At 49.7% G+C, this 71,784-nt stretch overlaps 1 long non-coding RNA gene across 2 annotated transcripts; it reads left to right on the top strand.

Moving 5' to 3' along the window:
* Window positions 1-23,109: 23,109 nt before the first annotated feature.
* LOC122424063 lies at window positions 23,110-39,616 on the top strand. Of its 2 annotated transcripts, none has more exons than XR_006264286.1 (3): window positions 23,110-23,234; window positions 29,378-29,497; window positions 39,550-39,616. It is a non-coding gene; the product is annotated as an uncharacterized LOC122424063 (long non-coding RNA). The 2 variants fall into 2 exon arrangements; XR_006264285.1 differs by lacking the exon at window positions 39,550-39,616 and adding an exon at window positions 37,229-37,340.
* Window positions 39,617-71,784: the final 32,168 nt, after the last annotated feature.

Here is a 71,784-nt window from a genome sequence, read left to right on the forward strand (position 1 = left end):
GCGTGGAGTTGTCACTGCCATGGATGTCCCTTGCTATTTCTCAAAACTTTCAATCATACCTCCTTCATCCTTTCATCCAGGAAAAATCTTTAAGCACATCCTCTCTGCTAGACACTGTGATAGACTGGGGACTCAGTCATTATTTTGTGAATTTATTGACTCAATCAGCAATGTCTAAGCACCTGATGAGTACTCGCATAGATAAGTGAAAGTGTTAGTGGCTCGGCTGTGTCCTACTCTTTGCGACCCCATGGACTGTGGCCCACCAGGCTCCTCTGTCCATGGGATTCTCCGGCAAGAATACTGGAGTGGGTTGCCATTCCATTCTCCAGGGGATCTTCCCAATCCAGGGATTGAACCTGGGTCTCCTGTATTGCAAGCAGATTCTTTACCGTCTGAGCCAAGAGGGAAGCCCTTAGGCGTAGATAGGGTCTCTGCTTTCAAAGAGCTTAACATTAATAATATTAAGATTCAGGCAAGAGACAAGTAAACAAATAAAAACTAGTTGAGTTGATGTTTCACAAAAAACAACAAAATTCTATAAAGTGATTATCCTTCAGTTAAAAAATAAATTATTTTTGAGATCTGAAGCAAATATAACATAAATAAATAAACTAGTTGAGACAGTGATAAGGCAAAATAATAGTGAAATCAGAGCATGCTAGAGAGTGATTATCTCGTATACATATGACGTGTAACCTTGCAGTCTCTGCCCTCAGAGCAGGTTTCCAGGGAAGCCCAGTGCTCCCCAGATGCTCTGGATGCTGCCTACCTGTGTTCTCTGGCCAGGCGAGCCCGACATGAGCCCACAGGAGGGGGTGTGACCTGGCCTGAGGGCAGAGAAGTGGGTTCTTGGAGAGAATGAAGCCAGAAGGACCAGCGCCCCCACGGAGGTCTCTCTGCCGCCCTGCGTGTCACCAGGGACCGTGCCCTCGCCACGTGGCCCTGGCTGACCGGCCGGCACTGACTTCTGAGAGCACGAATATCTTGCCTTCCAGCCATTCAAACAAACCTCCGTGGCCTCCTTGGTCAGGAACTTTGACTCCCTGCTGACCTGGTTTTGAACTAGTGACCTGGAGGTGAGTGACTTCGTATCTCATTACTAATTTCTTACAGCCACAGCTTCTTCCTGCTGGCCACGAGCCGGAGGCCTGGATGAGGACAGGGGCAGAGGGCCAGCTAGGGGCCCCGGACAGATCCATCCACCCAGCTCCGGCCCCTGCCATCTGGCCTCCTGCCTCCCCCCGGCCCCCACCAGGGCTCCAGCCCAGCCTGACCCAACAGGCTTTAGAAGAGGCCAAGGTCACCATGGGCCGACCTCCACAGATGGATGCCTCCTGACACCGCAGCTGTGGTCCAGCCTGACCAGGGATGTCCAGGGGGCACTTAGGCCAGATGAGGACTGGGCCTCCACCGGCGAGGCCCTGACTATAGACCCAGAGACCATGACTTGGCTCCCCCTACCACCCGGCTCCTTCTGGACTGCAGCCCCTCCTCACTTTCCAGCCCCGCTCCTTCCCTGGCCCTCAAGACACCGTCAGCCCTTCCGAGTTAGGTGGTGGGGTTACGTGAGTATGCGGAGTGCTCAGAAGGGTGGCCAGCTTGCTCAGCGCTGGCTGTCGCAGCCACTCATTCACCTGCCCACCTTCTTCAGGGGTCTGCTGTCCCCAACGGGGCCGAGGGCCCTGTGTGCTGCCCGTCTGGCACGGAAGTAGCTCAAGACATCTGGGGGCTGCAGTCTACCAACTGGATTCCAGATCACTCTCCACTGACGGGAACTTCGGGGCATTGGAAAGTGGGGGTGAGGGGTGGGGAGCATCAAACCAAATCTGGCGTCAGCCTGCTAACAAATAACTTCGTCCAAAACCCTAGCAGGCCAAGTAAAGTGGATGTGTCCATCCCTGCCTGGGTCCAGCTACATTGGGGTCGATGGTGTGTCCCAACGGCAACCACATTCTGTGACACTGATGCTCTCCTGCTGAGAGATGGGGTCTTCCTCCCTCACCTGGCCTCGGGGTGAACTGGGGTGACCATCGAGGAGATGAAGCATTGTGACATCTGAGGCTGGGGTTAGTATTCAAGGGATGGGTCATCCACCCAGGAACTCTGGGCAAACAGTGGTGAGAACCATCACTGGGTGACTTTCTAGGGGATCAGCAAGGGCTAGTCCCCTCATTTCTTAGGGCCACAGAGGAGTCTGGCCCTCTTGGACTGCAGGCTCGATGGTATCCTCCGAGGGGCCAGGCTGGAGCTGTTGGAGGCTGGGGGTAGTGGTCAGAGCCCCAGAAGCATCAGTCTTTGCTCTAATGGACATTTATGATCTGTGCTTTGGCTGAGATCATTCAGCTAGGCCTAAAATACATTCTTCTTCGTAGGGACTTGTGGTCCAGGGATGCGGAAGTGCCTTGTCTCTTCTAAGAATTATAACCTTAACCATCGCACGTCGAGTATGCTTCTGTAAGTGCAGGTATCACATTGCACTGGGATGTTCCACCTGTATTCTATTTCCTCCACCAGACTGTGGGCTCCTCCAAGACGAGTGTCCTTCCTCATTCATCCTGGGCCTCTCTTTGGTGACTGAGGAAGGAAGAGGTGAGGATGACCACAATGTAGCCAGACCAGGGTGGATCCAACTTTCATTCCAGGTCTCTTTGGATTTATCTCAACTGCAGTGAGGTTATTTCAGCAGTGGTCATATCCAGTGGTTTGGACACTAAACATAATCTGGTGTGAAATGATTAGATTACAGTCAACATTTGCTAGAAAGATAGATTAGGGTGTGGTGTTTTAGTTTACAATAGATTAATGAAACAGTGAGACAAATACTGTATGATATTGCTTACTGTGGCATCAACAACAAGCTAGTGAATGTAAAAAAACAAAGAAGCAGACTCACAGATACAGAGGGCAAGTTAGTGGTTACCAGTGGGGAGAGGAGAGGGTGGAGGGGCAGCAGAGGGGTGGAGAATTAAGACATTCAAACTATTAAGTATAAAATAAGCTATAAGAATACAGTGTACAACTCAGGTAATAGAGCCAACATTTTATAATAACTATAAATGGAGTATAACCTTTAAAAATTGAGTTATTATATTGTGCACCTGTAACACATAAAATTGTATAACAGCTACACTAAATTAGGGGCTCCCACATGGCTCAATGGGTAAAGAATTCGCCTGCCGGTGCAGAAGACGCAGAAGACATGCGTTCGATCCCTGGGTCGGGAAGTTCCCCTGGAGAAGGAAATGGCAACCCACTCCAGTATTCTCGCCTGGAAAACTTCATGGACAGAGGAGTCTGGTGGGCTATAGTCCATGGGGTTGTAAAGAGTTGGTCACAACTGAGCACGCACACAAAATATGGCACATAATTAAATTCAGAAATAAAACAGAGTGGGATGAATTGGGAGATTGGGATTGATGTAAATACACGATCAATACTCTGTATAAAACAGGTAACTAACGAGAACCTACCATGCAGCACAGGGAACTCAGCTCAGTGCTCCGCGGAGACCTAAATGAGAAGGAAATCCGAAAAACAGGGGACATTTGTATATGTGTGGCTGATTCATTTTGCTGTACTGCAGAAACCAACACAACGTTGTAAAGCAACTATCCTCCAATAAAAAGTTACCCCAAAAATTTAAAAACAGCAATTAATAGAAATGCAATTGATTTTTGTACATACATCTCGTAGCCTGGCTAAACACTGTTTTAAAATCTCTTTAAAAAAAAAAAAACTTTTCCATCTACACAATTATTTTATCTGTGAATAAAGACCATTTAAATCTCTTTTTTCAAAAAATAAAAGAATAAAAATAAATTGCAGAGTGAAAGAATACAAGAATAAAATGGCCAGCTTCAAAACTGCCTATGATTCCGTTCAGATAAAGTTAACGATGAGTAGGATTCTCTCCTAAGAGGCTCCTAAGATATGTTGCTTCTGGTTCTCTCCTACAAAGAGCTCTCTGAGAAATCATGTCTCTTCTAAACTGGGAGGGGGCATCAAGGACCCATGGGGATCACTTTTCTATCTGGTCCCTGGATGTAGAGTGAGAACCACATGCTTGAGAAACAACACATGACTTCACAAAAGGGGGCCTCCTGGGGGCCTCTAACCAACCATTTCTCTCCACCTGTCATGCGGAGATAACCCACCACTGGGTGCGCTGGTCCCAGAGCCCTGCTGAGCCGAGGCAAGCTGCTTCCCCTAAGAGGCTGCTGGTAGCTAGGCTGGTGGCAGAGCGGTCTGCTTCTCCACCCTCCTAGCATGGGAGCCGGAACCTAGAAAGAGACCCTGACAGAGCAAGCTTGAGTCAGAACAGCTTCTTTGGAACCTTCTGTAAGGGCCGAGATCACCTCCCTGTTGACAGGCTGTGGAGCCAGCAGCTGGCCGGCTGCTGAGCAAAAAAGGAGGTACTCTTCCCGTGAGCTCCCTCCAGCTGCTGCCTCCCCCTCGGCCCTGAGAAAGGATCACTGTCACCTTCCTTCACCTGGCACCGTGACTCAGATCTCAGGACACAGTCTCACTGCTGAGGGACCTCGGACTTTGCTGTGAAGGGCCCTGGCTTTGGCATCAGGCAGACCTAGATTTGCATCCCAGTTTTGCCAGTGACTGCCTGTGTGACTTGGGGCGAGCTATTTGATTCTCTTTGGGCTTTGGTTTACTCATCAGCTAAATGGGAATAATAATAGTAATGTGAGGATGACAGGTACTATACTTCTAAAACATCTAATAAGATGCCAGAAATACAGCAAGTGCTAAATAAATGCTTGCTAAATAATACTGTGAAAGTGAAGTGAAGTTGCTCAGTCGTGTCCAACTCTTTGCAACCCCATGGACGGTAGTCTACCAGGCTCCTCTGTCCATGGGATTTTCCAGGCAAGGGTACTGGAGTGGGTTGTCATTTCCTTCTCCAGGAGATCTTCACAACCCAGTGATCAAACCCAGGTCTCCTGCATTGCAGGCAGACGCTTTACCATCTGAGCCACCAGGAAAGCCATAAAATAATTCTGTAGTGCCATCCAGTTCCCTGGAGTCCTGAGATCTTTCCCAGAAGTTTGAGAGCCCCTTGGATGGGACAGGGGATGCGGAGGGGAGGAAAAGTGAGCTGGGTTATCAGCCTCCCGTTAGCTAAAGCAAATGCTCTGTGGTCCGCTGTTTGTTGCACATCTGAGTCTGAAGCACGCATTCTTATCCCCTCATGCGGTAGATAAAGAAGCAGAGGCCCAGGGACTTTAGGGATGTCACTTACTGGTCCTGGTCCAAAATGAAGCTGGAGCAGCATCCTCTGGTGTGTAAGATCACAGGTTCTGCAATGATGCTGCCCGGGTCAGGTGTCCGTTCCATTACTGCCTGCTCTGTAATCTCAAGCTTATTTCTTGTCTCGTTGTGCCTCAATTCCCTCATCTTTAAAAATGCCTGCTTCTATGTGGTCCATAGGTACAATGGAATACCACTCAACCATAAAAAAGATTGAAATACTCGGACTTCCCTGGTGGCACAGTGGATAGAAATCACCTACTAATGTAGGGGATGTGGGTTCGACCCCCGGTCAGGGACGATCCCACGTGCTGTGGAGCAACTGTGCCCATGGGCCACAATTACTGAGCCCATGTGCTGCAAGTACTGAGCCCACACACCTAGCATCTTACTCCACAGCAAGAGGAGCTACCGCGATGAGAAGCCTGAGCACTGCAACGAAGAGTCGCTCCTGCTTACCACAATTAGAGAAAGCCCACACAACAAAGAAGACCCAGTGCAGTCAAAAAAGAGTGAAATACTGTCATTTATGGCAACATGAACAGAACTAGAGACAATCATACTAGGTGAAGTCAGACAGAGAAAGACAAATATGATATGATATCACTTAAATGTGGAATCTAAACTATGACATAAACATCCCTGTCCATGAAGCAGAGTCACAGACTTAGAGAACAGACTTGTGGGAAGTGGGAGTGAGGAAGAGATGGACTGGGAATGGATAGGAGATGCAAACTCATATATATAGAATGGATGAACAGCAAGGTCCTACTGTATAGCTGTATACATTATCTATATTACAGAATACCTATATTATAGGATATTCAATATAGTTGTAATGATATTCAATATCCTGTAATAAATCATAATGGAAAAGGAAAAAAGTCTGTAAAATTGCCTGCTTCTAAGGGTTTTTTGTAACGATTAAGTGAAATGTTATATGTAAAACGCTCAGAACTGCCTTTGACGTAATGTTAAGCCTTGGTGATTATTTCTAAAACACGGGACTCCACTTCACAGTCTAGTAAAATTTAACAGTGAGTAGGATAATGTTGTGGAGAAGGCAATGGCACCCCACTCCAGTACTCTTGCCTGGAAAATCCCATGGACAGAGGCTCCTGGTAGGCTGCAGTCCATGGGGTCGTGAAGAGTCGGACACGACTGAGCGACCTCACTTTCACTTTTCACTTTCATGCATTAGAGAAGGAAATGGCAACCCACTCCAGTGTTCTTGCCTGGAGAATCCCAGGGATGGGGGAGCCTGGTGGGCTGCCGTCTATGGGGTCGTGAAGAGTCGGACACGACTGAAGTGACTTAGCAGCAGCAGCAGGATAATGTTAATGTGTGCTCATCCTTCAGGGCTACCAGGATGTTTCACGAAGTGAAAAGAGCTTTGGTGGGCTGCGACCAACACAGAGAGGTGTCGCGTCTCCTGCAGCCCTGCAGGTCCCCGCTGTGGGTCAGGCACTTTTGCTCAGTGGACAGATTTAGTTGAATGAAGGAAAGCCCCTGGAAGGCAAAAAAATAAAAAATAGAAGCAACTGGAAGAGAGACTATTCTAGACAATTTCTTCCTCCACCGTTATCCCCGGGGATAGATCTGTGGAGCAGGGGTATGAGAGGAGATATGATGAATGAGGTTTCCCAGGTGGCACTAGGGTAAAGAATCCACCTTCTAATGCAGGAGGTGTAAGAGACTTAGGTTCAATTCCCGGGTCAAGAAGATCCCCTGGAGGAGGAAATGGCAACCCACTCCAGTATTCTTGCCTGGAGAATCCCATGGGCAGAGGAGCCTGGCAGGCTATGGCCCATGGGGTCACAAAGAGTCAGACACGGCTGAGCGCACACACACATGTGGGATGCTTTGGGTGCCATTTTGACCACTAGAGGTCAGTGGACTGTTGGCTATCCTTAGAGGCTGGGTTCCCAGGGAGAGGCAATGTCCATAGCAAGGCTAGCCATGGTACCACCACCCTGTCCTCTTGTTGGACCTAGGTTTGGTCTGTTTGCCAGGAGTCCAGGTCAACCACTCTTGCTCCCTGGTCTGGTCTGTGACTGGGTAGCATTGACAAGGCATGGCTCTGGGCCAAGGATGGAGAGATCCTTTTCTCCTCTAAAGCAGGCAGGCCCCAAAATTCAAGACTCTTAGAGCCCCCATTTTCTAACCAGTACAGTCCAAACTCTTTAATGGCCTCCCAAGGCTGCCATCTCTGAATTCTGTTCTCCCATCCCCAACAGCATTTGATTGTCTAAGCCCACCTCACCTGTCTGCTCTCTCCCTTCCCATCACAAACCATCTACAAGATTCTTACTTCTTCACCAACGCCTGCATCAAACCCCATAGTTGGATGAATTTTCTCCATACTCTATCAGGCTTCCCTAGTGGCTCAGATGGTAAAGAACATGCCTGTAATGCTGGAGACCTGGCTTCGATCCCTGGGTCAAGCAGATTGCCCTGGAGAAGGAAATGGCAACCCACTCCAGGATTCTTGCCTGGAGAATCCCATGGATAGAGGAGCCTGGCAGGCTACAGTCTATGGGGTCACAAAGAGTTGGACATGACTGGACGATTAACACACACTACACATACCCAGAGCGCTCTATAACACACGGTCCCTCTCTCATACCATTTACCACGTACTGCAAGCAATGAAGCGGGATATCTAGCTGAGGAGATATCTAAGCTAAATGTAGAAGGAACGGTTTGGTTCCTCCTGACTCTACCTGAAAGAAAAAGGAGAGAGGTAACACGAAGATGGAATTCTAAGCCCCAAAATCCAACAAACAAACAAAAAAAGAACTTGGAAAACTCCCAGTCTGTCTATATTGCAAAACATAGAGTTTGTCCTGAAGATAACACTAAGGGTGTGACGAGGAGATGGTGGGTATGACTCGTGATTTCACCCAGCCCTCCCGGGAGAGGCAGAAATGGAGATGGGATCATGCCAGCAGACACTCCAGGCTGACCCAAAGGGGACCAAGGAAGAGGGATGGAGTGGAATGCAGGCCACAAGACTTCCTGGATGCTACACGTTAGGATCAGAGAGGTCTTGGCCTATGGATGTGTTCTGTCTTTCCAGAAAGGGGAGGAAGGACCCCAAAGGCAATTCAGAGATGACCCCAGGGAGCACAGGGCAGGGGTTGGAGGGGAAAGGGAGGGCTAGGCTATCTCTGCCTCTGGGTCAGAGGACTGGACCACTGCGCCTGCCGCAGAGAGTCACAGCCTGAGCCGATCCCCCAGGGAGTCACCTTATAGATGGGGCCCCACCTGGAGCCCCTGCACAGCCATGGGGTGATGTTGCCACCCTAGTAGGCCGGGATAGCAGAGCACTAAGCCAAAGAGGATTATTCTTGGGCCTTAGGATCCCATGGGATTTTCCCTGCTAGTTTTGAGACTTGCTTGGGACTTGTCATCTCTTCCATCTTTCCTGTTTTGCTCTTTTGGGGTGTGTGTGTGTGTGTGTGTGTGTGTGTGTGTGTGTGTGTGTGTGTTTGGTTTTACTTTCTAATTTTTAAAAAATTTTTATTTATTTATGGCCACGCCAGCACCTGCGGGATCTTAGTTCCCCAACCAGGAATTGAACCCGCAGCCCCTGCTTTTGAAGCCCAGAGTCTTAATCATTGGACCACCTGAGAAGTCCCATGTTTTGCTCTTTTGGAGGGAGGGTGTCTGTCCAATGCTTGTCCCATCACTGTGTTTTGAAAACACATATCTTGTGTGGTTTCACAGGTTCACGGCTAGAGAAAAATTTTGCCTTAGGATAACATAGACTTCAAATCTTGTTCATATCTTATTTAGAGGATATTTAGATGATACTGTCCCTGCTCCCAATTCATAAAGTGAAATCCTAACCTCCAATATGATAGCATTTAGAAATGGGGCCTTTGGAACGTAATTAGGACTTCCTTGGTGGCTCAGATGGTAAAGAATCTGCCTGAAATTTGGGAGACCCAGTTTCGATCCCTGGGTTGGGAAGGTCCCCTGGAGAAGTATTCTTCCACTCCAGTATTCTTGCCTAGAGAATCCCATGGACAGAGGAGCCTGGTCGGCTACAATCCATGGGGTTGCAAAGAGTTGGACACAACCAAGCGACTAACATATATATATATATATGTATATATATATATATATATACACACACATATATACACACACACACACACACACACATAGATGATACTGAACTTTATATACAAGAGCTGATGCTGGAATCAGCTAAGAATTCGCAGGCTGTCGGAGTGGAACGTCTGTATCTTACATGCAAGAAGGACTTGATCTGGGGAGGCAGGGGCAGAATCTGGGGACTAAATTGTGTCCCCTCTTCCAGTTCACATGGTAAAATTCTAACCTCCAACACGATAGCGTTTGGAGATGGGGCCTTTGGAAGGTAATCAGGCTGAGATGAAGTCATGGGAATGGAGCCCCTCATGATGGAATTAGTATCCTTATACAAGAAGGAGGAGACCAGGGCTCTCTTTCTTTCTCTCTCTCTCTCTGTTGTGTGTAGACCCGGAAAAACCCTGCAACTGTGAGAAGTAAACGCCTTCTTTCAGACACACCACTGATGGCATTTGGTTATAGCAGCCCAAGCACAGAAATACAACAACCAGAACGTCTTTCTGGGAGGAAACCTCACAAACAGAACTACTGGCTACACACCCCACAGTCTAGAAATCAACAAAGGACCTGCATGAGCAGAAATTCAGGAAAACGCATGGATCTTGGGAGAGAAATCAGAGGCACAAGTCACGATCCTTAGAGGGGTTAGAGATAACGTGGGAGTTTGGGTTTTTTTAAAGTGCTAAGCGATCAGGCATCTCAGATGTTTTTCAAAATCACTTCCTTTGGGAAGTCTTCCCAGCCTCCCACTCATTTCTCCCTGAAAGTTTAGCAACTTAGTCCACAGAGGTATTTCCAGAGACAAAACATTGTCTACCTAGCTCTGTCTATGCAGAGTGGGGATGGGTGCATGTTCTTTTTTGGTCCCCACTGGAAGCCAGGGAGGACAAAAGCAAGAGACTCCTGTTCACTCATCCCGTACAGGCAGCAATAAACTTTTGCAGTGTTAATGGCACTTTTTATTATCTTTGTTGATCCTCATATCAAACCCTGGGAAGTGGTTGGCATCATCATCCCATCTTACAGATAAGAACACTGAGGCTCAGAAAGGCTAAGTAACTTGCCCAAGGTCATTCCATTCATAAATGAAAGAACTGGGTCCCCAGCCCAAAGCATCTGACTCTAGAGATCTACAGTCATCACTACGCAGCACAGTCTCTCAAGTATGTATGCACGTGCATGTGTGTGTATTTGTGTGCCTGTATGTGTGTATATAGGCATGTACATGAGAGAAAGGCATGTGGTGGAAGGACAGGGGAGTCATTGATTTCTGTCCTTTCAGACTCTGCGAGTACAAGCTCGACACTTAGAGGGTGGGTCACAATTCTTATTAACAGGTTTTATTTACGACTTCTTGGTGGCTCAGAAGGTAAATAACCCCCCTGCCAATTCAAGAGATGCGGGTTTGTCCCTGAGTCGGGAAGATCCCCTGGAGAAAGAAATGGCTACCCATTCCAGAGTATTCTTGCCTGAAGAATTCCACGGTCAGAGGAGCCTGGCAGGCTACAGTCCATAGGATGGCAAAGAGTCAGACACAACTGAGCAACTAAGTTTTATTAATATGTGTGTTTATAAAATACTTAACATTTTGAAAATCATGGATCACAACCTTGTCGTGGCGAAGGGGCTTGCGTAACTCAACGAAGCGACGAGCCAAGCCTTGGGGGGCCACCCAAGACGGACGGGTCCTAGTGGAGACTTCTGACAAGACGTGGTCCACGGGAGGAGGGAATGGCAAACCACTCGAGTGTTCTTGCTGCAAGAACCCTGTGAACAGTATGAAAAGGTAAAAAGATATGACACCGGAAGATGAACCCTTTTTTGCAGAAATGAGGACTGGGGAAGGGGTATGACACAGAGACTTGGGGGTGGTCATTGCCATTCATTCATTCATTTCATTAATGCTCATTCAGAAAACGCTCACTGAGTCCCTACCCGGTGCCAAGCACAGCGAAGCCTCTCTGGACACCAGGCCCTGTCTCTCCTCTTGCCCCCTGTGCCCCGGCCCCTGCCTGGTCCCGTGATACTGGTCTTCAGACAGACTCGGCGGGGACCTCCCATACCTGTGCAGACAGTCACGGCGGATGGAGCCTTTGCCCCGCATTCCGCGGCAAAGAGGAAGGAATGTGCCTTCATTCTTCCCAGGCTCTACCTGGGTGTGGTGGGTGCCGCTGTCACCAGGAGGCTCCTGTGAATGAAGCCTGCTTAATCTCCTTAGCCGGACGGTGGTGTCAGCCGGCTGGGAGCCGGCAGGAAAGCAGCAGTCATGCCTCAGATTCTCCAAATTGTTGGGAGCGGTGAGTGATCCCACAATCCGAGGGGCCTGCACTGGCTTGCCCGAGGGAGGGGAGCGGGGCTCAGGGTTTCCTCTCGGTCTGCTGCTCCAGGCGTGCTCTCTGAGGCCCTTTGGCCACCCCAGAGGGGCTGAGCAAATTCCCAGGACGCCAAGGAGTTGGACAGTTTCCAGGAGTGCCAACGCAGCCTCGTTCCCACTGGAGAGTGCCCCAGGGGCTTACATGAGACATCCACCAGCTCCCCAGCTCGGCCCTTGAGGCTCACCATATAACATATCCAGAGCTGTGCCTCCGTGGGTCCCTCAGGCTTAAGCAATTTGTGAGGCCCTCTTTAAGGAAAAAGACACCAGCCAAAGAGCTGGAGCCCCACCCCACCCCCCCACCCCCGCCGCCCCGGGTCTTGTGAAGGGTCCAGGCAGTGAGGAGTCCTGCCGATCAGCTTCATCAGCATTGTGAAAAGACCCTCATTGCCCATGCTTCCCTTTTCAGTCTCTCTTGACTCCTCCGTGGATGCGTCCAACCCAGGCATCATCCCTGCTCGGGAGACATCTGCCAGACCCTGCCTGGCATCCTCACTCGTGCCTCTGCGAACTAAGTCTACATGGAAACGAGCCTTCATTCCTTGAGATGCCAGATTAGCGACAATGACTCTTTTCCTGGGTGCCTCCTGTCTGTTGGCTTCATGCTAGATGCTGACCTCCTGCAAGGTAGGGAAATAGATTAGAGACTATGCTGTTCACAGCAGGCACTGAATCTCAGATGTGTCCACCTCGCTGCTGGCCAGGATGCAGGGGCAGGTCTGTGTTGCCCTCTCCTGTGTTTCGTGGATCCCCCCCATCCCATCTCCCATCCTCTCCATCCTGCACAGCCTGTCCTCTGTCCCCCCCAAAGCCTAAGCATCAGAACCAAGATGGCAGAGTGGACTCATGAGAACCCTGAGATGCTGTTGTCTGGCTCTCTGATAGCCACCTGGGCTGTCCTTTCACAGAATCCACAATCACTCATCAGTTCAATCCATTACTCATTGGAAAACCCGGGCTTCACATGAGGGAGATGCTGCTCCAGGCACATAGGGATACAGTGGTGAGAAAAACAAACACCGTCTCTGCCTTCCTGGAGCTGAAATCACACGCAAGAGGATTAATAGACAATTAGCTCAGCTGGTAAAGAATCCACCTGCAGTGCAGAAGACCCCTGGTTCAATTCCTGGGTCAGGAAGATCCCCTGGAGAAGGAAATGGCAACCCACTCCAGTATTCTTGCCTGGAGAATCCCCATGGACAGAGGAGCCTGGTGGGCTATAGTCCATGGGGTCACAAAGTCAGACACGACTGAGCGACTAAGCACAAAGAATCAGCCAAGGCTTCCTTCATGGTTCAGATGGTAAAGAATCCACCTGCAAGGCAGGAGCCCTGGGTTTGATCCCTGGGTTGGGCAGATCCCCTGGAGAAGGGAATGGCTACCCACTCCAGTATTCTTGCCTGGGAAATCCCATGGACAGAGGAGTCTGGTGGGCTACAGTCCATGGGGTAGCAGAGAGTCAGACAAAACTGAGTTCCTAACGTACACACACACACAAGCACACACAAAGAATCTGTCAGGTTGGTCCTAATCATTGGGCTTCTGTTTGTTTTGATTTTTAAGGGTTACAGTAAAGGGTTGCTGCTTTACCCAAATAAGTGAGTCACTAAGAGCAGAATTTCAGGCAGTTCTGAGGGAAAACCTTGGGGATTCCTTCAAGTCTCCAGACTAAGGTCACAGACAGGGACGAGCTTAGAAATGAAAAACATGCAGTTAAGAGTGGGGGGGTAGAGCAAAAAGAATGCTGATTATTTCAGTAAAAAAGCAAAGACACTGGGAGTGCACCCCACCCCAAGAGAAGCACATGGTGACACCTCCGGGGATGTCCCCTCTGTCACCAGCTGAGCACCTGGAGAATCAGACCTGAAGGGCAGAGGGTGAGGCCACCTGTCTGAGGTGCCTTTGGGGCCCACTGTTCAGAGCAAGCGCTGTTAGGGAAGATGCCTGTGGGGAAGATGCTCACGACCAGGCTGGAAAACATCCCACTTGAACTCGAAACGCCATTCTTCTCACTGTGCCCTGCCAAGAACAAACTGCAGGCATAGCAGACATATAGGAGAGGGGGGCCCACTGAGAAGTCCCAGCCCCTCCTTCCTCCGAGCAGCCAGAGAGCACCTTTGCATCCCGCTAACCTGATTGGCCGTGAAGCCTTCAGACTCTCTCCCGTCACTTCCTGTAGATGAGGGTGAGGTTTTGTTTCTAGTAACCGGGTCTCCCCAGAGTGGGAGTCACAGTCTGTCTCTATCACAGGACAGTGGGGAATTCCTCTGATCTTAAAAAAAAAAAACAAAACAAAAAAAACCCAGCGTCTCTCATTCCTACATCCTCAGAGAACTCCAGTGGGGTGCCATGTATGCTTCTCTGAGCTGCAAGCCTTCTAGGTTCCCACTCTTTCCAAATAGTTCCTGTGCCATTGGAGTTGGAGCTCTCCGCCTTCGATCTGGGTGCCATGCTCTCAGGAGCAGACATCAGAAAGAAGCCTTTGACTTTGCTGTGCAGTCAAAGGAAGAAGCACTGATTCCCCTGGATGGTCCCCTTGGCTGGCAGTGCCAGGAGTGCCACCTGGCAGAGAGCCCAGGGAAAGATCGCCTTCTCCTGCCCTTCTTAATCTCTATCTACAGATTGCAGCCTGCAACCTGCCCTGCAGAGAGTGAGACAGACAGCTTCAGGGAAGACAGACCTGGATAAGCCAGGAGCCAGAGCAATCGAAGGGCTTCCCTAGAGGCTCAGATAGTAAAGAGTCTGCCTGCCATGTAGGAGACCCAGGTTCAATACCCAGATTGGGAAGATCCCCTGGAGGAGGAAATGGCAACCCACTCCAGTACTCTTGCCTGGAGAACCCCATGGACAGAGGAGCCTGGTGGGCTACAGTCCATGGGGCCGCACAGAGTCAGACACGACTGAGCGACTTAGCGCAGCACAGAGCAGTCAAAAGGGAACAAAACTATTTGGAGAAGCAAGGGCTGACCCCACTGTTGAGCTCTGTCTGAGCTTGAGGCTGGACAAGCTTTTGAAAAACGTCCCCTTTCTCCTTCCCAAGTTCAATTCATTTCCATCTAGTAAACTTCCATTTTTTCCCCCACATTTATTCTAGTAAACATCATGTCTGTTACATTCCAAACTGACTCTGACACGTTCTCTGCCCTCAGGGAGCTCCCAGAGGGGGTGGAAGGGACAGCTCAGGTGGGGTTGGCAAACTGGGATCCCCTCCGCAGGCTAACATGGCCCATGGACTGGTTTTTACCTGGTTTTTGTAAAATTTAAAAGAGGAGTTGTACCTTGTTCCCTGTGGAAAGTGAAAGTGAAAGTCGCTCAGTCATGTCCGACACTTTGCGATCCCATGGACTATACAGTCCGTGGAATTCTCCAGGCCAGAATACCGGAGTGAGTAGCCTTTCCCTTCTCCAGGGTGCTCCATGTGGAAATTATACGATTCAGATCTCAGTGTCCACACATACAGTTCTGCGTGAACACGGCACTGCGCTTGGCGTCTCTGTGCCCCACGGATGCTTTCGCTCCGTGGTGGCCATCGTGAGTAGTGGCAACAAAGGCCATGCGGCCCACAGAGCCCGGATGGTTTGCTCTCTGACCCTTCACTGAATACGTTTGCTGACTCTTGGGCTAGAGTTCTACCTCCAGCAGAAATAATACAAGGTCATTTCCAAAGGTGAGAAAACACCCATGCTGTCGAAGCGTTCTTGGGTAACCTATTATTTATAACCAATACCTTGATGACTTGGTGAACTGCAGTTCTGCTGTGATGTGGGGTTTTTAATAGTCTGGGGGAAAGGACTCAGCTGCCCCCAAAGAAGTTTCTGAAGTGAGATCAGAGTGAGTCCTGGAGAGGGAAGAGCATGCTGCTGACACGCAGGGTCAGACCTCCCAGGCTCAAGTCGGAGCCCCACCACAGACGGAGGGACCTTGGACAAGATGCTCAGCTTGACTGTTTCAGTTTCATGACCTATAAACTGAGCGTAAGAAAAATATTTATCTGCCAGGGATTTCCCTAAAGACTAGTTAATTAAACGATTTAAAACATTTAAAAGAGTGCCCATGACTATTACTGAGAAATGTCACAACTCTTGCCTTTCTTCAAAGCTCAGGTGCTTGGAGGCCGTCATTTGGTGATGAGTGATGCTGGTTCATGCTGACTATGCTCTTCTAAGGAAGTTGGTTTGCTTATCTGTTTAGACACAATCTTTGGCTGGAAAACAAAGGAATCCTCATGCATGGATGGTAGGATTGTAAGCTGGTACTGCCGCTGTGGGATACCCTGGTGGCTCAGATGGTGAAGAATCTGCCTGCAATGCAGGAGACTCAGGTTTGATCCCTGGGTAGGGAAGATCCTCTGGAGAAGGGAATGGCAACCCACTCCAGGATTCATGCCTGGAGAAGTCCATGGACAGAGGAGCCTGGAGGGCTATAGTCCATGGGGTCGCAAAGATTTGGACACAACTGAGCAACTGACACACAACACTGATGTGGAAAACAGTGTGGAGGTTCCTCCAGAAATTAAAAATAAAACTGCCATATGATCCAGCAGTTTCATTTCTGGGTATTTATCAGAAGAAAAAAAAACACTAATTTGAAAAGATATGTACACACAACTCTGAAGCACTATTACGATAGCCAAGATATGAAAGCAAGCTGTCTGTTGGCAGATAAATGCATAAAGATGTGAAGATATATATATGCATATATACACACACATATACACACAAATAGTATTTCATTATATACACATGTATATAGTAAAATACTACTTAGTCATCAAAAAAGAACTCTTACCATTTGTGACAACGAGAATGGATCTAGAGGGTATTATGCAAGGTGAATTGAGAAAGACAAATATTTTATGACCTCTGAAATCTGAAAAGCAGAACAAACAAAAACAGCAAAATGAAAACAGACTCCTAGATACAGAGAATCATCAGGTAGTTGCCAGAGGGAAGGGAGGGGGTGGGGGGCAAAGAAGATGAAGAGGATTGAGACACACAGACCTCTAGACAGAAAATACATGAACCATAGGGATGCGATACACCAAAAAAAAAATTATAGTCAATAATACTGTAATACTTTGCATGGGGACAGATGGCTGCTAGACTTATCATGGTGATCATGTCACAGTACATGCAAACGTCCAATCACCATAGCACACCTGAAACTTGCATCATGTTGCCCACTGTATTTCAATGTTAAGAAAGAACATGGATACACTGTGATTACAGTTATTTAAATAAAACATGCATTTGAATAAAAGAATTGAACAGTCTTCCTCAATAAATCGAGGGACGTTAACTGGTTGCAAAATGAAGCTGAAATCCCTCTAGAGGAAAACCAGCACAAAGACATGACAGAGTTTCATCACCTGCAGTGTAGACACGGATCGGGTTCAGCCGAGCTCTCAGCCCAGCGAGATAAGCAGGATTTGCTTTTCTGTTGAACATTAAGAGAAGTTTCTGGTGGCAGTAAACTGCAGAGCAGAGGGTTAAAAGAGGTAAAGACTCATTCATCCTCATAACCAACCACAACAGAATAGAAAAGCTAGTTCGTGGCTGTTGAAAATAAATCTGATCGCAGAAGTCGGTGAAAACTGTGTTCAGAGCTGTTTGATATACATAAAGTTAGACATATACACACTACAGTATATAAACAGATAACTAGTGAGGACCTACTTTATAGCATAGTGGACTCTACTCAATTCTCTGGAATGGCCTATATGGGAAAAGAATCTAAAAAAGAGTAGATATACATATAACTGATTCACTTTGCTGTACATCTGAAATTAACACAACACTGTAAATCAACTAGACTCCAATAAAAATTTTCTTAAATGTGGTTAGATACGAAGATATTTAATGTTTTCCTGTGAGTTTTCCTGTGTGTTATATCATTTTTTAACTTTGATCTAATTGGCATAAGTAGATATTAGGGTGAGTAGATAATTGAGGGGATTTCCCTGGTAGTTCAGCTGGTAAAGAATCCTCCTGTGATGCAGGAGACCCTGGTTCAATTCCTGGGTTGGGAAAAATCCCCTGGAGAAGGGATAGGGTACCCACTCCAGTATTCTTGGGCTTCCCTTGTGGCTCAGATAGGAAAGAACCTGCCTGCAGTGTGGGAGACCTAGGTTCGATCCCTGGGTTGGGAAGATCCTCTGGAGGAGGGCATGGCAACCCACTCCAGTATTCTTGCCTGGAGAATCCCCAAGGACAGAAGAGCCTGGTGGGCTACAGCCCATGGGGTCGCAAAGAGCCGGACAGGACTGAGTGAGTAAGCACAGATATTACAGAGTGATTCCAGCCGGTGGTAAGACTTTCATAAAGAATGACGTTTTTGTAGAACATGCACAAAGGAGTTGATCCCACTTTTTAAAGTTATCTTCACCTGTAGGGAAAACATGAGGCCTCTAACCACCTTGCAGGTATCGCAGTCCATTGAGGTGGGATTGCCCCCAAGTGACAGAGGCTGCTAAGAAGAAGTCCCTGGCTTCTCCCAGCCTAGCTTGGTGACCTCCAACCTTTTCAATGACTGTCAGCATCCCAGCATTGACAAGGAGGGTGGTGTGTTCTGGTGAAGGCGTAACGAACATCAGCTCCGTGACCTTCAACAATCCGGTTACCTCCCTGACCTCAATTTTTTCATCTGACAAAAGAGGGGAGCCGATGGCTTGAACTTTAGGCTTTCTCTGAATTTTTAGAGACCATGACCTTTCAGTGGCAAACCAGCAGCGTGACTTTAGTCATCTTTGCTACTCTATTTGTTGAACACTTCAGGGTCTAGAACGGAGACAGGTAAGGGGGGCGGGGGGAAGCGGGTAAAATGATGATTGATAGATATTCTAACACTTGGTCTCTCTTTCTGTGAAACAGACTCAAAAGAAAGCAAGATGGTTGGTTTCACTTTGAACTTTCTACCTTCTCTTAAAAGTCTGATAGCAGCTCATGTGAACACTACAAGGTCCCTGATGGAAGAATTGCTCATCACTGTGTCCAGGCAGTTTTCTATATGAGTTCATCCTATGGTTACTGGGAAGAACCTGGGCAACCCATGAATGCATCCCCTTAGCTACCTGTGTGCGTGCACGCTCAGTCACTTCAGTCGTGTCCAATTCTTTGCCATCCCCTGGACTGTAGCCCACCAGGCTCCTCTGTCCATGGGATTCTCCAGACAAGACTACTGGAGTAGGTTGCCATACCATTTTCCAGGGGATCTTCTCAACCCAGGGATTGAACCCATGGCTCCTGCATTGCAGGCGGACTCTTTACTGTCTGAGCCACCGCGGAAGTCCCCCTTCACCTACTGATGGGGTCAAGTGGACAGGTGTGGGCACATAGGAGGAGGAGCACCGGCATCGTCACAGCTCTGGAGTCCTCATCTGGCTAGTGGCCTGGGAACCAACAGTCTCTGTGGCCATGGTGGTGGCTCATCCTTTCAGCTCTTGGCTCAAGATCTCGAGAATCGAGAAAGAGAATCTGATGGGCTTAGTTTAGTTCACACACCACCACTTAGTTAGGGGTGGACAAGGGATGGTCCCCCCAAATTGCACACAATGGTGGTGGGGTGCTATGAGAAAGAGATATATATGCTGAGATACACACACGTTCACACGTGTACACATAAACCCATAAACGCCCGAAAGAGTGGCTAATAATTAGCCAGGAAGATGTGTTCCTTTTCCATCTATACCTGAAAAGGTACATACAATGGACTCAGACATCACTCTCGCGCAAAGAGGCTGCAGGATACCTTGGCAAGAATCACATCACACCTCCAGGTTCCCAAAGGAAACAGTACTTCAAAAGGAGAAAGATGAAGCTCTAATCCTCAAAACAGGTTTCTTTCTTAAAGAAGAAAAATAGAGGCCATGTCTTCTCGCTGGGAATCTTCCCATCAGAATTTTCTAGAGATCAAAACAGTGAAACGTGTTTTTCAGGAGAGTCAGCAAACTAAAATCGGACTTACCCTGCAGTTTTTGTTTGTTTGTTTGTTTGTTTTGCTGCCCCTTTCCCCTTTATCACGTGGAGATTGAGAATAACCAAGGCCAAAACCCAGGAGATGGGGTTTCTAGGCACTGCTCATGGTGTCAGGTGGGCCAAAGTTCACAAAGCGTCGCTTCAGGTCAGTTCTTGGATGTTTCTAAGTGATATTTCAGGCAGTTGTTTCCCCAGGAAGAAGGGAGACTTTTTCACTAAGTGTTGCACAGTGCAGACTCTCAATGTGTAGGAAGAAAACGGAGGAAGGAAGTAAAGAAAGGAGGAAGGGAGGGAGGGAGGGAAGCAGGAAGGGGTGAGGAAACCCAACCTTGAATCATCAGCATCATGAGAGGATACCACATCCTACTTACGCTTGACCTTTCTGGCCAGCACCCACGTGCAGAGATCTAGAAACAGACTCAGGGGAAGTGAGACAGAATTATTGAGGACTCCTCTCCCTCACTAGGGCTTTTTTGGTGGTAAAGCGTCTGCCTGCAAAGTGGGAGACCGGGTTTCGATCCCTGGGTCGGGAAGATCCCCTGGAGAAGGAAATGGCAACCCACTCCAGTATTCTTGCCTGGAGAATCCCATGGACGGAGGAGCCTGTTAGGCTACAGTCCCTGAGGTCGCAAAGAGTTGGACACGACTGAGCGACTTCACTTTTCTTTCTTTCCTCCCCCTCATTAGCAAAAGTGTATGGGTCTTCACCAAGGATACGAAAGAGCATGTCCTGAGAGTTCTGCTGATCCATGATCTATTCAAAGAGCTAATGATTGCCAGGCTAACGGTTTTAGAGTAGAAATGCACAGGCCCCTTCTAATCCAACAATCTTATTTTACAAATGAAGACACTAAAGGACTAGAAACATCATACGGGACTTCCACTTTTGGCCAAAATAGAGCAGCAGGGACCATATTTACCATCTGTTCTAAAACAGATGGAAAAAAAAAAATCCCTCTCATCAACATGTGTTTCTCTCCCTCCTCTTTGAAAACCAGCTCAGGACTGGAGCGCAGGGCTGGGGCTAGCGTGAGGGCAGCTGAGGCACTTTGACCAGTGCCCAGGACGAGGCTGCCTCAGTCTCGGAGGAATGGCACTTTGCCTGCCTCCAGGGGACAGTGGTGTGGGACTGAGGTGAAGATCCAGGTAAAGATCTAAGCTGAGAGCTTGGAGCTCCACTCAACAGCTTCCTCTCATGTGATTTTGGTCTGGACTCTTGTTCAGTCGCTAAGTTGAGTCCAACTCTCTGCAACCCTATGGACTGCAGCATGCCAGGCTTCCCTGTCCTTCACTGTCTCCTGGAGTTTGCTCAAACTCACATCCATTGAGTTGGTGATGCCATCCAACAATCTCATCCTCTGTTGCCCCCTTCTCCTCCTGCCCTCAATCTTTCCCAGCATCAGGGTCTTTTTCAATGAGTCGGCTCTTTGCATCAGGTGGCCAAAGTACTGGATCTTTAATTTCAGCATTAGTCCTTCCAATAAACATTCAGGGTTGATTTCCTTTAGGATTAATTGGTCTACCTTTGATGAAAATATACACTCATATCAGACTTCCTGCCTCCTCCACCAAAGCCTCCCCCATCTCCCCTGCCTCCACTTGCTGCCCCCCTGCCCTGCGGGCGCCCCAGGGTGGCCGCTGCCCGGAGCCCTGTCCACCGTGGCTGGGATCACCTCCCCCCACACGCTGACAGGAGATGCTCCTGGAGGACTTGAGCACCAACCACCTGGCGCTTCCTCGGACCCATCCCACTCTTTCTCCCCAGCTTCACGTGCTATGCTCAGGGCCTCTGTCAGGCCCGCGCAGCATGGACTCCAAGCAGAAAGGGACCCTGAGCAGATTGGACTGGACTGGCCTTGTCCCTGGAGATGCGGGTGTGGGGTGACAGGTGGAGTTAGTCCCCCTACATCCAGCTAAGGTTTTCTGTCCTCCTCTGCAGATAGACCCTGGTTGCTGGCCGCCCCTTACAGGTGGGCAGTGGAAGAGAATGCTAAGAGGCCAGCCGGGTGCCCCCACCCCCGCTAGAAGGCTCTGTTTCCAGCAGTGGTGGGACAGCAGGCCTGAGCCTCTCTCTAGCAGTCAAAACAGAACTTGCAAAACCGAGAGCAGACAGCCTTCCTGCGTGTCCCAAGGCCCCTGGCTGCTCCTCAGGGCACGCAAGTCTCCCCAGATATCAGTGTACAGTCGGCACCCTGGGTCATTCCCTGCGTGATGGAGGGAGGGCGGGTGCCTTTCCCTTATCAAAGCCAAGGGCGGCAGTGATGATAAGGGCATCTTGGGCTGGAAAGGCCCCCCTCCAAGGGTCATCTCTGGCATCCGCCCTGCGTCCAGCTAAGGTTTTCTGTCCTCCTCTGCAGACAGACCCTGGTTGCTGGCCGCCCCTTACAGCAGCCCCTGCTCATTAACAGTCCAGCCACGGGCAGCTCCCTGCACATGGGATGGTCAGGGAACGATGCCTTTCTGAGATCTGGGTTAGACGTCACCTGCTCTCACACGAGACCCGTCTCTCTTGTCTTATCTCTTGCGGAGACGGGAACAGAGAGTCATGGGCTGGAGGAGGACCAGGGGGAGGGATTGAAGTCAAAACCAAGGCAGCCCAGTCCAAGGCTGAGGATGCTTGGCTCTGTCTAAATCCTGGCTCCTCAAAGTGTGGTCCACAGGCAGGAAGCATCTGCCTCCCCTGGGAGCCAAGGAAAAATGTGGGATCCTGGGTCCCACCTCAGACCTGCTAGTTCCGCTTCAGCGTTTTTATCAAGGTCTCCCAAGGACTCATCTGCTCATTTAAGTCTGAGAAGTGCCGGACTAGGGCTTCGTGTCCTTGTTCACTGTGAGCTTCGGGGCAGGGGTCTCAACCCAGAGCAAGACTGTGTGTGGAGGTGTCAGTGTCCGCCCCTCATCCCACCCTTCCCCAAGCCTCCCAGCATGCTGGGCTCCACTCCAAAACCATCCCAGCCGTCCACCACTAGCCTCGGACCCTGCAGGCATGTGGGAGCGGTCCCCGGGCAGTGGGTCCCTCCATCTCTGTTCCTAATGGAGAAGGTTGCCCATCCCCACGTCACCCAGCTTTGGGACTATTTCTGCACACAGCACAGGCCACTTGGTTCAGTGGGGTGGCAAGGGGTTTTGTTTTTCTTCTCTTTATGTGTGTGTGATTCACTCGGCTTGCTTCTTTTTGTTTTGAACAAGGGGTGGGTTTTGTGTCTCTGAACGACACCCTTGTGGCCCGTGTCCCCCCGCCCCACCCACCCACCCACCCACCCCTTGGAGGAGAGGCTTCTGTTTTTGAAGCATCAGGGTTCTGCCACCCGGACCTGGGGAGGCATATTTAAAGCTGTTTAAACTGACAGACCAGACAAACAGGATTAACTCTGTGGCCCAGAAGGGGAGGTGTGGGCCGGAGGGGGCCCCCGAACGGTTTACATGGGTGAGCAGGAGGAGGACGGCCGGCCGGTCGGGCTGGGAAGGAGCCGACCGCTCGAGGCGGCCAAGAAGTCTCTATCTGGGAGGTAGGCAGAGAGCTTGCAATCTGCCGGGTGATTGGATTAGACATGGTGTGAAATTCGGAGCAGGGCTACACGGCTGGGGCTGGGGCCCGGGGCTGCTTCGGGGCCCCAGACGGCGCGGGGGCTCCTGTCCTGCCCCAGCGGGGCTTGGAGACGGACTAGATGGCATGGCCTCGCGGGTTCCCCTGCACCCAGCCCCGTGTCTCCCCGAACCACAGAGCCTCCCCTGCCTTCTTGGGGGGCTCGGAGCCCAAGGACCCCCTATTCACATCCACCCTGGCTCAGCCGCGCTCTCAGCAGCGGAGGGGGAGGCCCCGCTCTCTTCCTTCATTTTCCTTTGTCTCGCTTCCATCTTCCTCGGGTCCCGTCTCTCTCCTGCCCCATGCGGTTAACCCCGAAGACTCTGCTCCATCTGCAGCTGTCCAACACCCTGATTCCATTTGTGTTCTCCACTTTTGGAAATTTGTACGGACGTCTCTAAGGATTTTGTAACTTCTCCCTGAAGTCTGATCGGGCCACTGGGACTGGGGCAGTGGGATTTCTCATCGTTGGGAAGTTGACAAGGTTTAAGCCTTTCTGGCAAAGGCGCTAACATGAGGTGCAAGTCCAGAAAGGGAAAAGAGAGCCTGGACCTCTTGGTCGAAGGGTTAGAACCGGGTTTAACGGGCACTCCCGGACCCCACCCAGCAGAGTGGGAGAGTCAGCCCGGAGAGTTAGCCTCTGGCTGGCGTGGGTGATGCAAGCTGGTGGCCAGAGTACGGACGCCTGGATCCCGGACAGAGGGCTAATGCCCACCATCTCCTGGCTCTACGCTGACTCTTGTCATAAAAGGCAGCAGAGGAGAAGCCACTGCAGGAGGGTCAAGGCCCAGACACAGGTCTGAGATCTTGGTTTTTCACCAGCTGAGTGGTCAGCAGAATACAGCCAGTAAGTGACCCCAGATAACTGCTCATGGTCGGGAGAACTGCCTGTATGAGTCCCGCCCAATTTCCTGACCCACAGAATTGTCGTTTTAAGGTGCTAAGTTCTGGGGTTGTTTGTTACACAGCAGTATACCCACTGAAACACTCTGTGATTGTGTTTGTGGTCTAACACCAGTGAAACCATCACTTCTTAGCTCATCTTTCAGGGTCAGTCTATCATCTACTGTTGCGTGGGCTGCAAACCAGCCTAGGACTCTCTCAGTCCTTGGAAGAAAGGGTCACCCAGGCATCGTGATGCTCAAGGTTGGGAGAACTGCCTGATTCTGTAGACAAGATCAGGAGTGTGTTAGAATGCACTGGTGCAGCTCTGGAAAGAAGTGGGTCCCCTACATTTAAGCCTGACATTATTCCATTCCATCCTCATTTCTTTGGCTCAATCCCTGCTTGCATTCCCAAGCCATCCAAGGACCATATAGTTTCAATTCCCTGCAGGTGATTTCTAGCTCATCCCAGGGTCATCATTTTCATCTGTCTCCCTAGAAACTCCTATCATTTCTCTGCACTAAATACTGGAGTTGAAGTTCACTCCATCATGCCAGCTGCCAGATCTAAAGAGAGCCCCAAGGTGCAGTGTTCTGCCCATGGCCATGGAGAGCTAGGTCCCGCAATCTGCTCTCCTGGGGATGCTTGCAGAGCTCTTAGCGTGCAGTTGGTGCTCCAAAGTGAGTCTGCAGGCAGGTAAACCTCCAATGGTTCAGTAACACTATTTTAAACTGTATCAGATAGTTAAAAGGCTAGGGAGAGGAAGGGAGCAAAAATAGTGTACTAAGATGAACTCAAGAGTATTAATACTTATTCTTGGGATTTGGTGGTGGTCCAGTAGGTAACATTCCTCACTCCCAATGCAGGGGGCCTGGGTTCGATTCCTGGTCAGGGAACTAGATTCCACAATCAACTGAAGATCCCACAGGCGCGACTAAGACCCAACACAGCCAAAATAAATAAAAATTTTAAAAAGAGCCCTTATTCTGGAAAAAAAAAAACCCTACTTCCTATCCATAGGAGACTGGTTCTATAAACCACAATATCCTCACACAATGGAATATTAACAGCTATGAAAACAATGAGGAAGTTTTAAAAATACATTGATACGAAAAGTTAGCCAATGTACACTGTTCTATAAAAAAGAGTTTCAAAATGTGTACAAAGGGCGCTTCCTTTTTGTCTAATGGAGAAGGACAACAATAATGTATACTTACATGTGTTTGTATTTGCATAAAAAAAACACAGAGAGAACACACATGAAATTAACAACAACGGTTTCTGCTGGCAGAGCAGAGAGGAAAGAGAGACGCCAGGGTCGGCTGGTGACACGGTGAATTGATATTTACCATAAGCTTTTTCATTGTTTTGATCTTGGACCATGTGAATTGCATTACCTAATCCAAAAAAAAGCTGGGGGTCGGGGAGAAAGGATACGTACTTTGCCTAACTTGATTAAAGAAAAAGCACAAGAAGAAAAACCAGGATCAGAAGCTCTGGATGGAACCATGCCTGTCTCAGTTGCCCGGGGAAAACCCCGGGATTTACAAAGAGCTTGAAAAAATCTTAGGAAAGAGGTGAGGTGAAGGCAGTGCTTTATCATGGTTTCCAAGAATCTGAAGCCACGTTGGTACTTGCGGGGCCAGGTGGGAGACACAGGCTCTCATACCTGAAGGAGGCATTAAACTCTAGGAACTGCTAGGATGGGTTTCCGTCAAGACTTAGGAATCTCATGTTTTGATTTGGGTGAGTCTTGACGGAGCTTCCAGACCCATGAGTCCAAGATAATTATTCCAGTCCACATACTCCCTGACAGCAAGGAAGAGTTCCTTTCTCCAGCCAGATCCCAATTGCAGGTGAAAACTGGCAAGTCTGAAGCCGACCTCCAGGGGTCAGGGGGCTTGTGCCTTGGGTACCAAATCTGTACAAAGTGAAAAGAGTTGTACTTGTTAAATAAACATCCCTTTCCTTCTTTTATTTTTTAAAGCAAATCTTTTTAAAAAGTTATTTATTTTTGGTTGCGCTGGGTCTTCGTTGCTGCACAGGCTTTTCTCTAGTTATGGAAAGTGGGGGCTACTCTCTAGTCCTGGTTCTTGGGCTTCTCTTGTTGCAGAGCATAGGTTCAAGGCTCCCGGGCTTCAGCAGTTGTGGCTCAGACTTAGTTACTCCGAGGCACGTGGTATCTTCTCGAACCAGGGGTTGAACCTGCATCCCCTGCATTGGCAGGCAGATTCTTAACCACTGGGCCACCAGGGAAGTCCCCTTAACTCCTTTTAGAAATAGAATATTACAACTTCCTGGAGAGCAGGGACATACACTCCTTTTCCATTCCTTATTCCACTACTTGTGGAATAAACGAATGAATGAATGCATTGTCTAAAACCCACGAAATATACTTTATTTGTGAGTTGTGCGAAAAATCATTTGCAACAAGCTATCAAATTATTTTCGGAAGCAGCGAAGGTTCCAGGTTGTGTCTCACACTGGGAGGAGGTTGGGAGGAGGTGACAGCTTTGCCGGTAGAGGGCAGTGGTGACTTGTCAATTAATACAAGTGAGAGTGTGTGTGTGTGTGTGTGTGTGTGTGTGTGTGTGTGTGTGTGTGTGTGTGTGTGTGTGTGTCTGCATCCTGCAGCCCACACTCTTCTCTGTTCCTCCTCTCCACCATCAGCTCCTTCCTGCCGTATCTGTCAAGGCAGAATGACCTGCCTTCGGTCAATACATATGCTTCAGTGATGGACAGTTGAGGTCATAGTCCTTGACCCACGAAACCCCCTTGGCTGGACTTGGCAAACCCACTCTGTGCTGGAATGAACTTGAATTCTACATTAATACCTTCTTAATAACATTCAGAAACCGTGGGGATTGTTTTCTGGGAAAGAAGATGCCGCCCCCTCCCCTCTTCCCCTGGGGCCCCTGACCCCTCTTTATCTGCTGACAGGCACCATATCTAATCTCGGGAATGAGGGGCAGCTCTGCAAGACCTGGGCGCTTTCCGGGTGGAGGGAGCGGGCAGGGAGGAGCGCCCGGCCAGGATCGCAGGCTGCTCAAATATTTAAGGGTACAAAGAAGCAGCTGTCAAGCACTTGTGCATTCGGGAGGGAGAGGGAGCCGGGTATAATTAGCCTGCCCTGGTTCCCCGCGAGGACTTCTCCCCTGGGGCCCCCTCAGCCCAACCGACTGCATGCAGATCAGCACCAGGGGAGGCTGATGGCTGGCATTCCTTTCCTCCAAAACTCTGGGAAAGAAGACTTTCCTCTCCAGGGTAATAAACGGGGACGTCCTTCACCCCCTGACTTTTTCTGGACCTCAGTTACTTCAGCTGATAAATAGGAGAACTGAATTCACCCACTCCACTTCCAACCTGACAGTTCAGTGATGGAATTGAGCGCCTTGGCCTCCGTGGTGGCTCAGCTGCTAAAGAATCGCCTGCAATGTGGGAGACCTGGGTTCAATCCCCAGGTTGGGAAGATCCCCTGGAGAAGGGAACGGCTACCCACTCCAGTATTCTGGCCATGAGAATTCCATGGACTGTATAGTCCATGGGGTCGCAAAGAGTCAGACACAGCTGAGCAACTTTCACTTTCACTTCACTACAAAGTGATGAGCCCAGTGGTACCCAGCAGAATGCACACAGGGACCCACTGGGACAAAACTAAGTCCAGAAAGTCAGCTACATGTAAAGTCGGGTCAGGCCTCCTGGGGCCGAGCATGCTATGGGCTAGAACCTATAAGAAGGAGCAAGGGAGGTGTCAGACAGCAAGGGAGAACGATGACATCCAAGTAGGAATCACCCTTTCCATTTGTGTGACGCTTATGAAGTGCTTCCATGTCTGGCAGCTCACTGGAAATCTCAGGATGGACGGTGAGGTCTACTAGAGCAGGGCGGCCCCATTTTAAAGATGTGTGCCTGTATGCTCAGTAGCTCAATCATGTCCTACTCTTTGCGATGCCATGGACTATAGTCCACCAGGCTCCTCTGCCCAAGGGATGTTCCCGGCAAGAATACTAGAATGGGTTGCCATTTCTTTCTCCAGGGGATCTTCCCTACCCAGGGATCAAACCCATGTCTCCTGAGTCTCCTGCATTGGCAGGCAGATTCTTTACCACTGAGCCACTTGGGAAGCACATTTAGGGTGAGCATCCTCTTCCTGTTTCTCCCATTTTCTAATTTCATAGTCAGTGCCCCTGGAATAAATGGGTAGAAGGCACTGGTGGAAACAAACAAGGCTCCCTGGGTTCCACACAAAGATGGCAAAAAGTTCAGGTTGGGGGATTTGGGCAAGATCTTCCCCACAGGTGCCCCCAAACAACCCCAATCCTTGTGGGTAGGAGGGGGCTCGAAAGCTGTAAGCTTGTGGGCTACAGAGCTGAAAGGCAGAGCAGAAAGGGAAGACGCCATCAGTCTTGGTTTTCAGAGGTAGAGACTGAAGGCTATTTCATGCTTAGCGTTCATCAGACTTCAACACTGAAAAAAAAAGAAACTAAAACCCTCTGTGTACTGAGACTGAAAGGAGCTACGTCAAGGGATGAAGGGCACTAATAAGTGTGGTCCAGCGCCTTCCTCCCCCCAGCAAGGAATACAGCACTCCTTAATGTTAACAGGAGTCTGTAGGGTCCTGGCTGGAAGCACTGGGTTACCTGTGACCTGGGGGAGCTGGAGAGGGAGGCATGGCGGGGGAGAGAAGCCCTTGTAAACGTGGGTGGAGTCGGCACGCCAAGTTGTGGGGGGCAAGTGCCAATCTCTGTCCCACAGATGTTTTAGAAACACGGTAGGACACTGTTAACTGGATTCATCACCCGTCTCAGGTAAGAAATCACTGAAAATGATAGTAACAATTATTGTCCTGTTAAGGTAACTTGATATGTGTGCATGCTTAAGTCATTTCAGTCCTGTCTGACTCTTTGCGACCCCATGGACTATAGCCCACCAGGCTCCTCTGTCCATGGGGATTCTCCAGGCAGGAATATCGGAGTGGGTTGCCATGCCTTCCACCAGGGGATCTTCCCAACCCAGGAATCAAATCCATGCCTCTTATGTCTCCTGCATTGACAGGCAGGTTCTTTACCACTAGCACCACCTGGGAAGCCCCATTTCCTGGTCTCTATACACATATTAACTCACTTGATCCCCTAAATCTGGAACATATACAAGGCAGGAATTATTTCTGTTCTTTCACAGAGGAGGAAACTGAGGCCCAGAGTATTGAAATGGTTTGATCAAGGTCATGCAGCCGTACAGTTCTGAGCTGAAGTTCAAACACAGAATCCTGACTCCATCTCGACCCAGTTTTCTTTCCAGGTAAGAAAAGCTGGGAAGGGCTTCCCTGGTAGCTCAGTGGTAAAGAATCTGCCTGCCAATGCAGGAGACTCAGGTTCGATCCCCGATCTGGGAAGATCCCACATGCCACAGAGCAACTAAGCCCGAGTGCAAAATAAATAAATAAATAAGAAGAAGAGACGGGAAGAGAAAGAGGCTGAACAGCAGCCTGGCCTCCCAGCCTTCTCTGAGGGCCTTGCTGGGTGCTGCGCTAAGTCACTTCAATCATGTCCGACTCTGTGCGGCCCCATGGACTGTAGCCCACCAGGCTCCTCTGTCCATGGGATTCTCCAGGCAAGAATACTGGAGTGGGTTGCCATTTCCTCCTCCAGGCGTTCTTCCCGCCCCAGGGATCGAACTCAGGTCTCTTGCCTTGCAAGGAGATTCTTTACTGTCTGAGCCACCAGAACTCCAGGTAAAGGTGGTCCAGTACAGTTACTTGTGCAGTGCCCAGGCTGGGACACCGGACACAGGTTCCCCATAACTTCAGGAAGTTTGCGTGGCTTTAAGGAAGCAGCAGGAAGAGGGAAGGAAGGATGGGGATGTAGCAGAGGAGTGCAGAGAGAAATGAAAGAAAAAGTGATGGACTGAGAATCCATAGTCTTTTTTTTTTCAACTGAAGTATAATTGACTTACAGTATTATATTAGTTTCAGGGGAACAACATAGTAATTCAATATTTTTAAACATTACAAGACAATCACCACGATAAGTCTAGTAACCATCTGTTCCTGTACAAAGTTATTACAATGTTATTGGCTATATTCCCTACGCCTGTACGTTACATCTCTGTGATCTATTTGAATTTTATCACTGGGACTTTGCACCTTGTAATCCCCTTCATCATTTTGCCCATCCCCCCTTCCCTTTTCCCTGGTAATCATCCATTTGTTCTCTGCATCTATGAGTCTGCTTCTGGGGAGTCGGGGAGGGGGGTGGGGAGTCAACGTATTTTTTCCATTTGTTTTCTTTTTTTCTGTTCTACATATAAGTGAAATCATTTGGTATTTGTCCTTCTCTGACTCATTTCACTTAGTATAATACCCTCTAGGTTCATACATGCGTGTGTCCTAAGTCGCTTCAGTCGTGTCTGAGTCTTTGTGACCCTACGGACTATAGCCCACCAGGCTCCTCTGTCCATGGGATTCTCCAGGCAAGAATACTGGAGTAGGTTGCCATACCCTCCAGAGGATCTCCCTGATCCAAGGATGGAACATGCATCTCCTGCACTGGCAGGCGGATTCTTTACCACTAGCACCACCTGGAAAGCCACCTGGGATGGACCTAGGTTCATCCATGTTGCAAACAGCAAGATTTAATTCTTTTTCACAGCTTAGTAATATTCCATTTTATACACATATACTACCTCTTCTTTTATTCATTCGTCTCTGGCTGGACGCTTTGGTAGTTTCCATGTCTTGGCTGTTGTAAATGATGCTGCAGTGAACACAGGGGTGTATATATCTTTTCAAATTAGTGCTTTGAAAAATTGAAAAAAAACATTGCTGGGACTTCCCTGGTCGTCCAGTGAAACTCTGCACTCCCTAAGCAAGGGGTCTGGGTTCAATCACTGGTCAGGGAACTAGATCCCACATGCTACAACTAAGAGTTCACGTGCTACAACTAAGACCCGGTGCAGCCAAGTAAATAAATACTTCAAAAGAAAAAGTACTGCTAAGACTGATATCAAAGAGTGTACTGCCTATGTTCTCTTCTAGGGGTTTTATGGTTTCAGGTTGAAGAATTCATGGTCTTGGAGTTTAGTCCAACTGTGCTTTTATCTGCAACCTGGGGAAAATCACTCCATCAATCTGAGCCTCAGGCCCTCCCTGCATAAAATAAGATGCTGGAACAAATGGATCTAAAGCCCCTTCTGTCTCTAAAAACCTTAGGACTAAAAAATCATCTGTGTTCACATGTACACACACACACACACATACACACACACACAGACCATTGCACCCAGATTATGAATGTCAACACTCATTCATTCATTTAAAGTAGTTGCCTGTTAAATGCAAAGCAATTTTAGTGCCCAGTTATGACTTAAAGATGAGCATAAGCTAGACACATATTTGAATTTCAAAGTAAACCAAATTATTTATGTTAGTATATCAGTCTATGTGTGCCAAGAAGAGGGCTGGAAATTTAGCACAGGTTTTTAGTGACTCGGGCAGGCAAGAAATGCTGGGTCTTCACATTCATGGTAGCTGTTAACTAAGCTTCCCAGGTGGTTCAGACGGTAAAGAATCCACCTGCCAATCCAGGAGACATGGGTTTGATTCCTGGGTCAGGAAGATCCCCTGGAGAAGGGGATGGCTACCCACTCCAATATTCTTGCTTGGAGAATCCCATGGACAGAGGAGCCTGACTGGGCTACAGAGGGGTCACAAAGAATTGGACACTACTGAGTGACTGGGCACACATCAGTAAGCTCGGAGAGTGTGTCCTGCACACGAACTAAACCAGGCGTCCAGGGGCACCTGAAGACACAGTGAAACCCAACGCACGAGCTCGATGAACGATCTCGTGTTCCAAATTCCCAAACGAGAGCCGCGATTGCCCTTAAGACACAGGTAATCCTCAAGAAGTCCTGTGGACTTCTTCCTGCATTAGGAGAGAACGATGACTGTGGAGGGGAAGGGGTTAAGCTGTGGTGGGAGTTTGCTGGTTGGAAGGATTTTTATGAGCCCTGGCAGGGTGAACATGCCTCCTGCCCACTTCTGCCAATGCCACGGTGGAATGAAACACTTCCTTCTACACTCCAACTGCATCTCCCCTCCTAATCCCACCTCGAGGCCGGGGCAGAGGGTGGAAGCCAGGAGGGAGAGAGCGCCAGTCCACCAAGATTCACAGAGAGGTTGGGTCAGTGGTCCCGGCCCACACAGGAAATCGGATGCAGGGGCCCTGGCGCCGCCCGGGCAATCCATGAGCTCCAGGCTTTGCTTCCAACAGATGCTTGTGTTTCCTGCGATGTTTGTTTAATGGTAGAAACATTTCAGGGGAAACCAGAAACCTGGCTTCTCTGAGGCTCACCTGTTGCTTTGGAATGTATTTATTTGTACATGGGGCCCCGTCTCGGCAAACCGTTCCCATCCTCCAGCCAGGAGGCCGATGTGCTTACGTCACGGTCTCCACGGCGACGGGCTGTGATATTACAAACGGCAGATTGTGCCTCCAGGTAGATAGCGAGTGACCCTGGCAGGTACGATGGGCCAAACAAACTTCCTGTTTCCAGGAAGAGGTCTCGGGGAAGAACAGTAAAATGTGCCCTCACTCCCCACCCCCAGACACGCTCTTCTCCAGTGCCACAAGCACTTCACCATGTGAGGTCTAGTTTTTTCTCTCATTATTTTTGCGAAAGGAGGCAAAGGGTTGGGGGGAGGGGGGCAAAAGCATTTCTGCTTCCCTTAATGATCACCAACTCCCCATTCCTCTGCCTCCATCTTACCCATAAACTAAAGACAAAGCTGCCCGTGGCACAGTCACATCTAAGTGTGGACCCTGGGGATGGAAACATGCATCCCGGGCATGGTGGTGATGAAGCTTCGTGGGTCTGTGGTGATTCATTCTCTAGAGAGGAGACAAGAGGGGACTTCCCTGGAGGTCCTGTGGCTGAGACTCTGCACTCCCAAAACGGGGGGTGGCTGGGTCCAATCCCTTGTAAGGGAACTAGATCCCACATGCTGCAACTAGGAGTTCACATGCCATAACTAAAATATCTGGCATAGAAGAAGTTCAGAGGAGTTAATACAGGGGTGCCGGGGGGCTTCCTAAAGTCATCAGGGAATCAGGATCCTTCTATGTGGTCTGCTATTCTCAGAGCTCGGCTCCTGCCTCATGGCTCAGAACAACTGCTGAGCTCCAGCTCTCAGGCCAGCATCCCACCAGCAGAAACAAGGAAGCAGTGAAGAGGGGCTTACTCCTTCCCTTTAAAGACACTTCCTGGAACTTTCCCACAGCACTTTCCCTCAATTTTAGAGGCCACAAGGGAAGTCGATAAATGTCATCCTTATTCTGCTGACGTTATAGATCCTGGATTTCTGGGTTGCATTTCTATGGAAGAGGCAGGTAATGATTGCTGGGACAACTAGCAGACCCAGGTCCACTTCCTGTCCTGAATAATTACTTTTCCATCTTTGAGAGACCATTTTTCTCATTCCTCAATGGTCAGGACTGATGGAATCTCTAAGTTCACTTCTGCTTTTCATAAAGCAGGCGTTTAAATAGGACTATGAAAGTGAAAGTGTTAGCTGTTCAGTCCGAATCCAACTCTTTGCAACCCCATGGACTGTAGCCCACCCAGTTCCTCTATCCATGGAATTCTCCAGGCAAGAATACCGGAGTGGGAAGCCATTTCCTTTTCGAGGGGATTTTCCCAACCCAGGGATCGAACATGGGTCTCCTGCATAAATAGGTCTGGGGGAGCGCAAAGTACAGCAGGTCAGGTGATTTTCTCAAAATGTGCAGCCAACTTTAGCCAAGGCAGGAGGGACACACGGTGGCCCCGACCCCTAGTCCTACAGAGCCACGGCTTTAGGAAGCTCAGCTGGGTCTGAGTCAGGAGCCAGGAAGAGAGGCTGTCACTGCACAAAGCCCTGGGAGCTGATGGATGCCAGGGACCAGGGGAGGCGTGGGAGTCCTGGCGGAGAGCAACCCCAGGAAGCTGCAGATAAGAAATCTACATCCGGTGGTGCTGCATGCCAGTTGCACACGGACTGCAGCTCCCTGGTGCCATCATGCCCCTTGGTACCCCCCACTCTCCTCCAGGGCAAGACCTGCAGCACCTGCCCCAGCCCTGGCAGTCTCCTGCCACCTGGCAGGGAGCTTTGGATCCCGAGAGGCACACTTCACAGCCGCATCCATCCGAGGGGTCCCTGAGTTCCCAGGCAAGGCATCCCTGCCTGGGCTGGTGGCTACGTGCAGACTTTCCTGTTATCGCCCTGCATCTGGCCCAGCCCCTCCAGCGCTGATGCTGCTCCCTGAGTAGGACCTGCCCTCCCACGGATGGTTCCTCCTCCCTCCCCAGGGCCTCAGGAAAGGTATTTAGGCTGGCAGTTTGCCTGCCTCCTTTCCCCGGGTGCCGGGTCCTCTGAACACCCCACAGACTGTAGAGGTGATGGTTTTGAAAGATCTTGCACATGCAGGCTTGCCATATCCCGGGGTGGTGGGGAGGTGCCAGGGCCAGGACTAGTTAGGGCTGGAAGGTGGGGGCCCTGGGTTCTGTTCAGGATTATGTGGACCCACAAGGGAAGAAAGGCACTGTCAAGCTCAAGGTTGACCTTGAGGAGGTAGGTAGGGTGGAGCCCGTCCAAATGCGGGGAGGGAAGCTCTTTGAGCATCCATCCTTAGGAAAGTCAGTCTCCCTCCCTGGGCGGGATGCTCACCTCTTGACTTTAGATCAGGAAGTTATCCTCAGCCCCTTGCACAGGGGAGGACACTGGGGCTCAGCCATTATGAGGGGGTATTATTTCCATTCCATCAGTTCAGAGACCCTTTCTAAAGGGTTGCTGGGCCACCATTGAGGCCAGGCCTCAATGTGCTGGGTCTGCAGTGGTGAATTCCCCTTTTCTTCTTTTCTATTGAAAAGTCCAGCGTAGGAGAGTTAACTCTTCAGGACAGTTAAGCTAAGCTTCCTTATTATCAAACAGGGTTCCCTTCTCCCTCCTCCTCCTCCTCCCCTTCCCCTTCCCCTCCTCCCTCTTCTTCTTCAGGAAAGTGTCGCCTTTTAAACAATGAAACCCTCGCCTCTAAGCCCAAAGTCTTTTCCGATGTCCCTGCCCAGGCACCTGTTCTTCGCTCCCCTTCCCTGAAGAAGCCCTGTGGTCAGTTCAGGGTGTCTCTTCCTGGCCCGCGGGTGCACACAGAGCCCTCTTTTCCTGACAAAGCCGCCCGCCTGGATGGCTGTGTAAGTTTTGTCCCCAGATGGACAGAGTCACAGGTCTGCCCGGGGTTGTCCTATCTCCTGCCCCTCCCAGGACCTCGCTACAATTCCACAGAGGAGCTGTCTGCTCTGAAACACATCATGACTGAGTCTCTCTCTTGGTTTTAGGAAAACAAGGTACAAGAGACAGACCATGAATCATGAATGATGGCCATTAGGATGCCTGAGTTCTGCTGTCTCTTGCACGGTTAGAATGGAATCAAGAATTTTTCATGCCTTGTGTTGCCTCCACATGAAAGACGAATGGAGAATATATCTTGTGCCTCCTTGAGATTTCTAAGTGTAAAAGATTCAGGGACTTCCCTGATGGTCCAGTGGTTAAGACTTCGCCTTCATAAGGCAGGGAATGTGGGTTTCATCCTTGGTCAGGGAACTAAGATCCCACCTGCCTTGTGGCCAAAAAAACTGAAAAACATAAAACAGAGCAACATTGTGGCAAATATTTTTAAAGACTCAAATTTTAGAAGGAAGGAGCTAGGAATGAAAACAGCAACAAACAATGTAAACACTGGTCTCCAAATTCAGCAATTGCAGTCCTTGGGCAGGTCATGCTTTTTGTTTATAAAACATTTTATTATAAAATAATAAAAAAATTTTTATTTTATTTTTCTGTTTGTTTAGCATCTCCAGTTCTTCCCTATCTACTTTTAAAGTAATTAAATAGATCTGAGGATTAAATGAGATGACACTTCTAAAGAGCTAGTTTGATACCTGGCACATGATGGGTATTTGGTAAACAGTGATTTCATAAGCAATCTCATTTTCTTTAAAAGAGGTATGGTCTTCCCCCAATTAGTTTAACCCAGTGGACTTCATGCATTAAAAAAAAAAAATGAAATTCTTTCCACACATCCAGGTCTGAGGACTGTCATCGTAACCTCCAGTCTTAGCAGCAGCCTGGAAGGTTCTAAAAAATGTTTATAACAGTGGTTCATTGAGCAAGCACTGAAAATGAAGTGGACAGCTGAGGTAATTTTCCAGATAATCCCCGCCCCAAATCAGGGGTGCCCAGGCTGAGTGATCAGAACAGTTGTGTTGATCTCTGCCCCATCTTGCCCAAGGCAGACCTGCTTTTTCACAGATCCTTTGCTTAATATATTTAAAATGTATATATATAGATACAAAATGTTGATTGACCATCCATTTCAAACTGTATGAAGGTAGCACAGAGATTCTTTGGAGGAAAGAAAGAGATTGAGTCGCTTAGCATGTGAAGTTCTAGTTTTAAAACGAATGTTAAATCCAGATCAATGATCATATTAATAATAGCCTTGGGATTTCCCTGGTGCTCCCAATGCAGGGGACCCGGGTTCTATCCCTGGTCAGGGAACTAGATCCCGGGAGTTCACATTCTGCAACTAATACCTGGTGCAGCCAAATAGATAACAGTGTTTGAAAAGTGTTTTAAAAAAATCATGATAGCCTCACTTGCAGTCACCTTTGGAAAGCCAGAAATATAGCACTGTCTGTGGCCTCTTTTTTTTTTTTTTTATTAAACTATAGTTGATTTACAATACTGTGAATATTGTGTCAGTTTTCTGCATACAGCTTCAGATTCTTACCCATTCTAGGTTATTACAAGATATTGACTAGAGTTCCACGTGCTGTACAGTAAATCTCTGTTGTCTATCCAGTCTCTTGGGTTTCCATCATGTCTCCATAAAGGGCCCAAGGCATTTAGGAGTACCACCAACTCGCATGGAGAAAAGTGAAACTCAGAGAGGTTGTGAGACTGGTTCCTCGGTGATAGAGGAAGGACTGTGGTTTCAGGTTCATCTGAGGACATCTGAGAAGCCTCCTCCCATCCTCCGGGGAACATACAGCCTCCCAAGAGAGGGTCAATGCCCTAAGGTGTGCTGTGTGTGTTAGTCCCTCAGCCGTGTCCGACTCTTTGCAACCCCATGGACTGTAGCCCTCCAGGCTCCTCTATCCATGGGATTTCCCAGGTAAGAATACTGGAGTGCGTTGTCATTCCCTTCTCCAGGGGATCTTCCTGACCCAGGGATCAAACCCACATCTCCTGTGTCTCCTGCGTTGCAGGTGGATTCTTTAGTCACTGAGCCATCAGCAAAGCCCTGAAACCCTGACAGTCTGAAGCAACGCGAGGAAGGCTGCAGGACCAACCACGCTTCCCCCTTCTCTGCCCTCTTCACCCAAAAGCGTTCCTCCCACTTAGATGCCTGAAGTGATTCATTCCTTGGAGGAGTCCAACCACAGGTCCAAGGATGCTCCGGGGCTGGCACCTGGTGGAGCCCTGGGAGGCATCTTTGTTCAACATTCCCCATGTGGTCCACAGCCAGGTTTTAGCTCAGTTTGATTTGAGTCTTGCTTTCTTCGCTGTCCTAATCTGAAAAGGAAGGATACCTCAGAAGAATGAGCCCCAGGTGGCTGGAACCTTAATGCAAAACTGTCCTGGTTCTGAGAGATGGCCCTCGATAAAGGGGCTTCCTGATCAAATATGTGTGGCAGTGCTAACCACACTTTTCACTTTCTTGCAGATTTGCTGTTCATATTAGTGTGGGAAAAGCTCTCAGAATACTTTTTAAAAAATGTTTATGTATTTACTTGTCTGCGCTGGGTCTTAGTTGGGGCATGCGGGAACCTCTTGTTAGGGCACACGGACTCTCTAGTTACTGAACTCGGGCTCGGTAGTTGAGGTGCATGGGTTTAGTTGCTCCAGGTCTGCGGGATCTTAGTTTCCCAACTAGGGATGGAACCTGAGTCCCCTGCATCGCAAGGTGGATGCTTAACCACTGGGCAACCGGGGAAGTTCCCAGAATTCTTAGTAAAACTGGGTCAGCACCATTTCCCAAATGGAGTTGATCCAGAAACTTCCGCTATTTCTCCCCGAACTCCTGTTAGTGTTCCACGAAACACACTTTGGGATACACTGACTTTGTGTAACTTGCTTTCACAGCTTTCTCTGTGGGTAATCCAGAAAAGTGAGAGGTTAAACACATGATCAAGTGAAAAGTTCAACAATTTCATAGTTGTGCTTGGGACCAGCCTAAGGTCTTGTGCAAATATCATGCAGGAGAGTCCCACAGACTTGGGTGCAAGTTTTCTCTATTTTCCCTATAAAGTAAGTTTTTATGCATCAAAATTGTTTCCCACAAATATTGATACTATTTGTAGGCAGTTTTACAGTTTACGAAGTCATTGATATGTTGATACAACATACAACTCGGAGGAGGAATATTAGTATCTCCATTTTATGACAAGGATATTGACTTTCTATAAACAGAGAAGACTCTTGAGAGCCCTTTGGATAGCAAGGAGATTAAACCAATCAATCTTAAAGGAAATCAACCCTGAATATTCATTGGAAGGACTGATGCTGAAGCTGAAGCTCCAATACTTTGGTGACCTGATGTGGAAAAGACCCTGATTCTGGGAAAGATCGAGGGCAGGAGGAGAAGGGGGCGCCAGAAGATCAGATGGTTGGATGGCATCACCGACTCAATGGACATGAGTCTGAGCAAACTCCAGGAGATAGTGAAGGACAGGGAAGCCTGAGGGTCCGGAAGACTGGGTTGTCTGCCCAGCTCTGCCGCTAACTGGCAGGCTGCCCCCGTGTGTCACAACTCCTGAAGCCTGTGCACCCTAGGGCCTGTGCTCTGCAACAAGAGAAGCCATCACAATAAGAAGTCCGTGCATCACAACTAGAGAGTAGCTCTCACTCACTGCAACCCAGTGCAGTCAAAATTAAATACATATATATTTTAAATGTTTGCTAGTATCAAAAAAAAAAAAGTGACAGCACAGACAGAACAGACTGGTGGCTGCCAAGGGGAGAGGGTTGGGGAGGAATGGATTGAAAGGTTGGGATTACCAAATATAAGCTTTTATGTATAGAATGGATACACAACCATGTCCTACTATATAGCACAGAGAACTATATTCAGTATCTTGAGATGAGCCATTACAGAAAAGAATATTTTAAAAGATTTTATATCTAATATATAAGTCACTTTGCTATACAGCAGAAGTTAGCACAACACTGTAAATCAACTATACTTCAATAAAAGACTAAAATGGAGAAAAAGAAAAGTGATTCGGGCTCTCAAAATCTGTCTCCACACTTCTTTCAGAAATCCTTCCTAGAATCCTACAACCCAACTCACAGCCCTGCCTTTAATCTCAGCCACTAGACGTCCTACAGCCCTTGAAGACACACATTTGCTGACCTGTTGAATGCAAATGCTCTCCAGACCTTTTCATGACCTGGGTCAGGCCGGAGGTAAGAATCTCTCTGTCTTCCCATACCCTGGGTCCCCTCCGGGTCTATACCACACTAATGAACACCGTTAGTCAGGCATGGAAGAAGAAAGTAGCTGAGGGTCCGGAAGACTGGGTTGTCTGCCCGGCTCTGCCGCTAACTGGCCAGCTGCCCCCAGGCAGTTCCTTTCTCACTGACTGCTTCAGTTCCCCTGTTAATAAGCGAACACCTTGGACTTGATTAATATTTCCCAGGAGATGTTCTGTAGGACACTTCCTCAGGAGGTTAATGATTGTTATACGATCACAGGCCCTCTGTGGTTAAGAACCTTTCAGAAACACCAGGACACGTGGGTCTCTACTGCAGGACACCTTGGACCTGCCTCATGCATCTCCACGGGTTGATGGCTTGGACTGAACCCTTGGGGGGGGGGGGTGGTCCTCCCGTGACGTTAACGTTCTACAAAACTTTGGCTCGAGTCTGGAAGGATGAGCTCTGGGGTCCCTTCCAGGATGAACAGATGTGAAAAGTGGACCAAGAACTGGGCCAGAAGCCGGGAGACTTGGGTTCAAATCTCCTCCACTTATGAGTTGTGCGATGGCCCCTGTCTGAGCCTGTGTCCTCCAGGACACCTTGGGAGGCTGCGGTGAAATTATGCATGACACCTAACACCTGCCTAGGGATTCCCCGACGGCTCAGCACTAAAGAATCTGTCTGCAATGCAGGAGACACAGGATTCATGGGTTCGATCCCTGGGTCGGGAAGATCCCCTGGAGAAGGGCATGGCAACCCACCCTAGTATTCTTGCCTGAAGAACCTTATGGTCAGAGGAGCCTGGCGGGTTACAGGTCAGAGGATTGCAAAGAGTCGAACACGACTGTGCATGCATTCACACAGCACATGAAACACCTGCCTGGGATGAAATAAAGGCTGGAATGTTACTAGGACGTGGCTTTCTCACCCAGATCTTCGTCAACAGCTCCACTGGACTTCCTTCTGAAATCATTCTACACATCAGCCCTAAAACTGCAATTTTTTAAAGATTTTCTTTTTTTAATATGAACCATTTTCAAAAGTCTTCATTGAATTTCTTACAATAGTGCTTCTGTTTTACGTTTTTGGCCACAAGGCATGTGGGACTGAGCGACCAGGACTCGAACCTGCACCCCTTGCCTTGGAAGACAAAGTCTTAACCACTGGACCACCAGGGAAGTCCCTGAAAGTGCATATTTTCAAGAAGAGTTTGGAGACGGCCCTGACCACTGACTCACCCACTCTAGGCCATGAGCTTCGCCTCTTTCTATTATAAGCAAACCTGGCATTGCACGTAGACAGGCATGCCACGTAACTCCAGGCTCGAGAGTATATGCCCCAAAGTGCCTGTAACTCCTCTAGCCAAGCCAGGGGCCTTGGGGAGTTGGCGAGGATGCCCCGGTCACCTGACAGAGGGTTCTCGGCAGGAGCAGACCGGATTGCACTCGGGCCCCAGGAATGTTATCGCCGGGCCTCCCCGGAAGGCAGATGTTTGCCTAGGCTGACCCAGGGTCAGGCACACCTGGGCTGAAGACAGCCTGTCTCTCCCCGGGGCTGAGCCTCCACATTCTGACCGGGTCAGGGTCAGGGGGTCACTGGAGATAAAGGTTCAGGGGATGCTGATGGTAGGGAGGAGGTGGATGGGGATGTTCAGTTTATCTTGCATTCTGGGAAGACCCAGAAAAAGTGTCTCCATTAACAGGTGTGTCAGCTTGGCATGTCAAGAACCTCAGTAACTTAGGATCGGATGATGCTGTTCTGAACACAGATGTTTTCATCGGGGTGGGTGAGCACAGCTGGGCACTATTCAAAGAGACTTACGTGAGCTCCGACCTTCAAACCTCCCTATTCTAGGAGGCAGCTTCTAACCTTTTCCTCTTTTACACATGCACAGGGAGGTTAAGTAACTTGCTCATGATCCCACAGCCATTTAGTGATGACTCAGGTGAATCTAAGAAGTGGGTTCTAAAATCTGAGAGCCCACCCAGCTTGATAGCCTGCCTCTTGAAACTTAACAAGGGGCTCGCTCTTTGAAGTCCAAAATGAGGCTATAAAAAAGCAGGTTTGTTCCAACTAGTATTTCATAGAGCAAGGTGCTGTGACCTTACAAATAGGATGGGCCAAGAAACCAGAAAAGGGGACCCAAGGCTTAGCAGCCCCATGAAGTCCATTCACCTAAATTATCCCCCCCCCCATTGCTTTACTTCCTGGACTTCCGTCCCCTGGGGCACTGCACCCTGAGCCTGCCTGCAAAGTCAACACCAACACCAGTGCCCAAAATAGCTACTTAAAGAGCTTAAGGGCTTCCCTGGTGGCTCAGACCGTAAAGAAGCTTCCTGCGATGCAGGAGACTTGGGTTCGATCCCTGGGTTGAGAAGATCCTCTAGAAAATGACATGACAACCCACTCCAGTATTCTTGCCTGGAGAATTCCGCAGACAGAGGAGCCTGACAGGCTACAGTCCGAGGGGTTGCGAAGAGTCAGATACGACTCAGCAACGAAGCACAAGGCACAAACAGCAAGCCGTGCAAGTAGGAGACCACAAAAGGAGAGTGTTAAGTGTTCCAAAAGGAATTTTTAAAAAAGCTCCCTAGGACTTGGAACGGGAGCACCCGGCTGGGTATTTCCAGAAGGCTTCCTGGAGGAAGTGAGATTGGAACATCTGCCATCACCAAGCAGCTGTTCTAAGCTCCAGAGCCAGTCACCAACCCTCCTGGAATTCCTCGCAGGATGCGTCCCAAAGTTCTGGCTCCCAGCTGAGAACCAGTAGCCCCCCCGCCCCCCGGGGCTGAGGCAGCCCCGAGGAGCACCGGCCAGCCACAGGCCCTGGTCACAAGTCCCAGGGGCGTATCAGAACTTCCTGAAGCAACAGCTGCCCTAAAGCAGGGCATGAGGAAGAGCTTTGCAAATTAATCCACAGGCGCTTTGCCTGCCTCTCCTCTGCAACCCCCAGGCCCAGCCCCTAGGAGATCGGCTAACTATGCAGGAAAAGACAGTGTATGCCATCTGGAGACTGGACAGCAGGGCAGGAGACCGAGGGGCCTTCTTGGGCCTCCCTGCCTTGGGGTGACTTGTCCAGTTCATTCTTCCTTCGTCATCCTCTTTTGTTGTTGTTCAGTGGCTAAGTCATGTCTGACTCTTTGCCACCTTGTGGACTATAGCAAGCCAGTCTTTCGTGTCCTTCATTATCTCCCAAAGTTTGCTCAAACTCATGGCCATTGAATCGGTGATGCCATCCAACCATCTCATCTTCTGTGTCCCTCTTCTCCTCCTGCCCCCAATCTTTCCCAGCATCTGCATCCTCTTCTTTCCCCCTCCCTCAACTCTGCTTGTTCTAAAGGCCCCAGAAAGACACGCAGTCATGTTCACACGAGATTGCTCAGGGGGGCTGCTGAAGGCAAATGCAATGAGGCCAAGTTCCAAATTCTAGATTTTTGTAAGAAGACATGGAGATGGGGAATTGTGGAACTTCATGACTTGGACTAGGGTCAGGAGGGTGGAGGCAGAGAAGGTAAGGGGCATAGCTAGGACCACATGGCAAGCTGGTGCCCGGACCCCTGAGAAGTCCCCACACCCCAACAGCTCGAATAAGCACTGTTTCCATCCCTGATGACTAACCTGTTATTTGTCCATTTCTCCATCCCACAGAAACCCATCCAACACCCAACAAAATACAAACGCTACAACCATGTCACATTTTGTCAGGGGCCAGAGCCCTTTCTCAAATATGAATCTCCCCAAAACTAACTTCAAAATAAAACAGAACATTCTGGTACTTTTTAAAGCCCAAGCCCACTGTTTTAGGGTATTGTCTCATGTTCAACACCTCATGACCCAGGGATGCTTTAGAATCACGGAACTGGTTCATTCCCTGAGGACAGACACCCACGTGTATTTGCTGCCACTAGCGATGTGCTTCCTCATTTATTCAGTTATTCCTTTGGAAAACATTTTTCACGTGTTTCATGCATTCAGCCTGGTGGAGACGAGGACCAACACAGGCTGCAAAACAGAAAATGACTGTCTTACTGTTCTTGTTCGCGCCGGACACCGGCCCTGCCCCGTGGGCTGCTGCCCCCGGCCCCAGGAGGGGCTGCTGGGGGCCTGTTCGTGCAGCTCAGAGGATCTGGGCACCTGGCCCAGGGCCCAGAGCTGCCCGTGACGGGCACCAGGGAAGAGACTCGCACGTGGGCAGGCCCGGGAGCCACCCGCTGAGGAAGAGGAGAAGGAAGTGAAGACGGCTGCCTTTCCGAGTGGGCGGCCGTTCAAGGCCCTCGGAGAGAAAGGCAGGAAGCCATTTGACCGGAGGAAGGAAGGAAGACCAGGATGACGCGGCCCTCACGAAGGTGTGCGCCTGACCCCTCCGTGGCTCTGCTCGCCATCCTTGGAGGGAGATTTGCACAAACACTCAGGGTCGGGAGCAGAAGAAGGTAACCGGAGGCCGTCTGGCTCCCCGGCTCAGATGGACAGGAGTGGCCCTATCTCTTTCTTCTGTGCAACCAAAACAGTTTGGAGGAGGAAAGCCTTTGGAATAACTTTCATAAATGACTCAAACTAAACTATTTAGGTGATGGGGGTGGGGGGCTCACGGGCAGGGATGGTAGCAGTGGGGGATAAAGAGGAAATAGCCCCAGGCCTTGGCCTGTCCAGGTCCAGCAACCTCAAGGTCATCCCAGAGGTCTGCCCAGGGCTGCACACAGGCGAGGCTCCCATTACTCATTAGCCAGCCTGAGCGCTGGTCCCCAGGGTCCCTGTCCTTGGCCACAAACAGAGATGAAAGCCGAGCCGCCAGCTCAGGGAGCAGTGGGCCTGATAGCTCAGTAGCTCTCTTGGCCACCGGCATTATCAGAGCCTGGGGCAGCCAAGCCCCCGGGGGCGGGGGAGGCTGGGCTCCCGAACACTCATCGCCCGCCCTTCAACCCCTGCCTCACCCAAACAAACGGGCAAAACAGCCACTGTGAGTGGAGGGGGCATTGTAACAGACTCCTGGAGCCAGCTCTGCAAGGACTGATGGGAAGAAATCCTTCCCATGTCCTTTCACCAGACACCGTGGATGGAGGTCTGTTCTCTCACCCCCAGGCTGAGATAAAAGGCACCTGGATTCAGCTTCAGGGAGCAGCTGTGCCCATCCTGAAGCCCTGGTCCTGTCCAAGCTCTCTGCTCACCACGCCTCCCCTCACTAAGCAGTGGGGGGAGGTGCCCAGGGTGCCATGCCCACCCACCCATCCCTCACTAGCTGAGACCGTGGAAGTCCAGAAAGCAGCAGGTCACTCCCATGATCTTGTCTGAGAGATGCAGCTGGCCCCATAAGCCCCCAACTACCCCTCCACCCCCAACTCGAAACTGGCATCAACCACATGGCTGGGCTGCCATCACGGCCCCACCAATGGAAACTGGAGGCTGATATTCTAGGCAGAGAAACCCAAGCAGAGAGCAGGAAGGGGTTCGATCCCTGGTCCGGGAAGATCCCACATGCCGAGGAGCAGCTAAGCCAACACGTTTGAGCCTGTGCTCTAGAACCCGGGAACCGCAACTACACAGCCCACAAACCGCAACTAACTGAAGCCCACGTACCCTAGAGCCCGTGTTCCACAACAAGAGACACCACCACAATGAGAAACTTGAGCACCACAGCTAGAGAGTAGCCCCCACTCACCACAACTAGGGAAAAACCTGCACGGGAACAAAGACCCAGCACAGCCAAAGATTAATTAATAAAAAAAAAAAATCTGCCTTCCATGCACTCCGGGGCCTGTGTCACAAATGCAGAGGCCCATGCACCGCAACAAAAGATCCTGAGCGCTACAACTAAGACCTGAAGCAGCCAGATAGATAATAATGACAATGAGTGACTCTGATGTGCCAGGTGTCAACTGGGGTCGATACAAAGATCTGACCCCTGACCTTGAGGAGGTCCTGAGCCTGGGGAAGAACAGGTGACTAGACAGCACCCACACCACGCAAGCTGCCCTGGGCTGAGCCCCGAGAACGCGCTCTGCTTCTCCAGCCATCACGCACCTTTCACAAAGGAGGACGTGATGCTCTGTGTGCCAGCCGCGTGTCAAGGCTCCAAGTCATGCCCCAGTCTGGTAGCTGTGTCTTAGGTTGGGACCAGACAGGGTTGACCGAGGCAATCCCCTGGGAACTGAATTTCTACCCTTCCCAGACACCCACACAGCTTCTTTTCCATCTCCGTTGCTTCTCTGACCTTTGTGACAAGATCTCTCTTGTCTTCTGTTACCCTTGTTGCTTAAATCCATTTCTAGGGTTTCAAGCATCACTTTTTGAAAATATTTTTATTTATTTGGCTGCACTGGGTCTTAATTGCATCATACAGAATGCATGTTGAAGCATGTGAACTCTTACTTGCGGCATGTGAGATCTTATTCCCTAACCAGGGAATTGAACCGAGGCCAGCTGCTTTGGGAGCACAGTTTTAGCCGCTGGATCACCAGGGAAGTCCGCTCAAGCATTACCTTTACTTGCCGTCTCTACACCTGAAGCTCTAGATCACACCTCGCCTCTCGCTCCAGACCCCCATTCTAACCCAAATCATTTCAGACACTTAACACCATCCTGCCATTCTCGGGCTACTCTGTCCTAGCTCTCTTTGCCCCTTGCTGGAATTTCAACAACCTGAGTCTCCTGTTGCATTTAGTCTCTCCCCATCCCAAGACCCCTTACCAATGTCTTGTTGAGAACTCACTGTTTTACTGAAACACATTCCCTGGTCCCCTAACACCTACAGAACATGTCCTAGCGCCTCCAGAGCCTTGCATGTTCTGGTGCCAACCTATTCTCTGTTTTCTTCTTCTCAGATCCTAGACCCCAGGCTTATACCTGAGCAGGACCCTGAGGCCTTGAAAAATCCCATGTCCTCAAAATTCCATGGACAGAGGAGCCTGGTGGGCTACAGTCCATGGGGTCATGAAGAGTCAGAGTCAGACACAGCTAAGCATGCGTGCACACACACACAGGACATCTTGGGGCCTTCCAAAGGGCCAAATCCCTCCGCCATATCCTCTGCTGTAGCTCCTCTCTGAAGGACCTAGATAATAGTATCTGATGCACATTTCCTGAGTTTTTCTCACAGATGCAAAAACCACCATCAAATGGAAGACAACTACTTGATGACCATGAGCATGTAGCCCCCAGGCCTCCTGGAACCTAAGGCTCGATCATGTGAACACCCGTGACACTATCCTGTCCCCTCACCATCAACCAATCAGAACAGTGCACGAGCTGATCACAGATCCTGGGACGCCCGTGCCTCACCTGGCCTTTGAAAACGCTGAACCCCATCAGGAAGTCTGAGTGTTTCGAATACTAACTACATGGACTTCTTCCTTGGCACCTGCAATAGACGCTGCACTTTCCTTCCCCACAGCTGGGGCTGGTAGACTGGCTTTATTGCGCACAGGGGAGAGAGCCCAAGTTTGGTTCAGCATTGTTGCAGGAAGGGGGAACCCTTCCAGGGCCCAAGGGTGGGCCCTTGTCTAACACTTGGAAATGAATCATCCGAGGAGACACATGTGAAAGAGGGAGACCTTATTGGGAAGGGACGCCCGGGCAGAGAGCAGGACGGTAAGAGAACCCAGGAGGACTGCCCTGCCATGTGGCTCAGAGTCTCGGGTTTCATGGTGATGGGATTCGTTTCTGGGTTGTCTTTGGCCAATCATTCTGACTCAGGGTCCCTCCTGGTGGCACACGCATTGCTTAGCCAAGATGGACACCAGCAAGAAGGATTCTGGGAGGTGATCGGACACATTTCATCTCCTTTTGACTTTTTCCGAACTCTTGCAGTTGGTGGTAGCTTATGAGTTCTGTGTTCCTTACCAGAACCTCCTGTTGTAAAATAACTCACACAAATGGTAACTATGGTGTCTGGCCAGGGTGGGCAGTTTCAATCGATGTGCTTCTGCTAACAGTTAATAGGATGACTCATTATTTCTTGGTCATCTCAGAACTTCTACACCTCATGTCCTCCTGGGTGTCTCTCCCCAGAGGCACCCATCCCTCTGGTATGCAGTTCCTATCCCCGCAGTGGGATGGGGGCCCTGCTTCCCATATTTCACATCCTGGGGTACCTGGGTCCAGCCTTGTCTTACACTTCGGTGCCAGGGAAGAAGTCTGGGCTGTGAATTTGGAATGGGTGTTAAATTCTGGCTCAGCAATTTCCAAGCTGTATGATCTTGGACCCTTTAATAGGAACCTTTTCCCCCATCTGTGGAATTGGCACCAGAATACAACCTTGCTGTGAAAGTCAGAAATAATATGCATAAAAACATCCCACACAAGCAAGTGATCCACGCGTGCTAAGTTGCTTTAGTCATGTCCGACTCTTTGCGACCCATGGACTGTAGCCCGCCAGGCTCCTCTGTCCATAGGATTCTGCCATGCCCTCCTCCAGGGGATCTTCCCAACCCAGGGATCAAACCTGCATCTCTTATGTTTCCTGCATTGGCAGGCAGATTCTTTACCACTAGGGCCACCTGGCAAGCCCAAGTGTTCCATAGGCAGTAATTATTAATATTATGATGCACTTGTTTATTTCCCACATAAATACCTGGAGTTTTAGGCTGACCAAGCTCTATTTTCTTTTTTTTTTTGCATCAACCTCAATCACCAACACAGAGACAGGATCACAGAGCCCTTCCCAGCAATGCGATTTGAATCCTGACAAAACTGGAGGAATCGAGATTTCCTCTTGTCTCCTCTGCTGCTCCTGCTCAGTCTCCTGGCTAGGCCCCCTGGCGCCATGGAGTCACAATTGTTCAGGATCACATTGCCCCCCAACTCCGCCCCACCGCTCCCGCTGTCTGCCTCTGTTTCCCCAGTCCAAGTACCTCCATATCCACACCCCCTGGCCCCACGCCATACATATAAGATGTTATGTAGGGTTCCTGCATGAAATAACTCAGTTGTAGGTGGAAAGGAAGGTCAAGAGCTTCTCAAAGGAACAGGAGTCATGAATCACTCTGAAGCTGGGAGGCAACCCCAGGAAGCCGTGCCATGCAAACCACAATCCCCCAAACCTCGGTAAGAAGTGGCCTCCAACCCCCCGGAGACCTGGCAGGAGATTCCTTTCTCTCTGTTGCTTGGCACTTGGCTGTTGTCATTCTGGCCAAACCCCAGCAGCCCAGAGGCAGAGAAAAACTGAAAGCCCCAACACCCCTGCCCTAGATGCAAAGCCAGCCTGGGCCCTGTCACTTTTTTCCCTTGGTTCAAACCCAGAGGGTCTTCAGGTTGTGTGTGTGTGTGTGTGTGTGTGTGTGTGTGTGTGTGTGTGAGAGAGAGAGACTTAGTCGTGTCCGATTCTTTGAGATCCCGTGTGTGTGTGTGTGTGTGCGTGTGTGTGTGTGTGAGAGAGTCGTGTCCGATTCTTTGAGATCCCGTGTGTGTGTGTGTGCGCGTGTGTGTGTGTGAGAGAGAGAGAGACTTAGTCGTGTCCGATCCCGTGTGTGTGTGTGTGTGTGTGTGTGTGTGTGTGTGAGAGAGAGAGAGAGACTTAGTCGTGTCCGATTCTTTGAGATCCCATGGGATTTTCCAGGCAAGAATATTGGAGTGGGATGCCATTTTCTCCTCCAGGGGATCTTCCTGACCCAGGAATCGAACCAGTGTCTCCTGCATTGGCAGACTCTTTACTGTCTGAGGCACCAGGGAAGCCCGGGTCTCCAGGCTATGGACAGGGAAAGGTGGGCCGACAAGGCTTCTTTATCCCAGCCTGTGGTTTTTCCTAGAATCAAGGCCCCGGATGGTTCGTATCTCAGGTGGGTGTCCTGGCTAGGGGTGACACCACAAACCCCAGTCGCGCTATGGAATGCTGGAGGCCAGGCCTTGGAGCCTGGGAGGAGAGAACACTGCTTGCAGATGCGAGCTTGCAAGAAGCTTTGATGTTCCGAGCCGGGTTGGGAGGCGTGGGAAGGGAGACTTCTGTTCCCTGGCGCTCCTGCCGGCAGAGGCTCCAGTTATCGCAAAGGCCCCAGCATAGCCTAAAGGTGCTGGCTACATACAGTCTGTCTTGGCCCAGAGTATATATCAGGGCCGGAACCAAAGAATGCGCTTGAATCAAAGTGGAAAATGAGCTGCTGTGCAGGAGAAAGCACTCCTCTCCAAAATATATAGGCATCAAAGTGCACCCCTGTCTAGCTGGGACAGGAGCCATCAAAATGCAAATGCGGGTTTTGAGAATGCTAATGTTGAAATTGGAGAACAATACCGAGACAGACTTCTTGGGGCCGGGGAGAGGGCCCCAGGGCAGGATGTGGGAGCCGAGTGGGGGGCAGGGATGAAAGGGGCAAAGGAAGCCGAGTGAGAGAGCCCGAGAGGAGAAAACAGCAGGAGTCAATTGAGGTTGAAAGACTGCCGGGCCGGCCCGGGAAAAGGGGAGTGCTGCAGGGGACGGGTCAGAGGACCTGACCGCTGACCACTGACCTGAGGCTGTGCGCCCAGGAAAGGGGAGGGGGCGGGACGGAGTGGCAGGATGCGCCTGGAGTCTGGGCTTGGACTTGAGGTCAAGGCCTGGGGAAACAGACAGAGGGACCCGTGTTTCTGAAAGGCCCATGATGCCAGGAGACGTGCTCTGCTTGGGTGCAGCTGGCCTGCGAGGCGGAGAGCAAGGGGGCCTGGGAAGAGGCCTGAGAACGGGGCGCAGGCCAGAGGCAGGCCTGGGGTGGGAGCGGCTTCCCAGGGTTAGAGGTCAGCTCTTGCCCCTGTGGACGGTCTGCATCCTCCCTGAGCCTCACTTTCTTATCTGGAAACCCGAGACCGGAGGACCCAATAAGTCAAAACTGAGCATTCCACAGGGAAATGGCTTGTGATGTTGGCTGTCAGCTTCGTAGGTTGAGACTGAGGCTCAGGACATCCCTGCTGGTCCAGTGGTTAAGACTTTACCTTCCATTGCAGGGGGTGAAGGTTTGATCCCTGGGTGGGGAACTAAGATCCATATGCCTTTTTGAGGCCAAAACAAAAAGCAGAAGCAATATTTTAACAGATTCAATAAAGACTTTAAAAATGGTCCACATCAAAAAAAAAAAAAGCAGCCTTTTTAAAAAAAGAAAGAAACTGACGCTCAAGAAGGCTTGGAACACGCGCAAATCAGACAGCAGGGGCGGCCATGGAAATTGCATCTCAACTCTAATGTCAGACCTGTGCCGGCCCCTGCACAGAAAGCAGGCCACAGACATGGGCTGTGGGACCCCAGGGAGGCCGAAGAGTGGCCAAGACATGAAGCCCGGAGCCAGAATCAGTGAGGTCTGAGAGGGGCGCATCTGGACAGTGGAGTCCCCGGGTGGTCTGGGGGCCTGTTCTCGGGGCATTCCTCAGCACAATCACTGCCAGCCCCGCACAGTCACAGCTCAGGTCATTGCTGTGCCGCAGCTGACCCCTGGGCAATGAGTTTGAGAAGGCAAGGATCGCGTCCCGTGCCCACCTTGGTTCCACCAGGGCCACGCATGGCATGGCGTGGATAGTTGCCAAATGGACTCACTCACTGAACAGGCGCTGTGCTCCAAGGTGGGAATTCACAGATACATATAGCAATGTGACCCTGCTTTTGGATAACTCCTTCCAGCCTTCTGAGCGGATGAAGGAAAGAATGAATGGAACCTGGGAAGGGCTAGGCCATCCTGCTCGCTGCTTTCTGATAAGAGTCAAGCCCATTCTCACGCTTCTGATCAGAGTCATCCCACTCTCTCTGTAGCACAGACCTGAGCCACGCCCACATGCTGCCTGTTGGTTAAGTGGCTGCTATCGGGGTCTCAGAGCTCTGAATCGGTGCCGCCTTTATCAAAAAGGGGATGCTCACCCTCCTACACACACCGCAGGCAGGAGGGTCTAGAGCTGTTCACATCCTCTCACCGAGACTCTCCTGGGATCAGGGACTGCCAAGGTCCCAGGCAGCAGGAGGCCAGGAGAGCTGGGATGATGTTCTCTGGTGTGGAGCTCCTGGTCCCCAAGGCAGTACACTGGGGCATCACTGGGCCCCCACAGGAGGAAGTGAGGGCTCGGCTACCTTTTCAGGTGGTGCCAGAGGAAGGAATCCATGAAAACGCTGACTAAAGGGGGCAGCTTTGTGAAATACTCAGGAGCCAAGAACACACATATTTTCTCATGGTGGTGTTGGTCAGTCACTCAGTCACATCCAACTCTTTGTGACCCCATGGACTGCAGCATACCAGACTTCCCTGTCCTTCACTATCTCCCGGGGTGTGCTCAAACTCATGCCCATTGAGTCGATGATGCTATCCAACCATCTCATGCTTTGTCACCCTCTTCTCCTCCTGCCCTCAACCTTTTCCAGCATCAGGGTCTTTTCCAATGAGTCGGCTCTTCTCATCAGGTGGCCAAAGTATTGGAGCTTCATTCAGCTTTAGCATCAGTCCTTCCAATGAATATTCAGGGTTGATTTCCTCTAGAATGAGTGGTTTGATCTCCTTGCAGTCCAAAGGACTCTCAAGAGTCTTCTCCAGCGCCACAATTTGAAAGCATCAATTCTTCGGCGCTCAGCCTTCTTTATGGTCCAGCTCTCACATCTGTACATGACTACTGGAAACTGTACACGACCACTTGTCTCATGTAGACAAGACTCATTTTGTACAGGATAAACAACAAGGAATACTGATGTGTTTCCCCTTCAGTGGAAACACCACAGCCCGAGGCTGTGTATGTGTGTATGTGTGAGAGAGAGAGATAGAAAGAGAGGGAGAGAAAGGACGGGAAACTTAGAGTGCATCAGGCCAGGGGCCTTTCTGGGGCTCACAGGAAGGATGAACAGAGGGGAAAGGTGGGTCGGAGCAGGGACTGACTGACTGCAGGGAAGCGGGTCTGCCCAGGGCCGAGTGCGAATGTGGAAACTGACCAGCTCACCAGGCCCTTCCCCACCAGCTCTGCCCACAAGGAATCCATATGGCAGGCTCTCAACCTCCCCCGTGTTGCCTGCAAGAGGAGTCAAAGATCAGGAGCGATACTTGTGCTGGAAGCCAGTCCAAGGGAACAAGAGAGATTCCCCTCCCAAGGAGCCACAGAGGCCAGGATGCATGGTCACCACCCCATACCAGTTCACAGCCAGGGGGACAGTGAGAGAAGATACAGACATGTTTGCAGATGTTCAGCCCTGGATCCACGCTGGGTGTCCAGATTCCAGAGTGAATGGGAACCAGTGCAAGCACAAAAAGACCAAGTCTGATGCAGTGTTAGGCATGGGAAGGGCTGGGTTTTACAATCTCACATGCAGTTTTTACTGGGAGAAAGTGGAAAAAAAAATAAAGAACCGGGCTTTGAAGAGTGACCAATGTTGATGGACTCTCTCTGATTTAACAGCTTCTTGTTCTTCCTCACCATCATCCCCTCTTTCCCATTATCATCATCTCTTCTCCATCACCATCATCTCTTTCTCACCATCATCTCTTCTCCATCCTCCTCATCACCTCTTTCCCACCATGATCACCTCTTCTCCATCATCACCATCTCTTCTCTACCATCATTTCTTCTCCACCATCATCATCATCTCTTCCCCATCATCATCTCTTCTCCATCCTCCTCATCACCTTTTCCCCACCATCATCACTTCTTTGCCACCACCATCTCTTCTGCATTCTCATTATCTCTTCTCCACCACCATCATCATGTCTTCCCCACCATCATCTCTTCTCCATCCTTCTCAACTCTTCCCCATCATCTCTTTTCCATTCTCCTCATCATCTCTTCTCCACTCTGCAGGAGCCTTCCTGCCATCAGGTTGGTGCACACACTAATGTAATCATCACCCTGGGGCATTCGGTTCAGTTTGTGACTCTATGTATGTGGTGGTTGTTTGATCAGTGACTGTTTAATTGATGGTTGTACCCCTATTGGACCGTAAACTCTCTGAGGACAGAGACTGTGGTTAGTTTTACTCCCTGTTGTAGTCCCAGTACTGGACAGAGTGCCTGGTGCATGATTAATAAATGTTTACTGAATAAGTAAAAATAAAGTAACGGAGCCAGTTCATTTCATAGATGCCTCAGAGCTGGAAAGTGTTGGGACCAGAGGAGGAGCCTGGAGCTTGGAAGGGTGGACACTAGATATAGGTCACATGACTTGGCTATTGTGAGGAGCTGGGACTTGGTCTGAGTGTTATCTCCTCTCCCCTTTATGTCATTTTGACTCAACCATTTGGTGCCAGCAACGGCAGTGTTGGCCGTGGTGGTGGTGGTGGTGGTGATACTCATGTGTGTCTTAGAGCAGAGATTGCCTCTAGGGCACAGTTAAGGGAATAGTATCCAGAAAAGTCTCTTGACAGGTGTACACATCTCTACTGTAGCATCTTTCTCCTTTAGAAATAACCGTGGTTGGTCCCCAGACCTCACTGCCAATCCAAAGAAACAGTAGGATAAATTTGAAAATATATATTCCAGGCATGGAGATGCATTTTTCAGGCCAATTAAAAAATACAGGCTAAGCCTACCGCATACTAGAACAGACACTGAAATCAACAAAATATCAGGAGAGATATCTGAATTTTTTTTATAAAATGAACACAGTGGACTCTGCTCTTTAGTAGATAGCTTGTGGTCTCAAAGTTCACACTTACCAGTAACTTCTGGACGGGAACTCTCCTGGTTACTCTTGTGAGGCTGGTCTCATCATAACAGGTGCTGCACTCCTATTTGTAGAATGAATAAGTGAATGGAACTTTCATTAGACTAGAAAGAGTCCTGGATAGCAGAAGGAAGACCACAGCACCCAAAGCGCTATAATCGTCTGTTCTAGGATTTATTTGCTATCTCTTGGAAGGCCTGTGCTTTCATTCCATTGCCTAACAGAAGCAGACCAGAGAGAGGTTTGGTCACCTTGAGACTATCTGAATATAAGTAAATTACCAAAGCTGTCTGAGCCTCCATGGCCTCATCTGTCAAATGGGTACAAGAATTCCTTACTCTCCTAAGATAATTTTTAAACTGAAAGTGAAGGAGTTAGTCGCTCAGTCGTATCCGACTCTTTGTGATCCCAGGGGCTATATAGCCTGCCAGGTTCCTCTGTCCGTGAGATTCTCCAGGCAAGAATACTGGAGTGGGTTGCCATTCCCTTCTCCGGGGATCTTCCCAACCCAGGGATTGAACCCAAGTCTGCTGCATTGCAGGCAGACTCGTTGAATCTGAATTCAGCCTAACATTTAGTGGCAGGCACTCTGGTAGACAGTAGGGATGTGGTACAAAAAAAGGACTGATCCCTGTTCCTTTTAGTGGAGGAGATATTCATCAGATAAATACAAATAAAAATAAAATTACAGTTTGCAGTGTGTGTTATGATGGAAAACCATTGTAGGGGGCAGGGGGCATAAGAGAATAGTAGTGGTACCAATTCAGATCAGGATGTCATGGATGAGTTAGGACATAGCCAAGGGAGAGGTGGGGTTTCCCTGACGGCCCACTGATAAAGAATCCGCCTGCCAATGCCAGAAACACTGGTTGGATCCCTGAGTTGGGAAGATTCCCTGGAGAAGGAAATAGCAATCCACTCCAGTGTTCTTGCCTGGGAAATCCCAAGGACAGAGAAACCTGGCAAGCTATAGTCCAAGGGTAGCAAAGAGTCCGCCTACAGGACTGAGCGACAAAACCTCGCCTAAGGAAGAGGTTGGGGTGGTGGCTAAGGAGATGGCAGTGCAAAGGCCCTGGAGGTATAGGAAAGAGGTGGGGGGCGGGGGCGGGGACAATAAGGCGGGGTACGCAAAAGGTTTTAAGTGTGTGCTTATGTGTGTGTTGGGGCGGGGGGCGGGGGGCATGACTATTCTATTCACGTGTTAAGAAAACCCTTGCACTGGCTGGTGGAAAACAGTTTGGGCTGAAAACGAGAATCAAACCTCAATGCTCCTTTCGGTGTTGAGATAAGGACCAGAATCTTAAGAGGCGACTGGGGGAGTCCAAACCTCTCGTTTTTAAACATGGGGAAAAAAACGAGAATCACATTTGTGGAGGCTCCCTCAGGCTCACACGTGTATTCAGCAGTGAACTGGGAGAGACCTCGGATGTCTGACATCTCTTTCCAGATATCTGATGGGTCTGTGCCTCTTTCTGCCTTCTGAGATGGGGGAGCGATGATTGACGGGTGCTCAGGGGCTGCCTGGAATCGGACAGTCTGGGCTCCCAAGGATGGTTCCCAGGGATGCGCCAGCGCCGGCCCTGGCAGCTCGCCGCAGCTCACGTGCCGCAGCGGGAACTTGAGGTTCAAGGTCCTCCCTCGTAGGCGGCTTAGCCCCCTCTCTTCAGTTCCCTCCCGGGCCCTACCTGCCTAAACACACAGCTGGAGCCTCCCATTCCGCCCCCGCCCGCAGGACAGGAAGCGAGCAGGGACCGCCACCCGCCGCGCTTCCCTAGGACCCGCGGCCCGGATAGCAACCGGCTGAGAGGCGCTGCGATTGGCTGGCCTGGCTAAGAGGCGCTGCGGTTGGCTGCACCAGGGTTAAGAGGCGCCGCGATTGGCTGGCCCGGCTAAGAGGCGTCGTGATTGGCTGGCCTCACTTAGCAGCGCGGCGCTCGTCCAATCGCGGGCCGGGCCGGGCCGCCGCCGGGCCTGGCGGCTGGGCCGCGGGGAGCGGGGTGGGACATGCCTGTGGTATTTGCTCAGAGGGGCATGACCACTTTGGGCAAGTCTTTAAATGTGAGTCAGCTTTCGGCCGATCCCTGGGAAAAATTCCTTTGGTGTTGTCAGGCAGGGTTCTCTCACTGCAGCCTTTTTTTTTTTTTTTTTTAACAATTCAAAAGGGATAATCCCGCTGAATGGAGAAAGCCGTTCGGACTGGTCCCCGGCTTCCCGAACAGTGATGGGGACCAGGGACCCCAACAAGGGCGGGCGCCCCTAATATGCCGGGGAACAACCCAGGAGCTGGCTGTGCGGAGGATCGGGGCACCTTCCCCCATCCTTGCGACCCCAGCCCGGTCTCCAAGGGGTACACACTGGTGGGGCGAGGCGAACAGCGCCCCCTGGAGTTGTGCTGGCGCCTCCCGCCGCGTGGGAAAGACCTGGCCGCTCCTTCCCTGTCCTCCCATCTCACTGTGGGTCCACGACTGGACCCGCGCTTAGTAGCTCTGGAATCACGGATAATCCTTCCATCTCTCTAAGCTTCAGGTTCCCCATCCGCAGAGCCAAAGACAGCCGTCCAGGCAGTGAACTGGTCCGGGAGGAGGGCCACTTTGGCGGGGGCGGGAGGGGGGTGGTTCTCCTAACTCTCATTCCTTAATTGCGAGGGCAAGACAGTTCTGCACTCCAGGCCTCCCGTTTCCACAGCTTTGAGATGAGAGAGTTGTTCTAGAAGAGTGTTTGAGGGGCGTCCCGGTTCGATGAGGGTCGTCGCGCCAGGCCATTCCTGTAACCCTCTCCCGCTGGCCAGCCGGCTCCAGCACTACCCGTGTGTCAGCTCAGAGACTCGCAGTAGACAGGGTTGGGAGCACAGAGTGGGGAAAAAAAGACCAAAAAAGGCCGAGGGCTGAGGGAAATGAGCAGAAACTGGAGGGATTTATGTGCAATTTGATTTTAAATGAACATCTTGTGCAAAAGAAGAGGCAACTTGGCATGTGTTGCTGGTGAGTTAATAGCTTAGGCACTCTTGGTCATAGGGATAAGATGCTGTGAAGACCAGCCTAGCTCCTGTGGCAACAGATTTTAAGAGAATTGGCCGGAGTGGGGGGCTGTGGAATCTCTGCCTGGGAGTTTTGGAAAGATCTGAAAGGTGCCAGGCTGCTTTATGGAGGGGCTTTGAAATGCCAGGCCTCCTAGAACCCCAAGAGCCCCAAGAGTCTACTGGCTATCTGTGTGTGTGTGTGTGTGTGTTGTGTGTGTGTGTGTGTAGCAGGTTTGATTAAAGAGCATCCCATTCTGCTGCTAACTCAGAGGTGTGACCTTGGGCACATTGCTGGCCTGCTGCAGTACCCTTTTTATTTGCTGCCGAAGGATGGATAAGGCTAATTGGCCTCTTAAAATGCCCTCCAGCTCTGACACCCCATAATGAAATGGAATAATGTGGGGATAATTGCTCTGAAAGCTATTGAGCACTGGGAGTCTCTTGTTTAAACTCTACGGGTGCCTGTGTGCGTGAGTGCTAAGTCACTTCAGTCATGTCCAACTCTGTGCGACCCCATGGACTGTAGCCCGCCAGGCTCCTCCGTCCATGGGTTTCTCCAGGCAAGAATACTGGATAGGGTTGCTGTGCCCTGCTCTAGGGGATCTTCCCAACCCAGGGATCAAACCTGTGTCTCTTATGTCTCCTGCATTGGCAGGCAGATTCTTTACCACTGGAGCCAGCTGGGATGCTCCACTGCCTGTATCTCAGACGGCCACAGTGCCTTTGCTTGTCATCAGGGTTTGCTGTGGCCTGTGGATCAGCATTTATTTTGTGCCCCATGTCAGCTCCTAGCTTGACTGTGCAGCTCTCTGCCAGTGTTCTCACTCTGCCTTGGTTTCTCCCTCTCATCTTGCCTTTTCCAATTTCCTGTCATTCAGATGGACTGTGTTGTGTTTTTGCCAAGTTTGGATTCCCCATCAGTCTGATGGAAGAGAAACCAGACTGGTTTGCCACCGCTAATTTGACCATGCCTTTTTCTCCTTGTCTGATCTTCCCATTCTCCTGGTGGTGCTGAGCTTTGTGGAGATGGTGGGGCCAGAAGTAGGTGGAAGATAAAGAAAAAAAGAAGGCAAGGGCTAATCACAAAGGAAAGAAAAAGACAAAAAGTGTTCTTTTAAATTATTTCTCTTATTGTTATATAGTCATGTCTGACTCTTTTGCAACCCCATGGACTGTAGCCCACCAGCCTCCTCTGTCCATGGGATTGCCCAGGCAAGGATACTGGAGTGAGTTGCCATTCCCTTCTCCAGGGGATCTTCCTGACCCAAGGATCAAACCCGAGTCTCCTGCATTGCAGGCGGAGTCTTTACCACTGAGCCACCTGGGAAGCCTAAAAATTATTTCTACCAATTCAAAAATAGAAAAGGCCAGTTCAGCTGTGATAAGGAGGGCCAGATGATCACCATATACTAAGAAAAAAAGATTTCCTCAAGACCTTGGGAGCCTAGTGGAGAGTTTGGTTCTGCTTGGGCAGGTCGGGGCAGTCTTCCGAGGAGCTGACAGCTGGGATATTTCTTAAGGATGGAGAGGAATTTGTCCTGCAGCAAGAAGCGTGTCAAGGCTGAGGGTAGGGGACAAGCAAGGCAGAGAGATGGGAGAGTGCTCAGTGAGCTTGGGTCACCTTGGAGAGGCAGGTATCAGGTGTGTTAGGAGCATAGGATGCTCGGGTGAAGATGGCAGAACTGAAATGGAAGATAGAGGTCATATAAATGGTCTTATCTGTCCTGTTAAAGAATTTGCACTTTAGTTGGGAGGAAATGGAGAGCAATTGCACGCTGTCCCATCAGTCGGTGAGATCAATGGTGAAGAGCATAGTTCAAAGGTCAGGTCACATGGTGAAATTCAGGTCGTGAACAGCTTAAAAAGGGAATGAATGAGTATAGAATGAAATAGAAAACATCAAAGTCCGTGCACGTAGTAAGCTCTGGTTCATGAAATATTAAATGTCTTTGTGTGTATGATGGTGTGTACGTTCTTGGTCACGATACATGTGGTCCTTGTTACTGTCAGTCATGATCTTAAAAAGTCAGAACTCCATTGAATTTGCAGCCCCACTTCCCCCTAGGCTCTAACAAAGAGAGAGGAGAGTGGGCTGGAAGAGGAGACACAGGAAGTTCTTGCAAAGGACCTGCGACCTGCATTCTCTCCCACTTGTTCTTGAGAAGGAAATTGCTTAACTTTTGAAGACAGTTAGCTGATCTCTTCCAAGGCCTCCCCTGCAGGGGACAGAGGGGACAGTTGGAATAATTGATGGCCTGCAGCATTGACAGGGCATGTAACCGGGCCAGGAGCTGGAATTCTGTTCCTTCCAACCTCTGCCCCAGGCCCCCTATGACTGAACATCCTGTGAGTTGTTCAGTCACTCGGTCGTGCCCAACTCCTTGAGACCCCATGGACTGCAACACACCAGGGTTCCCTGTCCTTCACTGTCTCCTGGAATTTGCTCAAACTTATGCCCATTGCAGAGAAGGCAATGGCACCCCACTGCAGTACTCTTGCCTGGAAAATCCCATGGACGGAGGAGCCTGGTGGGCTGCAGTCCACGGGGTCGCTAAGAGTTGGACACAACTGAGCGACTTCACTTTCACTTTTCACTTTAATGCGTTGGAGAAGGAAATGGCAACCCAACCCACTCCAGTGTTCTTGCCTGGAGAATCCCAGGGATGGGTGAGCCTCGTGGGCTGCCGTCTATGGGGTTGCATAGAGTTGGACACGACTGAAGCAACTTAGCAGCAGCAGAAGCATGGCCATTGAGTCAGTGATATTGTCCAACCATCTCATTCTCTGCCACCCTCTTCTCCTCCTGCCTTCAATCTTTCCCAGCATCAGGGTCTTTTCTAGTGAGTCAGCTCTTTGCAGCAGGTGGCCAAAGTATTGGAGCTTCAGCTTCAGCATCAGTCCTTCCAATGAATATTCAGGGTTGACCCACATGACTCTGGTACGAATCCTGATGGGATGACTTAAAAACCACGGTATCTTCCCACTGTTCTGATGAAGCCTGATGCACTCACTGTAGCCAGCACTAGGGGCCAACAGATGTGCCCAGTTCCCAGATAATGTGCAATCGGTGTCCAGGTACCGATTCAATAAAGATGGGAGTTACCTCCCCACCGCATGAGTAAGAACCTTATGTTTAAAGTGTTGAAGGAGATGATTTCACAATGTCTGGTCTGTAATACCAGTGTCTTAACAGACCTGAGTGTAGGGACGTCCTGTGGGGATAATATATGTCAACTGAAAAAAATGCATAACCTAAAAGTTTTCCCTGAGTTTTCTAAAATAGAAACTTGGCCATTTTTTTATATTCAGCAAAATTCCGGAAGACATCATCCTCTACAGAGAGAGATGCCACGACTTGGATATTGGTAAACATTTAGCATCTACTGAATGGTCAAGTTGAGTGTCAAAACCAAGTTTCTCGAGATGGTAATCCATGCTGTGACCCCTGAGACACACGGTGTCTCCTGATGCTTTTCAAAACCATCCTTCTGCGAGAGCTGAGAATACCCTCTCTCTCTCTCTCTCACCCCTTCCTACCTTAGAAGAACCGGGAAAACTCACCTACCTGCTTCAGAGAGAAGGTCTACATGGAGTTTTGTTTTGCAGTGGGACTCACACAGAATTTCCAAAAGTCATTTGTGCAGACTCCTGCCTCTTTATGAAGTTCCCTAGCTGTGAGAAAAAGGATTGTTCTCAGTGTCACGTAAAAGAAACGAGGAAAGGAAAGTGTTCTGAATCACACAGTTCCTGATCTAAATAAACTTGAATTTTGAGGGGGACATCACTAGTGTCAGAAACACTGATCAGTTGTTACAAAAACATTGGAGTGGACCTATAGCAGCCATCTTTGATGTGCATAACCCTGCTTTTGGCATAGAAGTAATTGTCTGAGGCTTAACCACCAGCTGATGGAGACACCCAGGAATAAGATGAGAGGTGGCCGGATGCACAGCGATCCGATGATGTGGGAAAGTGTAGATGTCACAACCGCCAGGTTGGAAAGCAGACTATCCTTTCCACCCACCTGACATAACAATGCTTTCCCGCTTGTCCCTTTCCTTGGAACAGAGAATCACAGAATTTCCTGAGTTGAAAAGGTTCTTGTGGGTCACCCAACACTTCCCAGCTGATGTAGGAATCTGCAGTGTCACTTCCCTTCCATTGCTCATCCCACCTCTCCTGAAACACTCCTGGCATGAGCTAATTGCTGTTTTACTCCGTTTGGGGGAAGCTTTCATGTTCGGCAGTTGAAGTAATTCTCTAGCAAGCTTGATCTGATGCCCCATTTCTGCCACTCATGGGTCTACTTTCTACTCCTCAGGGTGACAGGAGTCCTGATCTGTCTTCCGTATAACAGTCCTTCAAAATATTTGAAGGCAGGAATTATAGTATTCTCAGTCTTCTCTTCTTCACGCCCAGTTTTGCAATTGTATTGCTGGTCTCCATAATGTCAATTTCATGCGTGGGGCCGATTCAGATTCAGAATAAAGGGGTGAATCCTCAGCTCTGACCATGTGCCCGATCCCTTCAAAGACAGGATCTCATTTAATTCTGCATCCTACCTTGGTGATAAGAACATTTTATCTCTTACAGAGGATGGAATTGTAGTTCATGAGGTTGGTTAGGGGTTTAGGCCAAGGTCATATAGTTAGAAACGGACAGAACTGGTCCTTGAACCTGAACCTTTTGCCAAACACATGCGCGTTATTTTTTTCCTTGATGTATGAGTTTCACCAGGACAAAGGTGGTACCAGACATCCAAGGCACAGGCCTGCTCATCCTTAACTATGTATAAACCCTGAGCCAAGGTGGTGGTGTCTCTCTGAAATGTCAGGTCTAACTTGCTGGACCCCTTTTCTCCCTCCCCTTCTCCCCCACCCGATTCTGGCTGTGGGTTGTAACAAGAGAAGAACGGAGGAGATAGGTTGATGGTTTCTGACCACGTTGGCTCAGGGGCCCTGTCGAAATCAGAACTGAAATCCCCCAAACCTCCAAGACGATTTTCTGTGTGCCGACCCAGAAATGGCCAGTTCCACGTGTGCATGCTCGGAGTGGAAAATATTGGAGACGTTTGTCACTTTTCCATAATATTTTTGGAATACAGGAGCCCTCTGGTGGCCAGAAGAGCAGGAGGATGTCCTCGGGAGAGACGGACCGAGATTTCCTGAGAGGACTCCTCTAAGTGATCTCAGGCTTCACTTTTGAGGTCATTCCTTTACTATTTAGCACTTTTCTTCCTATTTTCACGGAGGGTCATTTGCTTTTTATTTGCACATCCTCCCTCCTTCTTTCCCTCTCAAGTTCCTCTCCGCACCTTCCCTGCCAGCCCCAGCTGTCGCCCCCAGCACCCCTGGAATCTCTCCTTCCGGCTGCCTCTGGCCTCAGAGGACCCTTTCTGAAATCTGGCCAGTTCCCCTGCGGCAGGTGCCGCTCGACAGCTGCTGCTTCTACTGCTGCTTCAGTCGTGTGGAATTCAAATCCCTGGTGGGTGTTCAGAGCCTACAGATGGATTAACTAATGATGCCTGCTCATCAGCGAGAGTTTTCGGGGGGATGCCGATCGGCACCCAGGACTCAGCCTTCTTAGACGAGCAGATGACCTTCCTCTCCCTTAGGTCCAAGGAGCTGACCACACAGCGCCTGGTCCCTGGGGTTGACCCACTGTCCAGAGCTCAGCCATTCCAGGTTTCTGTGTTCAGCTCTCTACTGCACAGAAGTCTGCTTTCATCTTATAGTTTGCACAGAATGGCCTGACTTCTAGAAGTCCATGCCAGTGATACCAAGCAGCTTCTTGGCCTCCTTAATCAATAGAAATTGCCTAGAGGCCAGACAGTTCATGGAGTCACAAAGAGTTGGAAGTGGCTGAGCACGCGCCTGCCTGCATACAGACACACACACATACACACAGGCCAGACAGGAAATTCAAACAAGGCTTTACAGGGTCCCTGCTGCAGCAGGAGCGAGTGAGAACAAGTAACAGGTTCCCTTGCTTGCTCTGGAGCTAGCATAGATTCTCATTCTTTCTCCTCATGTGGAGTGAGGATGGGGTGTGTCCAGAGGTCGGGCTGGAGGGGTGGCTTAGATGGTTTGCCCACCCTTTGGTCGTGTTCAGTGCAGGCAGCATGCACAGCCCCCCGCCTTTGTCCCCAACACCCTGCCTTCCCCCTAACTCTTCAGAAGTGGAAGTTGTATGTTTGGTCTTTCTGTATCTTGTTGTCCATAATTTGACCCAACTGTGCATGCACACAGTTGTTTTTAGTCCTTTATGACCTCTTTTGTATTTTCTTGCTCAAGGAGATGTTTGTCCAGCTGCAAGCACTGCAGCGAAGGTCCCAGCCTGTCTCAACGCAACAGCCAGCAGCAAAGCAAGACCCACAAAAATAGCCATTCCACATGTAAATAATTGGGAACTGACCATCCATCCAGAGGCAGGTGGCTTCAGTGGACTACAATGAACCACATAAAGGGAAAGGATGCTATGATAGGATGAGGCAGAGACTTCAGCTAAGATTTTCATCACTATCACCCTGACTTTTCCTGTAATAAGAGGATGGGACGGTATAAAACTTAGAAAGCACTTTGGACTCTTGGGGAAAGGAGCTCCTTTAAAATGAGCTGGCGTCTTTATTACTTTACAATGCTTGACAATTAGTGGCTTAATCATAGGGCAGTGAGCGGCCAGTCCATGACCCTCACTCTGGAGACAGAAAGCCCCCAGGGGATCCAGGATCTGTTGCAGGAGGTTGGTCAGGGTGGAACTTAGAAGTGCTTTTCTGGGCTTATAAGAAAGTGAAGCAAGAGGAGGGCTCTGGGAGGATCATGACATTTGGAAAGCTGGAGCTTTCTTTTTAAAAAAAATTTTATTGGAGTATAGTTGCTTTGCTATGCCATGTTAGTTTCTGCTGTATGGCAAAGTGAATCAGCTCTGGGTGTGTGGGTGCTCAGTCGTTCAGTTGTGTCTGATTCTTTCCAACCACGTGGACTGTAGCCCACCAGGCTCCTCTGTCCATGGGATTTTCCCAGGCAAGAATACTGCAGTGGGTTGCCATTTCCTCCTCCAGGGGATCTTCCTGACCCAGGGACGGAACCTGCGTCTCCAGCGCAGCTATACGCAAACATATACCCTCTCTTTCTTGGATTTCCTTCCCATTTAGGTCACCACAGAGCACAGGGCAGTGTTGCAGCTTTCTGTAATCTGCAGAAGAAACGGCTGGAGGGGATGGAGAGGGGTACAGAGGGCATAGTTAATACATTCCAGCTCAAAGAGGGATGGTGCAGTGGCCACAAAATGCAGCAAAGTTTCTGCTTCTATTTGCTCTGTGGTGAGTCCTGGGGATGAGGACTGGGGCGGTACTGGAGAGTGTCCCCCAGTACTGGAGGTTGCAGAATTCTCAATTCAAAGTGTAGCTAAGTCTTATTCTAAAGGCCTACCGGTGCCTATGTTGGTCATTTTGGGGGAATATGATTGCTTTACAATGTTGTGTTAGTCTCTGCTGTAGGATGGAGTGAAACAGCTATGTGTATGCATATATCCCCTCCCTCTTGGACCACCTCCCAATTCCCACCCATCTAGGTCATCACAGAGCACCAAGCTGAGCTGCCTGTGGAAGCTGCAGATTCCCACTAGCTGTCTATTTTACACACGGTCGCGTATATGTCGACAGATGAATGGATAAAGCAGATGTGGTACATACATACAATGGAATATTACTCAGCCGCTGAAAGGAACAAAATAGGGTCATTTGTAGAGACATGGACGGACCTAGAGTCTGTCACGTGGGAGCATGTGACCAGGATGGATGGGCTGGCCTCTGGGGATGTATTCCGAAGTCATTCGAGAACCCCCTGGGCCTCCTGTTTCCTGACGCCTTACGAATACTTAAAGTGCATGACGTCTAGGGGTCGGGAAGGGAAGGGTGATGCTAGAGCGTGTGCAGAATCTGGCGTCTGGACCCCCTAGTCCCTCAAGAGGCTGCCCCCCCATCACTCCCCAATAAACCACAGCTACTCTCCCACCTCTCCAGTCTGACCTGACTTACAGCAACCTTTTGGGCTCCAGGGACTGATTTCGTGGAAGGCAATTTTTCCACAGACCTCAGCAGCAGGGAGATGGTTTCGGGATGATTCCAGTGGCACTACACGGATTGTGCACTTTATGTCTATTATTATTACATCAGCTCCACCTCAGATCACAAGGCATCAGATCCAGAGGTTGGGAACCCCTGACTTACAGGATTCCCTCGAATGTCATCATGCCACCAGGAATGCCTGCAGTACAGCGGCTCGTGGTTGACCGCATTCCCCTTGATCCAGTGTACATGCTCTGACCACAGCATCCTTCCCGACAGAGCCGCCGGCGGGGATGTGCTCAGCTCTCTGTCCTCCCACGAGATCTGGGGCCAAAGGCCTAGACCAGGTCTCTCAACTGTGCTTTGTCCAACAGCTCCTTCCAAAGACAGATGCTAAATCAATTATTATTATTATTATTTTATCATTATCCTAAAGACACAATGAAAAGTGCCCTGGATTGGAAGTCAGAAGCTCTGGTGGAGCTGGCCTGGCCCCAGTGACTTTGGTGTGGCCTTGAATCATCTCGCTTTGCTTCTCCAGGCCTCAGTCTCCAAGAGGTTCAAGGAGGAGGTTTAGACTAGAGCATCTCGAAGGGCACCTCTAGCTCTGACTCATCTGCTTTCTCAGGGGTGCCCCCCTCCAGAAAGACTGTAAGTTCCTCGGGCAGGGGAGACCCTCACCTGCAGTGCTCCTGGGGCCCCCACCCCTTGAAGGTGGGGGTGGAGCAGTGGGAGATAGAGCCCACCCACCCACCCCGTCACCTTCCAGGAGAAAGCTGACTACGGCTCTAGGAGGAAGAGGCCCCACAAGAGGCTGGAGGGATTGCCAGCTCCTGTTTGCATGTCTACTGTGCACCCCATTTTTTATCTCCCTCCATCGGGAGCTGCTCAGACCCAAACACCACCCAGGATCTGGAGGAGAAGGAACGAGACGGCAGCATGTTCTTCTCACACCCCAAACCGAAAGTTGGGGCTGAGCTGTGAAGACCTGTAGAAAAATTCTCCTCACCCCTCCAGGCGCTGGGATAACTCTATTTTTTTCTCATGACGGGGCGAGATTTAGGCTTTTTCTACGAAAATGTTCATGTAAATGGAAAGAATAGGCTAGAAAGTTCGGGCGTGGAGCCGAGCCTTTTGTGAAGAGTAGGATTCCTCAGCTGTCATAAATATCAGTGGAAGGGGAAACAGGTGGCGAATCTGGGCTTTCCTGACACAAATATTTTAAGTGAATCATAACCCCCCTCTGTTCTTCCAACCAGTTAGTCCTCACAATGTTTTCATGCCCACAGCTTAGAAAACCAGGAGCTTTCTTTCCCCCCCAAAGGCGTTTGGAATAAATGGATTTTGGTTCAAGGAGGCGGGCTTGGGTCCTAATTCTCTCACTTTGGTAACTGATGATGAAGAAGCTGGCCCAACCTCCCGGGCTTGATGGACTGATGGTTTGTCGGTGGAAATGTGTCTCGTTTTCTTTCCAACACCCGAGCCCGAGCACACAGGAGTTATGTTCGCCAGACAGGCAAGGTGGGGAGTCTTGGCAGCAGCTCTGGGCGAAACCAGGAGGACATGATGAGGCTGACTGAGAGAGGGCGTCACTGGTTTCTGATGAGGGGGTGCGTGTCAGGGGAGCAGCGCCTGAGGGAGGCCTTTTCCTGGAGGGGGAGTGAGGTCCAAAGGGGATCCCATGACCCACTGTCCAGAGGAGGAAGATGCTCTGAGAGGTAGAAAGGGGTGTCAAGTGAGGAGACAGATTGTGGGAGGGTCCTTCAGAGTCATCAGATCTTGCTGAGAGGCAGATGGTAAAGCTCATTACGTCAGCATGCACGGAGTCTGCTCACACCAGTCAGAAGGGAGAGAATTCTGGAACTTAAAGCTGCAAGGTCTCTTAAAAGTCTCTGGGTACTTTATTTTCTACATAGCAGTTTGTATCTACCGGGCTTCTCAGGAGACTCAGTGGTGAAGAACCTGCCTGCCAGTGTAGGCGATGCAGGTTCAAACTCTGGGTCGGGAAGATCCCCTGGAGAAAGAAATGGCAACCCACTCCAGTATTCTTGCCTGGAGAATCCCATGGACAGAGGAGCCTGGTGGGCTAGAGTCAATGGGGTCGCAGAGTCAGACAGAACTGAACGACTAAAGGACAAACAACAGTTTGTATCTACTACAAACTACTATGTATAAAATAAACAATAAGTATATATTGTACACCACAGGGAAATAAAGCCATTATTTTGTAATAACTTTAAGGTATAATCTATAAAAATATTGAGCAATTATACTCCAACTAAGGGCTTCCCTGGTAGCTCAGTTGGTAAAGAATCCATCTGCAATGCAGGCAACCCTGGTTCGATTCCTGGGTCAGGAAGATCCAATGGAGGAGGGACAGGCTACCCACTCCATATTCTTGGGTTTCCCTGGTGGCTCAGTTGGTAAACAATCTGCCTGTAATGCAGGAGATCTGGGTTCCATCCCTGGGTTGGGAAGATCCCCTGGAGAAGGGAACGGCTACCCATTCCAGTATTCTAGCCTGGAGAATTCCTGGAGAAGTCCATGGGGTCACAAAGAGTCGGATATGACTGAGTGACTTTCACTTTCGTACTCCAAGTAAATTAGTTTTTAAAGTAAACTAAATAGAAATATTGAAGAAAAAAAGAAATATTGAATCACTACGTTTCACACCTAAAACTAACATAATATTGTCAATCAGTTATATCTCAACAAAAAATATTGCTTACATTTTTTTAAAAAGGTCTCTTGGGCCAGTGCTTTCACTTGACAGGTGAAAAAACCAGGGTTTATTCCAGGAGTAACTGAGTGAACCTTTTCTAGGATAGGCGTGTTTCATACAGCAGTGTAATTTGTGGGGGAAAGCATGGAATCTTGTGTCAAACTGACTGGAGTGGGAATACCAGTACCTCAGTTACTAACTGTGATCTTGGAGGATGAAAATATCTGCATCTTGGGGCTCTTGAGAGAAGTAAATAAGGAAATGTATGTGAAAGTCCCCCAAACTTGGCTTGTGCCTAACGGATTCCATCTAACGGATGGTCACAGCTCCTTTGTTGGGACTATGATGCTCTTTTCTAAATAAATTTTTTTGGTGATTGCTATAATTTTTGGAATGGCTCATAAATTTTCCAAATTCTTTTAAGTTTATAACTTTTGTCTTTTTTTCAATTGTGTACCTTTCCATATTGCACCTTTATTGCAAAAGTCAACATGCTTCTTAGAAATTCAGATTGTAATCAGTAAAACAAACATTACATATATGAATTTAAGTATATAAACAGAAATTCCACAATATCTCCCATTATACTATTATACAAGTACACAGTTTTGTAAAAACTATAATACAGGCGTACTATACCTCTCATACCATGCTCCTCAAGGCCTGTGAAATTTCTTTGACCGGGGATGGAACCTGTGCCCTCTGCGTTGGAAAGGTGGAGTCTTAACCACTGGACCACTTAACCACTGACTGTGATGCCCTTGGCTAAGAGTGTTTACTGTCTTGAGAGTGAATGAGCAAACTGTACCCGAGTTGCTGCTGTCTGTCGGGCACACTCTTGTTCTATTACAGGCATTTCATTAGTCACTAAGATCATATTAGTCTAATGAGCCATTGTGAAATGATTAGCCATCATGCTAATAAATAAATAATAACCGCGGTGGTGGTGGCAGTGGGGACACCAACTGCTCTAGGTACTGCAGGTGAAATGAGGCCAGAAAGGAGTGCCTTGGGGACCTGGTGCTTGAGTCGGCTCCAGATTTTAGCTGCAAGGGATCTGAGCATTAGGAACCGTCCGCATCACCCATTCATCAGGCAAACATTTACTGAGGACCTACTACGTGCCAGTCACTGTCCTAGGAATTGGTGACTTGGTGGTTGACCAAAACAAGATCCTTTCCCAAAGTGGAAAATCCTGAATGCAGCGTTCCCGTATAGGCAGTAAACCGAGAAGGAAACAGATCTGTTGTGAGGTTGTGGTGAGAAGTGTGAACACCTGGGACTTGCCTGGTGGTCCAGTGGTTAACAATCCTCCTTCCAGTGCTGGGGATGCAGGTTCGATCCCTGATCAGGGAGCTAAGATCCTGCATACCTCAGAGCAATTAAGCCTGAGCGAGTGTTGCAACTACTAAGACCCAACACAGCCAAAAATAAATAAAATTTTTAGAAAAAGAAGTATGAACAAAAATGGATCAGGGCGAGGGGACAGGATGGTGGGCGGGAAGGCTGCCTGGTGAGGGACTGATTCTCTAAGGAGGTGACAACTGGGTAGAGTCCAATGAGGAGGGACATGGTCACGTGAACACCATGGGGTGGGGGCGGGGTGTGGACTCCAGGCTAAGGGAGATGCTCTGAGCCACAAGGAGACCATGTGTCTGGAATGTGCCTCCATCTGTGGCTAAAGGGAAATCTTCTGCTCTAGCCTGGATGCAGGAAAATGAGCAACTCACTGTTAAGAGACTTCCTGGTGAACTTAAGAGACAGGCCTGGGGCTGGGGGAGGCCCGCATGCAACTTGGGACTTTCTAAGAGATGAGGAGAGGCCATGAGGACTGCCCATGACGTGGCAGGGAGACTGAGAAACAGCCCCTGGGTCAGAACACAGAGCCTGGAGTCTGTCACTGTCCGGCATCCGAGGTAGGGTTGGAGGAGGAAAAAAATTGAACCTGGTATCAGCCTCCGAGAACTGGGAGCTTTCCCCAACTCCCCACTTTTCCACTAAACTTCTTGGGATCATCAGGTTTGACTTCCCAGTTGCCTTTAAAGATTTTCCCCAATAGCAAAGATTTCCCCCAATTCGTCTCTTAAAGTAGATCCAGGAGGGGCCCTGTCCAATCATAGAATTCCCCTGGGGAAACGTCCCTGATGGTCCAGTGGCTAAAACTCTGAGTTCCCACTGCAAGGGACCCAGGTTTGATCCTTGGTCAGGGAACTAGATCCCACATGCTGCAGCTAAAGATCCTGTGTGTCCCAACTAAGACCCGGTGCAGCCAAATAAACAAATAACTGTAACTATTTAAAAAAAAAAAAAAAATTCCCCGGGGAAACAAAGCATTAGCACAGTGGGGCTGGGCAATCCTCCTATTTCTTCTCTAATAAGGCTCCACAAGCTTACTTCCTGCTCACCTCATGAGACCTGTCTGTTTCTTTGCTCCCCATTTTATCTCGTTCAAGCTTCCAGGGCCTCCCTGGTGGTCCAGTGGCTAAGACTCCATGCTCCCAATGCAGGAGGTCTTGGTTTGATCCCCATTCAGGAAACTAGATCCCGCAAGCTACCACTGAGATCTGGCATAGCCAAATAAATAAATAAACCAAATAAGAAATAAAAAATCTCCCATCGTTACCCTGGAAAGCAATCTAGAGGTTTGTGAAGGCAGAATGTTTTCACCAGTCATGGTCCTTTGTGATTCTGTAAACTTGTCTCTATCTACAGCCTTCTCTCTGCCAGTGATGAATTCTTCCAGATCCACAGCATAGTGACAGGAACACAGGGCCAGGGCCAATGTCTCTAACGTTTGCTAGTCATGCACCCATATAGCCCGACCTCTGGGAGCCCAAGTTTCACTCCTGCATTTGACAGGGTGCTGACGAGACCTTAGGATGATCCAGTCAGTATTACACCCATTCTATAAGCCCTAAAGTGTACACCTTAGGAGGTTGCATTCACTCCAGCAACATCTCCCACCAACCTCCTTCTGATTGCTTGAATTGTCTCTTCCTGAACTTTCCACATGAGAATTTTTACTCCTTTCAATGGAAAAGTGAACAGTGGATTTGTCCGAAGAGGACATATTGTCCCCCTCGATTCTGGTCTTGCCTTTCCGACTCTCCTCCCTTCCTTTTCGGAATTCCCGGAGCCCACTGGGTTGAGAGCATCAGGGAATAATTGGGTCCCTAGGTTCGCCCCAAGGACGTGAATATTCAGAGCCAATTTCCCTGGTCATTTGAATCATTTCAACTCCAAACACGTGGCATGAGCTCCGGGTCTGGATTGTGCATTATAACTGGAGGCCATAGGAGTTGAAAGGTGAATGAGGGGCCATCCCCTAGTGCGGGTGGAACAGGAGTGACGATGCACACATCACCCATCACTGGGAGACCTTGCACCATCAAGCAGGTGGTGCTCCACCGGAGCGAAGCGCTGGGGAATCCAGAGGTGCAAGCCGCCAAAACTGGCCAAGGGGATTCGGGTCCCCTCCTTGAGGTAGCCGCTTTTCCCCCTGCCTTTGCGTGCGGCTCCTCCGTCCTCACCCGCAGCCCAATAAAGCCTGATGGAACGGGGCAGGGGCCTTCCTTACCACCCAAGGAGAGGGTCTTATGGGGAGAAGGTACTCCATCCTGAAAGAGACAGCCTCTGGACCAGTGGCTGGGGAGGGGCGGGGAGGTCAGGTCAGGGCTTGGAGGAA

This window comes from Cervus canadensis, chromosome 21, assembly GCF_019320065.1.
Source record: "Cervus canadensis isolate Bull #8, Minnesota chromosome 21, ASM1932006v1, whole genome shotgun sequence".
Taxonomy (NCBI): domain Eukaryota; kingdom Metazoa; phylum Chordata; class Mammalia; order Artiodactyla; family Cervidae; genus Cervus; species Cervus canadensis.